Consider the following 72,089-nt stretch of genomic DNA (forward strand, 5'->3'; position numbering starts at 1 on the left):
CTTCGCATACCCCTACATTAATGGAGCACCCCAGTGATAAAAAATAAAATTATGTTATTTGGTCTATAAAAAATCAAGTTCACCTGGCACCTGGGAAAAATAAGTTACAAAAAGACAAAACGAAGTTATTTGGGTATAACGGTTCATCAGTAGATTAATTTAACCCTTCGTATAACTAATCAACAACAGTGTGCAACTTGAGTGACAAGTAGCATGAAGCACTTATAGAACAATATATCAAGGGTAATCTATAGGCCCTGGCCATAAACTAGAAGGCAGCGTATCTTTCATCTTGGAGAAACAGAATTTTATTTTTTACCTTGCATAGTGCTACAAGGTATGCATGACGTTTATAAATCAAAATACCTCATACAAAATTAATTGTAGCTTTTTTGTTCAACTTACAATCTCGAGCCCTAATGTATAAAGTGTCCCAATACATAGAAACCAATAAAAAAATTATTAAGACTTTCGACCTTGTGGCCTTTTATGAATAGCTAAAAATTAAATTAAATGGTAACCAGTGGTGGCTGCCACTGGTCATCGAGGCTACCAAGGGTGGTGAGGCACAACAAAAAATTAAAAGGCACAGTATTCTCCTCCACCGGTCGTCTCTCTTCAGCGGGACACAGCCAACTCCCCAAACAAATCCTGGCGCTGCTCTCACCAGCACCAGAGCAGCGCTAGTATTGATTGGAGCAGCCTCACTCAGCGCTCTCAGGAGCATTGGAGGCCTGCACTTTTTCTAACCCAGTTAGAGAAGTTTCAAATGTGCATGTCTGGCTGGCCATCACAAGAAGGCAGGTCAAAGATACATGCGCATTTTGAAGTGCAGAGATCCCTGCTGCCACTCAGCAGCACTGGCCCCGCCCCGCCCTGTCACAGTTCAGGCCGGATCAGTTGCTTAAAAATAAAATAGTAATAAATAAACTTTGTTACCATTTTATTTTTCAGCTCTGGGCTAGTGGAGCGACAACAGGGATCAGGAAATTAAGGAAAGTGAAAGCTGAAGATAATGAGGAGAAGTAAAAACTGGGAGTTTGAACAGAAAGTTCAAACATGATTTAGAATTTGACTGCAACTTTTATAATTCTCATGATGTTAATTAGATTCAGCAGCAGCTTCGTGGATACGTATCATTTACATAAAGGCCAGACTTGAGGAAGGGATGAAAGAAGGTAATAGTTTTCATAATGATTTCCAGATAAAACTTGTAACTAAATAAAGTGATAAAGCTAAAATTTTGATGCATTTACTTCAATTTGAAATTAAACCATATTTCTGTGCTCTGATTTCCAAAAATATCTCCAGTTCCATCACTTGCTTGCAAATGGAAGCCACTCCAGGGTTCTAATTTACTAGCTGGAATGTAGCACACTGTTATAATTAATAAAGGGAAGAAAGATCAATAACTCTCTGATAAGTTTATTTGGTCAGAGAAAAACCCACAATGTCCCTGCCAGACTCAGCTGCGCCAACTGTCCATGCACATGACATCAATAAAGAATACAGAGTACATCATAGATGTACTACATTCCAATGTATCTTAAAGGAGCTAACTACAAAATAACACATCTCCCCATCTTACCTTAAAAATATAACTAAATAAACATGTTAAAAGAAAATGTAAAAACAAGCTTTTAAATTGAAAACATACATATAAAGAAACGAGTAATCTCAAGCAACATAATCGCTCAAATATGCAGGAGCTCTTCTTTCCTCAGCATTTCTTAAAACACGAGATGAGCCTATCAACCCATCTCCCTCCCTTATAACACAAGTTGTTCATCAGATCTAGAAACTTCATCAAAAGACGAACGACAATCAGACTGTTCTTTTGAAAATTCAGCATCTCTCATCAACATCCACGGTGAACAAACACCCAGACTCAGATTCAGACTCATGCTCGTAATTTTCTACATGATTATCATTTCGCCTCTGATATAATGCCACACGTCTCAAATTCCATGATTGGCCATTAACCAACTTGACCCATTTTCCTCCCACAGCTTTGACTTTGAAAGGGCCTCTGAATTTGTTCAAAAAATTGCTGTGTTCACCTGTTTTGACCTTAACCCAGTCACCCACATCAATAAAACATCTTGCACTTCCACTCTTTTCAATCTCACACTTATTCGAACTTCCTAAAACTGTTTTTTCACGCATCCATGAGGGAACCAATTTGGTACCAGCTTGCCTTCCACGCATCATTACAAATGGACTCTTTTCCAGAGTACTATTTGTAGTAGTGCGATACACCCAAAGCATTTCACTGACAGAACTGTGTACAGACAAACCTGCACTATGTGCTAATTGCATTGTTCCTTTCACCATTCTATTTATTCGATCAACCAATCCATTTCCCTGTGGATTGTACAATGAGCAGCATGTGTGCTTAACTCCCACAGAATCTAAAAAAGTCTTCATCTCACACAAAGTTAATTGCGTACCATTATCTGTAAGCAATATGAGATCAATAACTCTCTGATATGTTTATTTGGTCAGAGAAAAACCCACAATGTCCCTGCCAGACACAGCTGTGCCAACTGTCCATGCAGATGACATCAATATAGAATGCAGAGCACATCATAGATGTACAACATTCCAATGTATCTTAAAGGAGCTAACTACAATATAACACACACATTCTTCCTTTTTGTTTTATGAAGGCTCCAGTCAGTTTTAGCTTTCTGTAAGGAGACCTATTGTTTCCAATATATAGCATGTACTTAGATTGAGCTTTGGGTCTGCCCCTTGCTTATCATATCATGACATTGCTGTTCATCTTATATTGCTTTGATTACTTTTTTTCAATTATCATGTTTGTACATCTCAGGAGCATTTTGATCTCACAGTTTTCTGATTGGTTGACTTGTATCTTTCCACTGCTCACCTTGCTTGCATTCAAGTTACTATATATTTTGTATCAATTTGTTATGTTGTCCATGGGAGTGCATGTGTTATTTGCTCTTTCTCTCATGTGCTGCTTCCTCCTTTAATTTCTCCCACCTTCTCTTGCTCCATCTTGCTTCCCCAACCCTTGTCCCATCATATTCAATTCTTTCCCCACCAACCTCATCCCGCTTAGTTTTTTAAACTGTTCCCATCCCGCCCCTTTGTTGCTTTCCCATCTCCCTGCCTGACGGCACTTTTTCCACTCCTCTCATTTCATTTTTGTAAGCTTTTCTATTTTTTTAGCTCCAACCACTCTATCCATGGTGGCTGTCATTGAATGTCTTTTAGTATTTTACTAAATTCTGGTGCCAAGATGGCCGCCAGAGATGTGTACACATGTGTGGCATTTTCTCTAACAAAAAAAATATAGCATTGGCTGTTTGGACCTATTGGCCTTGCCTATGCATATTTTTATATGCTAGTGTTACAATATACTGGTGCAGGTTGAAGCAGGGTTAGGGAGATGTGCTATTGTTGCACAACTAATTCAGAGCTATATGCAATTCATCATATTTTATTTTTGTGGTAAAACATACTGGAATTCAACAGTAAACTCTCAATTATTTCTGGCATTTCGGATGCAAGTAGGTAATATATATTTTTTTAGCACGCTAAGGGCAACCTAAAATGATTTGCAGTAGAGTTGTGTAAGGTTTAAACCTTATTTGAGGCAGGTTACAGATGTTCTAATTTAGCATGACAGAGCAGATAGTTCTGTAAATGAATGCGGTCTGCTATAAGATACGAACGAATGCCAGGTCCAAGATCTTGCAAATGAAAATGTGGATGTGAATAAGCCTAAATTATTTTGCCAAATGAGCAGGGTATTTCAAATTTCCAAACTCATTTCATCAATTGCTTTTTCGGCCTTCCTAAATGTCAGGGCCAGCGCACCAGGAATGTATTTAATTACTGCTCTCCTTTACAAGAATTATTCGTCAGTAGTATGAAGAACAGATTTGTCTGCTTGTCAAGATTGGGTAGTCCCTAAACCAATTATTACTAAAAGTCTATTTCCGGTTTAGCGTTTACAAGTTTTTAGCAAACGTAATACTTATACTTGCGATTGACTGTTTATTAGTAAGGTTTTTAGAATGGTCAAATCGAAAAATGTTAGTGTCACAAAACTACAGTGTTTCATCGTATTCATTGGGTACGTTTTTAATAAATTCTGCGATAAAAGACTTAATTACTCAGATAAGAACCCTCTGAAAGTTTGTAATACAGATTTGGTTGCTAAGTCTTAAAATTGCCGACACTGCAACATAGCATCCACATCGCCCTTGGGCTACAACACAATCTTAATTGAACACACACATAAGCACACACGTGCGTGCCCTCTCTCTCTCTCTCTCTCTCTCTCTGTTAAGGTAGCAATGGATAAAGAGTTAGCTACTATCACACGAAGTTTTAGAGCACTTTGAAAACAAATAAAGGTCACTGAGCAAATGAAGGTATTATGACGTATGTCATCGATGGTTGGTATGCCTGCCTTACACAGGCGGTGCCATCCAAGATGGCGCGACTATTCTCTGCTTTGTAAAATGCTTTATGCTGCGCCTCGGTACCCAGTGGAGAGTGGAGACAAAGGAGCCACTGTGTCCAGAGGCCTACTCCAGAACATGCAATTTAAAGAAAAGACCTGAGGACAGAATTAAGAGGGGGGAGAGTTGCATCCTATTTTATAACACGATTTTGAAAGGTGATAAAAAAAGTGACATTTTTATGCTTCTTTCATGTACAAGTGGTGAAATCTGCTAAATTGAGTTTTAACAATTTTTATGTATTTAGGTGCAAGGTTGCTTAACGACAAGTTATCATATGAAGTGAGCACAGACAATAAAGACAATCACAAACAAAACCATTTTAAAACATAGCATGCCTTTTGCACTTGCAGTTAAAAGCACATTTAACACACAGATTACCATAAAACATGCATACACCCGTTTCCATTGGCAAGCCACTTCCACATCTGCAGCCCAGCACCCTTGCTTGACTATTTAAAGGCTGTTGATTCCGGTTTGTGTTGGTTGTAGAACTGCTCTCCCAGATCCAAGCTTGCACAATGGACAAAAATAATGAACGAGATTTTTACAAGCCAAAAACATATTCCATGGTTTATAGCTTTCCCACTGTGCAATTTTAATTACTATTTGTAATCATTTATTTGTGTGTTATCCTGAAGCGCTTCCTTCATGTTGCCACTAGCGAAAGCAGATTTTGACAGCAGGCAGCCGCTGCAAGTTAATTGGTTGCCCCATTGCAAAACTTTCTTAACCTATAAAATGGTTCAATAACTCCACTTGTAAAATGTGTTTGTAATGTACTGGTCGGTGATTCAAAGCCCTGCATACTTGTGGGGTCAATTAATAATAATGTGTTTTTGTGCAGCACTTCATCTCGTATTCCTACCAATTTAGTGGTGCTCCATTCACCAACCCCAAAGGGATGGTGGCATAAGTTAGACTTGCTAGGATTCAAACTCATGATATGCACTTCACCAGAGGAGTGCTTCCATTCAGTGAGGGCTGATGACCTTGAAATCAAATTCCAGTGAGAGAACCTGACTTTTTCTCAGAGTGTTCGAGGGGGGGGTGGTATGTGGGGGTGGAAGGGAGGTTTGATCACACCTGCTTGCACTAAGTCTTACTCTCTCATTCCTCACTCCGTCTCATTCACTTACTACTTACTCTCATTCGCACCTGCACTCACTTTTACTTACTCTGACACACTCAATTGTGCTCAGTTTCACTAACTCACACAGTCTCACTCATTCTCACTCTGATCCCCTCTGTTCTATGCATTCTCATTTAATCTCACTCCGTCCAACTCATTTTGATTCAGTCACTCTCACTCTGACTCACACAGAGTCAATCATTCACATTCAGTCTCACTCATTCACACTTAATCTTCCTCTGACTCACTCGGTCTCCCTGATTCACTCAGTGCAACTCATTCCAATTAACTCAATCTCCCTCTGACTCACTCATGCTCAGTCAGTCTAACACATTCTCACACAGTCTCACATTGACTCACTTGGTCTCACTGATTCACTCAATATCAATCTGGCTCACTCATACTCACTCAGTCTCACTCATTTCCACTCATTATCAGTCAATCTTGCTCAGTCTGACCCATTTTCACTCGTCTCACTGAATCTCACTCACACAGACTCAGTCAATCTCACCAATTCTCACTCTGACGTACTCTGCCTGACTCATTCCCTGACTTACTATAACTGTGGCTCACTCAGTCCCATGATGACTCATTCAGTCTGACTCTTCTTCAGTCATTGTCACCCAAATGCATGCAAAATTTAAAAGCTATTTTACTTACCTTACTGCAGGGGCGGTACTTGGGCAAAATTGGGGCCATGGCTGGGTGTCTCACCAGCCCTGGATAATCTCTCCAATGGCTGAGGGACCAGCAACAGCCATCAGACAGTCACTAGCTGTCTCAGGCTCTTGATGGACAGCATTTTCTGTTATACCATGAGTGAATAATAGATTATTATTCAATCTTGGTAGAAAAAAAACGGCCAGAAAACTAGGAGGATTCATTACTGCTTCCATTACTGTGCATTGATGGTGACGCTTCCATTCGGTGTATTAGTGTTCTTCTGAGCCTCATTAGGAGCATGTTACGTTGCCATCTTGCAATGGGATGGCCCCATGCCTGAACAAAGAATTAAATCATTTGTTTCCAGCATTATCCCTTTTCCCTTTCGTGTGCTATGCTGTGATTTGTGTAGGTAGAAGTGATGTTCTGAGAAGCTTACTTACTTTGATAACTTTATTTCGGTCATAGACCATAAAAGTGCAATAAAATATATACAAGCACAATGTTAAAATGTAAATACATCGAGTTAAAAGGTTATTAAACAGTAGATATCAAAGTAATAGTTGTGAGTGGAAGCGGCCATCCCTTAGTCCTTGTGGATTATCATGGATCTTCTCCTCCACATACCGATAAGAAACCTGGAAACAGCAAAGACAATGGGGGGGGGGGGTAGTATCATAAGTTAAGACTCTAAGGGCGAGAGCACAGTGCCTAAAGCCCAAGTTCTTGCAAAGTGGGGTAATCCAACACTTCCGAATTTCGCCATATGCTGGGCAGAAGAAGAGGATGTGTATAATGTCTTCCCTGTCATGATTGCAGGCAGGGCAGTTAGGTTTCGTCGCTTTAGCCCATCTTGATGTGAATTCTCCAACTGGTAGGGAGCCATGTCTCAGTTGAATATAAAGCTTTCTTGCCAGTGGAGGTTGCACCAAGTCCAAAAACGCCTCCGTCCTGAATTCATCTTTAGTTGTTAGAAACTCGTTGGATAGTCTGCCCAGGGAATTAGAGGAATGTAGCATTTTGAGGTTATATACTTTAACAGCTGCCACCAGGACAGACCTTTGGGTCCTCAAACAGCTATCCTCCGGTGTGTCCCAGAGTTGGGGAAGGCCGATTTGATAGAAAAGGGACTTAACATGTGCTAGCCATGGTATGTTCTTGATCTTTAACTGCCCCCAAATGATTTTAAATTCTGCTCTGAACGGTTCCATCTCCGGGACAGACCAGAGCCTTCTCCAATAGAGCAGAGGTCGGGCTGCCGCCAGCTCAGTAATAGGTTCCAGACCCAAGTCCAGACGTAGTGGGAGCAAAGGTGTACTTTGCGGAAGATCAAATAGATGCCGCATGAAAGAATGTTCTGCTTTCATCAGGTTGCATGTGTTAGTGTGTCCCCAGAGTTCGGCTGCATATAGGGCTGCAGACCTGACCTGTATGTTATATAACTCTAGGGCAGGGGTAACCGGTTTATAAGTTGAGGCACTGCAAAATCTGCCTATGCCGCCCACTATCTGTGCTAATCTCAGGGAGGATTTAGAGACTTGCTGGTCCCATTTAAATTGTTCTGTCAGAGTCACTCCCAAGTATATGAAGGTCTTAACTCTCTCAAGAGGGGTTCCGTTTAATGTGGGGTTGGAGCGGGTGTGCCTCGGGGGGTTGAAGATCATAAACTTGGTTTTCTCCAAGTTGATCTCCAAGCCTCGTGTGGCGCAAAAAGAAACAAACCCATCCAAAACCCGCTGGATGCCCGATGATGTCCGCGACAACAACAAGGTGTCGTCCGCGAACATCAGAGCGGGCACCCTACCAGTGGCCAGGCATGGTGCATCATTGTCCTTGACACAATTAAGTCTGTCTATCAGGCCGTTGACATATAAGCTGAAGAGGGTAGGGGCTAGTACGCAGCCCTGTCGTACTCCTCGTGTGACAGGGAATCGATCAGAAGCAGTGCCGAAAGATGGCCGCATAGCTCCTGGATTGCAGCCGGAGGAGAAGGCAGCTAACCATCTCTTGGAGTCTTGACAGCAGCCCCTCCACTGTGAAGTTTGCAGAGGTTCCTGGCGGCGCGATGCTGGTGCGGAAAGCTGGGTTTTAAAACCGTGGGCCTCATTCATGGCATTTTGGGATACGGCACCGCAGCGAGGTACCTTGCTGAGCTGCCCAATGCGTAAGTGAGGGGGCAAGAATGCACCATATTTAAGCAATACAGTGCATTCCAGTCGTTTCTGACTGTGCTGGTGTCGTTTTGTCAGCCTAGCACCAACGTAGGCACACGTTTAAGGGTGCCTCCATTGCAAGCAGGATTGTTTTTAGGCAGGAAACAATCCTATGAGGAATTTTTCTCTTTCTATGTGTGCTGCCAGGAGAAATAGCATATTTCTGCTTGTTATGCCTCACCTCAGGAGGCGTATGGTTTTGATGCTGCCCACACTTAATTACTTTGTAAATATGGGGTAGTGTCAAATTCCATGGGTGTTGCATGGGAAAACCCACCGAATCGACGATGGATCGCCTCTTGGGTGCAGAATAAGGTGTCGCCCTACTCATGATTTATGAGGCCACTCAAAGCCCCACAGGCACTGTGTCACTCGTGTACCACTTTACGTGGTGCAAAAGTGATGCAGGACTCATAAATAAGGGGAAACAACCTTTACAACGCAACTTTTACAACGCACTACCATTACAATGAAACTTTTACAACGCAACATCCTTTACAACTCATGCAATTACAACGCAACCATTACAACGCATGACACTACGACGCGCACCACTACACGCATGTCATTACAACTCAGTCATTACAACGCATACCATTACAACGCATAACATTACCATCCAACACTTACCCTACTGTTGCACCCCCTGGAGTTAGAATAGTAATTTTTACCCCTACACTATCCAACACTTACCCTACTGTTGCACCCCCTGGAGTTAGAATAGTAATGTTTACCCCTACACTATCCAATACTTACCAAACATGCAGTGTAATGTTATGCATTGTAATGGTATGCGTTGTAAAGGTATTATGCATTGTAATGGAATGCGTTGTAAATGTAGTTTTAAAAATTTCATTGTAATGGCATGCGTTGTAATGGAATGTGTTGTAATGGATGTTGCATTGTAAAAAATGCGTTGTAAAGGTATGCGTTGTAAAAGTGTGCATTGTAACGTCATACATCCATAAATAAGCAGAGGTGGATATATATTATAAATGTGTTTAAAATAAAGCTCCTTGCAGCATTTCTATTTATGTGTTTTGAAACCCAAGCACCAACCCTGATCCGACTTTCATACTCTAGTTGCTAATGAGTATCAGTGCGAATCACTGTGATTCCTGATTTATGAAGGTAAACTTACACTTTTGTGTACGTTTATGGTTCTTTGCTTTCACAAAGTGATTTACAAGTAGTATCTTTTGGAGTGTGGAGTCTTCGCACATAAAAGTCCTATCTTTTTATGTGCAAGACTCCGCACTTATAAAGATACTACTCGTAAATCCCTCTGTGAATAGCAAACAAAAATATAAGTTTACCTTTGTGAATCAGACCCTGTGTTTCCAGGACTGACAACACACTCCAGATCCTCTACTGAGACCTGGACACAGCCCTCTAGACATTTCCTCCAGAACTGTATACAATACACCAGCATAGTCCGTAAGGACCTGACCATATACTAAAGATGGCCCCGGATCATAACATATTACTTCATATAGAGCCTCCAGAGCTGGGCACAAAACTGCAGGGCGGTCTTCATGCTGGGACATAATCTCCCAGAAGTGGTGGTATCCAAAAGTAGTAGGTATATCTCCGGGATAGGATAGGATTTCATTGAAAGTTGGACACAGTACTACAGCAAGGACTTCAAGCACTAGACTCAGTACTTTAGATGAGTACTTCAGAACTGGACATCATACATCATATTTGGCCACTAAAGTGGCTGTATTACTGCAGGCATGGCACTTTGAACTCTACAACATTCCAGATGAGTGGTTCAGAACTGGACGCAGTAATCCTGCATGACCTATAATAGTGATGTGTGTGCTGTACAAACATAACACAACCTCTGTTTCTCTCGTTTCTGGAATCTGTCACACTGCAGTCCAGAACTGCTTTAGCTTAACCCATGGATCTGTCATGCTGCTTAGCCATGTGGAGGTAGTCCAATATGGAAGCTCACAGGCACTCAATAATGGCTCAGTGTGTGAGGCATGGCTCACTAAGGGCCGGACTGGGAACCACAACCGGCCCTGGCAAAGTGCTCGGCCGGCTCCCTCCCCACTCGGGGGTTTGGTGGTGCCGCCAAGCTCTTTGCCGGGCCCATTTTTGGCCAATTTTGGTACAGGGATGATTTTGAAGCTATGCGGCGCACCATGGGGCAAAAATGGCACAGATGCGTGACGCATCTGTGCCGTAAAGGCGGCGCATTGCTGAAGTTGCGTTGCAAGCATTACGCAGCTCCAGCAATGCTCTGGGGGGGCCCTATTCTTACAATGCTGCATCAATCCTTACGCCTGCTTCAAGTAGGCGCAGGGTTTTGACGCAGCATGGGCCCAAAAGTGACTGAGTGAAATCTTGTGGATTTCACTCAGCCACTTTTAGGAGGCGTACCTGTGCCGGAAAGCCCCCCGCCCTGAACAGGAACGCCTCCTTCTGGCGCAGGGCTTTACAACGTGACACATCTCCCAGATGCGTCACGTTGTAAATACCCCGCAGCATGGCGCATCTTTTGCGCCGCCGCTGCGTCACAAAAGTGACACAACGGCGGCATAAAAGAGGCGCAAGGGGCTTGTAAATCTGCCCCATAGTGCTCTGTGGTAATGAATCGTCTCAAAGGCACTGGTGAATTACATGCGTTTATCTTCAGAGCTGCCAACGAAGACTACGGCGTTTTAGACACAACAAGTAGAAACGTGTAGCGGTGTCTACATAAAAAAATGCAAAAAACAAAAAGGGGGTAGAGTAAATACAGGAGGATTCTTACTCCATCCGTGTGGGGTAAGACGGAGGATAACTCATCCCGAGTTTGTGAGTACTAAAGGATAATAATAAGCATTTCTAAAACCAACTAAGTGAGTAAGAATGAATATTCATACCTGCATTACTTCTCACTACAGATTGCATATTAGCATACACCCCCCAAACGTCTCATATGCTCATGAAGCAAGCAAGCAAGTCTTATAAGTATGACCCAACAAGTTCTTCTTTTTTCCTGGCTATATATGTTTCTATGTTATGTGTTTGTCAGTGTTTTTCTCTTTACAGGGCTTATTTAAGCACATGGTTTGGTTCCAGGTGATTGCACCTGTTTGAACTACCCGCTACATGGGTAACCATCATTTTTAATTTTATTTTTCTTTCTCAGGTCATGCAAATCGCATCGGACTTGTAACAGACCGCTGTGGCACACTATAGTATAAGTACTACACATATTTTTAACACTTTTTTCACTTTTTTCCAACTTTAATACACTTTGGAAAGATTAATGAAACGTGAGTAAGGTGGGGAAGTAGTGCCCCCGTCCTGAAGAAGGAGCATAGGCTCCGAAACATGTCGACGCACACCAGAGGTCCTGTCCATTAACACGACAGACTTGACCTCGCACTGCACTTCTTTTAACAGTACCAGCCGGAGTTAGAAATACATTTTTTCCATTACACTCACGAGGCAGGTATTTTTTAACCTTTTCACCACGTCCCACCACTCACATAATAATACCCACACACATGCACCACACATAGCCAAACTATTAAGTGCTCCCACGTAGACGTAGGTCGCAGCACGCCGCATCCCGATAGAGGGGTGCGAAGACCCCGATGATGAAGCATGACACCAAGGGGCCTTTTGGTGTGTGAGGGGTATTTTACAAAACACTAAGGGGCAAAATACCAACGTTGCTTAGCAACGAATTTTTTAACGCTAAGCATCGTCAGAAATTATCGCAGATAAACCTTGCTATTATCAAGGTTTATCGCAAATGCGATAAAAAACGGCCGCAATGCATGAATATCGCTGAAAAGTCAGCGATATTCATGCATTACCGAGCTAATGCTCTTAGGGAGAGGTGTGGCGCCGCGGCCAGGGCGACTGACGCTGGAATCTGGGGATCAGGGTTCGATCCCCGGCTCCGGCGGCAGGTTAGCCCAGCACCATGTGACTCTGGGCAATAGCTCGCTTAATCTTCCCGACGGCCCCCAGCGCCTAGAGACCCTTACGGGTGATTGTGCGTTTTACAAATGTGGATTATTATTAGCCACGTTATCCACCTCCCATTGGATAACATGGCTAAGAACTGCTCAGGGCAGGTGTTAGTTTTTGGAGATATTCGTGCTTAGCGCGAATATCTCCAAAAGTTGGTAATAGGAGATAGCGATGTTAGCGACTGTTTCCAGTCGCTAACATCTTGGCACGCCCACTTTGCATGTCATTAGTGATAAATATCACTGACATGCAAAGTGGGGCCCAAGATGGTCGCTATCTCCTACTAGCTGTCGCTAACTGGTGTTAGCGACAGCTAGGTAATAGGGAGATAATTTTATCTCCGCTTTCTTGGCTTTTAAAGCCAAAAAAGCGGAGATAAACCCCCTTGATAATATGCCCCTAAGTGCTCCCACACCACTGTGGTGGACACTTCGCCCCGACCCCAGTAGGATTCTTTTTGTTTATGTACTTAAAAAAATGAACAACTTTACTGGCGAGCGACATACAAAGTTGCTACGCCTGCTCGAAATATGGGGCTAGTATTAAACACTTCCCAGGTTGCTTTAAGGTCCCTGTGTAGACGGAACTGTTTTAGGGAATTGACTGTGTGGTATAAACAGGGTTTCCATATTGTCGGGGTTTGCTCCAGGCCCCGCCTCGTGACTGCAAGTGTATTTGATTTGACCCGCTCAACGCGTTGCTTAACTCACGTGTTTTCCGACGAACACTTCTCTAAATGGCAGGCTCAGCAGCATTGAAGCCATATCAGGTTACTTCCTTACTACATTAACAAGGAACTTGCAAACATTTCCTGAAATCATTACACAGGCAAAGACTAGCTTTCGTGACAGGATTGGAGTGGGGCCCAAAATGCGTCCAAGCATCAGAAAGCCGCCCACGTTAGCAGACCTCAGCCTTTTGTGAAACATTGTTTGGTTAGTATCAAAAGGAGCTAATTTTTGGTGCTACATATCAGGGGCTACCTTTTGGAGAATATTCTTATAAAAAAGTGTTTCAAAGCTTGTAGGGCCAGCAACACCGGTCAATACTTCATTCTGAATTCTTGCAGGCTCAACATCTAAGTGGCAAACAAAACAAAAACCTGCCTAATGAAATGATGGGGGGGGGGGGGGGGGGAATATCTCGTTTCAGTATAGAGCGCTAAAGCTTCACAATCGAGCCACGTGATTCAACAAATACATAATTCAGTTTATTTTACATAAAATATTGTACGTCATTTTTATTCCAAATATTGCATATTCGATGTTAAGCTTTTTCTGGATGAAAGATATGTGTGGTATGACAGGTATGTATGCAACAAGAGAGTGAGTATGAGAGTTTGAATGGGAGGTAATGCATAATCATCCTCAGAGTGAGTCTTTTTCTATATGCATTGTGTTTCTTCTATGGTTATACCCTATGTGACATTATATATACTCAAATTGTGTCTGTACTTGAATAGCTGTATATCGAATATGCAAAATTCGGATTAAAAATTATGTACAATACTTTTTGTAAAACAAAATAAATTATGTGTTTTTGTGTATGTATTTGTTGAATCACTTGGCTCGATTGTGACGCTTTAGCACTCTATATTGAGGCGCGATATTCTGCCCGATCATTTCATTAGGCAGGTTGTTTTATTTTGCTACTGTGGTCCTCGTACCCCTGTCTTCCTTCCTTTAAATGGCTTTGACCGGGGGCCCACTTCTTTTTTGATGAGTCACAACATCTTGGGCTAGATGGACAGATACCCACTCGCCGTCATCTATGTCCTGGACTCTACCGCACAAATTAGAAGCATGCTACAGAGGGAAGGGGGAAGAGGATAGGTGTGAATCTCAGAAAAAAACCTATAAGGACAAACTTGAAATCCAGGCCTAGCTTTAGAAAATATGGATGGAAGAATGTTATTAATAAAGCAAGTTAGATGGCTGAGCTTGTCTAACATCCATTATCAGAAAGGCATCCTTTTGCTCATCATATACAGCTTTTCAGTGAATTCTTTTTTTGGCTTCTATATGAGGGGTTACTCCTTATTACAGGTACAAAAGCATTTACATGTGTGAGTCAGGTATCGAGCACGTAAATCCATAAGTAGTGGAATGGGACAGAATTCTTCATTGTGTGTTTTGCTAAGTGCTGATTATCATCTTTTGATAACTTCAGGGTGCCAGCACATGAAAAAATACATATACAGACTAATAGATAATGACTAAACCCCCCCCTTCATGTCTATCTAGATGGATTGATCATCCTTTAGGGATTCTACAAACAGCCTTTGGGGCTGGAAGATGTGGGGTGCTTTGGTATCTATCCTAAGAGTTTGTGGTGCGGTACTCCTCTTCCTCCCAGGCTGATGGTCCTGAGGATCGCTGTCCTGTGCCTTCTGAAACTCCTCACAGAGGGTTTCAAGCCCGAAATAAAATAGGGAAAATCAAGAAAAATGTGTATGTATATGACCGGGTTGGGTCAAGATGCTGGCAAAAAACCCAATAAAATCTGTTATGAAAAAAAGGAAAAATCAAGCCAGTTGTTTCACCTGGCACTAAGAGCCATAGCATAAGCTGAGCCATAACATATATGGCATGTAAAGCAAGGAACAAACATTAACCAAAATTATGATAAAGACTTTAACACCCACATGCATCATTGTTCCATTTTGCGATTCCTTAATTGCGAAAATTAAGAAATCGCAATTAAGGAATTGCAAAATGCAATTCATTAAGAAATTTGCAAAAAAAATAGCGATTTCTTAAAATTCCTTAATTGCGATTCTCTAATTGAGAATCGCAATTAAGGAATTTCTACACATTCATTCCTATGGGCCTAGAGGCCCATAGGAATGAATGGGAGGGCATTCTCAATTTGCAATTCATCATTGTGAATTCGCAAATTGAGAATGCAATTTCAAGGGTGCAGGGGTGTCCAAAAGACACCCTGTTGCACCCCTGAAATTTGCTTTTGGATACATCTTACACACACACATGCCCCAAGGGCACGTGTGTGTGTAACATGTAACAAAGAAAAATGCATTTAAAAGCATTTTTCTAGATTTTCGCAAATTACCATGAAGGTCTACTTCATGGTAATTTGCATTTCTAATTTCCAAATTTGTAATTTCTAAAAGTATGATGAATTGCATTTAAGGAATCTCAAATTGAGATTCCTTAAGTGCATTTGCAATTTAAGAAATCGCAATTGTGCAATTTCTTAAATTGCGAATTTCTGAAAAAGGTTGGTGCATCCCAAATCAGGAAATTGCATTCGCAAACGGCCGAAAAATGCGATTCGCACCGTTTGCGAATGCAATTTACTTTGATGCATGTGGGCATAAAACTCAAAAAAGATTATTTTTTTAACACTTGTGTTTCAGTTTGGCACATTAAATTACGGCACTGTACTCGTAAAATAAAAGCAAAACACGTGAATGTAGTGAACTATTGAACAAAGACATGGGTTGTTTTTTTTATGTGCAAGGTACATAATGCAAATAATGTTAGGATACATGGAACATCACTGTAGTCTGTTAAACCATATGAGAGTGATTTTATTATATAAGAAGAAATCCTGAACTGAATTACCTCAAAGTGCTCTCATATTTCAAGTTGAGGGAAATAAGGCTCTGTGAAGTATAATGGTTTAGCTAAGATCACACTATTTGGTCAAGTGGGGATGCAAGGATTTGAATCCCATGTTTCCTGGACACACATGGGAAGTACAGCTCCCTGCAGATTGCGAAGATAAATATATACAAACAACTGTGGATCATTAATTAAGGAAAGAAAAAAGTGGCACATTTACTCATTATGTTGAGAAAAAGAGACAAAAAAATCCAGGCAGCAGAGTTCCCTTTGGGTAGAAACTATCGCACAGTTGACAATTGAAAGCAGGGAACAAACAATAATTCAGAAACTTGGACGTATATGTTGTCCTTTACATCTCTCCTTGTTTTATTCACAGCAGATAGACCGTGGTATTGGTGATTGAAAAAATAAGAAGGAATAAGAAACAATAGGATTGGGACTAGTACGTCCAAGGCCAGTATTCTGGGTCCACTCTACGAACCTACCAATATACTTTTTTGGTGAGGGTGTTATATTATTATATTATATATATATATATTCTCTTTTTTTGCTCTATATTTAAAGAGTCCTGTTCTTTCCCCTGGGTCTTTTGTCTGTATGGGGATGCTTTTATGAACTACGGTTGGATGCCAATATGTTGTGTATTGTTTTGTTCTATATCAATAGGATTAACTATGTAAAGGTGTATTTTTATAAGTTGTAGTTTTATATATCCTTGTTCTTGTCATATTTAAATATATATATGTATATATATGTGGTTATTTATATGTTGTCTAGTGTTGCAGCCATCAGGAAGTTCCTTTCACAGGAACGAAACTCGTTGGCTGTTGTCGAGTGTTTTCATGAAGAAAAATAAGGAACTTTTTGAAAAAAGTGACCAGTTTGTGACTTCATCCCTGGTCCCTGCCTCCACTCTTGCATTGAATTTCGTTTCTGGATTCCCAGTGGGACCGAGCTGCAGCAGGTCCTTTGGTTGGCTGGCATAGGACTTTACTTAATAAGGCACTTTATGATTGATGTGCTCAGCGTAGAGTCAGCTGTAGGTTGATTTTGTTACATTGGTACCATTTTGTATGGTGATTACTGGTACGGCATTCCCACCTCACTTTCCTTCACAACATTTTATGAGGGTCTACATTTTCAAACAAAACCTGTAATCTCATCAGCTTTTTAGATCTTGAAACCCGGGAAGTTGTGGGTGGCGAATTCTGGGCTTTTTACGAGCTGTGGGCATCCTTAATGAACAATCCAACCTCCATGCGGAGAAAGAAGCACGCAGTCAGAAAATGGGCGTGAAAATCTTTTTCAACCTTCTCTTTTCAACAGCAGAAGTGCCTCGTTTGGGGAAATTAGCGGCACTGTTCACATATTCATTGCACATGCCTCCGAACTGCACAGTAACCTCTAATTAATTTGATTGCTGTGCTGCCTCCCTTGAAATTTTTACTCTTGGTGTGGTTGAGAATCACAAATGTTGCTTGTGCACAGAACATCCTGGTTTTTCTGTCCTCAGAGGACTTGCATCTTCCAATTTCGCAGAAACTTTTGCAAAAAGTCGGGACATTTTACAAAAGTGCAGATTTTGCGATTTTATTGCAAATCGTGTAATTGCGAAATCCAGGAGAGTCTGACCAAGGCTGACTCAATGAGCAGGCCAGATTCTCTAAATCACATGTGCGCCATATACAAGTTGCAACAATCTTTGGTAATGAATCAAGGAGCGATTCGAACTGGGAGGGTCAGCTGAAAATACATTGCCTAGGAAAATCAAGCTTTACAAAGTCAGTATGTAAGACTTGCGTTTTGAGTACTGACTAAAACATTATAACAACATCGCCGCAGTGAAAAACAATTAAAAAAACTGTTGTTTTGATAAACAATACACATACAGTATTTAGTCAGTCGTGATTAAGATTACGTTTGAGAAGTAAACTTATCCCATATGCGGTGCTCTACATCACTCCATAAGAGGTGGAATGATACACCAAACTGCTAATAGGTTGAGGCAGAGAGTAATTCTCCTCTGAGCAGAGCCAAACTCTAATCCATATGGATTGTAAATCATTGGTAACAAAAAGTCTTGCAGACAGCTTCGCTGTACAGCCAGACCTAAAATACGCCCCACAGCTGGGCCTGTGGCACAGGCCGTCTCTCTGTGCCTGAATTCCCACCCTCCTAATCCGACCCTGGCTCATGAATCTAACTTGTATTTGTTCAAGAAATTTTTGCATTGGATGTTTTAGTCGAGATTCTTGCTGTTATTCTCTTTCTAAAAAGATCTTTTCAAAGGCCGGCTTCTTCACTCTGTGACCTCCATGTACATTAAATTTACAACTGAGGGTAACTGGACGCATTGAACACTGGGGACATTTCTCCATTGGCTGATTTTGCTGAAAGTTCAGCTGAGCTGGAGCAGACCCAGTCATGTCACAGACATACACGCCTAGAAGTGATATTTGTGATATATAAATAATGCACACTTTAATGTGTAAGGCTCATCCCTGCACCTGTACTATGGACTCCGCAAAAAAATGTATATGCTTGTGGGCTATAAAAGAAGTATGTGCTTCAAAACTTTGAAAGACTTTAAAGCTTTTAAAATGTGCGCCCTTATTTGTTTCTCTTTGAAGTTGAAATCCCTTATTAGTCTAAAAACATTGGGGCAGATTTAAAAGACCCTTGCCTCATTTTTGCGCCGCTGTTGTGTCACTTTTTGTGATGCAGCGGCGTCATAAAAATGCGGCCCATTTACACAGTGACGCATCTAGGGAGAGGTGTCCCGTTGTAAAGCCCTGCGTCACATTATACCTGAGTCAGGTATAATGTATGCAGGGTGGGCGTTCCCATGCAAAAAGTCATGCAGAATTGACGCAGGAAAATTTACAACATTTCACTGCGTCACTCTACGCCTTCCCTGCGTCAAAACCCCTATGCCTGCTCAGACCAGGGGTAAGGAATGACGCAAGGCTTTTTAAATGGGACTCACCTCTCAGTTGAGACGCATTGCTGGAGTTGCATCATTTTCATGAGCAACTCCAGCAATGCGTCACTTTTGGGTCAACAGATGCGTCCGAATTTCTGACACATCTGTCAATCCTTGCGCTACGGTGCGCCATATTATAAATAAGGTGCATCCATGGTGGCACAAGGGTTTCTCAGGGTGGCACAGGGAAAGTGACGCATCTCTACAGATGCGTCACTTTCTTGTAAATCTGCCCCATTGAATTTGAGTCCACTCTATTAAGACGTGTAGCGACGTGATCTGCACAGTGAAGTTCTTGCAGTCAATAATTGTTGCGGAAATTTGTTGGATTTCACTCCCTAAACCAGGGGTCTCCAACCTTTTCTGTAGTAAGAGCTAATTTTGATCAAGAAAAGTCCTGCTGAGCTACTAGCATATTTTATCACTGTACAATGCCGATGTAGAAGGAGATGATATGTATTAACATTACACTATGACCACCCTAAGCGCAATTATCAGTAGTAACCACCCAAAAATTCCAGGTAAAGTTATCAGCAGAATGCTAGGAAAACGTTTATCAAACTTAAATGCTTGTAATCAAGTAAAATTCAAATCATCACATGCTGTGTGCCACACAGGGTATTACCACAGCAGTAAGTCTCCCCAACTCAAATTGAATTATCATTCAGCTAACAACTTTAAATGTGTTTTAGAATAGCAATATTTTGTCTTCATTCAGGTATTAGCTTTTGAAAATACACATACTTTTCTATTAAAATCCCTTTCCACTTTGAGCAATCAAACTCAATTTTCCAGAAGAAAAACATTTTCAGAAAAAGCATAATTTTTTCCTATTAAAATCAAATTCGTTTTCATTGTTAGAAAATACACAGTCCCTAAACATCAGCTTTTAGTTTTCATTGAGTATCGCCATGTAAAAATGCCTCTCATAGACAAATTATGCTTCAAATACCCAGGTATTGGAATCATAGGCCATGGTTCTTCACCATAACACTAAGAATGCCTCTGTTATGTTAATAATGCCCACCATTAAACCAGGGCTACTACTGTGCCACAGCTGGATGCCCAACATATATCAGTTATAGCCATTATTATGGGAGAAGTGGTTGCCACTCTGTTAGGAATAGCTAAAAGCAGGCCAGCCGTGCTCTTAATATGTCAGTGATGGCAGCAAGTATGTCATAACTATTCGTGTATGCCCACAATAGTCAAGGACGAAAATATTATGGCTATGGCACAATTATACCATGAATGGGCACAATTGCGTCAGAGATAATACTCTTATGATGGAGACCAGCATACATATTTGGCAGTCCTTGACCCTAGGAGTAGCTTTAAGGAATCAACACTGTTTATTTGGGAAGGATACAATGTCACACACTCACACAAAAATGAATGTGATGCTTTTAATTTTCACTGCTCTGGATGCATACTCTGTTCTCCTCAGCTTTTTGCTCCCAACTAACACATTTTCACTTTAGTTTTTGCAGTCACACCTTTTGGAGTGTCAGCCCTGGTTACTGCTGCTACTATTCTTTGATGTCACATACAGTGCAAGTGATGGAGCTGGGCGGATAACATGGCCAATCTCTTTCTTAGGTAGATTTAAAGTGGATAAAGATGGTTCATGTGGCAGGGCCATAGGCCAACGCTGCAGCTTCCACATGCTTCAACACCCTCCGCATACTCAGCAAGACCTTTAAATGAACACCCCCCCCCCCGAATCCAGGAAGACCGTCACCCATGCATTCATCACCAGCAGGCTGGACTACGGGAACTCCCTCCATGCCGGAATCAACAAATCTCTACTCCACAAACCTCAGACTGTCCAGAACGCCGCAGCCAGACTCATCCTCAGCATCCCATGACAAGACCACATTACCCAGCATATACGAGACCTCCACTGGCTCCCCGTCAAAAAAAGAGTGACCTTCAAGCTGCTCACACAACCCGATAAAGCCCTCCACAACACCGGACCTCAATACCTCAACAAAAGAATCTCCTTCTACACCCCAAAAAGAAGCCTCCGCTCCGCTGACTAGGCCTTGGCCGAGATCCCCTGCATCCACAGAACCAGTACAGGAGGCATACCCTTCTCCTACATCATGGCCAAGACCTGGAACAAATCCCCCTCAGCATCAGATGAAGCCCCACACTGAAAGCATTCAGTGAGAGCCTCAAGACCTGGCTTTTCGTATTACCTGAGCTGCCCAAATCCCCCCAAACACTCCCCCAGCGCCTTGAGAACCTCACAGGTGAGTAGTGCGCTCTATAAATCCCTGATTGATTGATTGATAGGCCACCTAAGCGTGTGTTTGAGTTTTATCAACAGGCCCTGCCATTGGTTTCGCTATCTGTAACTCTTACGGGTAGTGAAATGTGCAGTGCTGCCTTCTATAATATACACAGAATCTCCCAGATTGGTTTGGTTTGGCTTCACCTCTGAGAGATTCTTTGAGGGTGTTGGTGAGCTACCAGTAGCTCCCGAGCAACTGGTTGGAGACCCCTGCCCTAAACGTACCGTATGCCATTCAGCCTCTACCCCCACACTGTCTAATACACCTGCCAATTTAGAACCGTGACCCAGAAGTGGTTACAGTTAAGGTTAACTTAATTTAAAGGTTTACATGATGGGAGATTTACAGTTTAGGGCAATTGTTGTAAATAAACATCAAGTACATGAAGGCGACCTGAACATAAGTATCTACGTCATTAGTTTCAGACGAGTTTTTGGACTTGTTTATGTCACTAAGCTGGAAATTAGGCAAAGTGTTCATTGGCTGGCATGACTCATCGAATAGAGATAGTCCACTTACCAATACTACAATTGTGTGGAATTTTTTATGTTTCTGTTGTGTGTCCATTTAAACTATAGTGCATTAAGTTTCGATCTTGACCCTAGATTGTTGATGCTCTCATGCAATGTTACATGTCTATGCAGAATTTATACTTGAACCATTCTATAGCGCATTGATGCCCTGCAGGCATTGCCTCAGACACCTCAAAGCCTCAGGAATCAATGCATTGCCTTGGTTGCTTTTTCGATAGCCCCTTTCGGTACGCAAAACTTGATTTTTTTATCAACACCAAGGTTTTTTGTGTATTAAATGGATTATTCCAATACAATAACAAAAATGGAGGCCTAATGACTAACAATAAAGAAGCCCTATTGGTCTATGTGAGTGCCTTTCTTGATTTAAGACCATGCAACTGATGTGTTATTGTAATCTTTGAGGGCAGCAAACATGCCACATTTTCAAGATAACCACTAACTATATATGTCAGTCTCATATAGAATCTTACTAGCCACATTTGTTTGGGTCAGCTGTTCTGAAGTGACTAAATGAATTCGGCTCCTTGAAGGCCAGGGATGAGCAGCCATTCCTTCTTTCATAAACAATCACAATATTTATCCGCCTGTTAGCTGTTCCAGCTGCTGTAGCTATCCCTCCCTACCTTTTTTAAAAATCTTCTGGCTATGGTGGAACATTTCAAAGGCACTAAGTTTGTATACAATGAAAACAAGACCACAGCCATTTTCAGTACCACAAGAAATAAAAAAAAAGTTCAGTTGTCAGATGGCTCAGCAAGCAGACATAGGTCAAAACTCTATGAAATACTGTACACGATTATTGATGGTGGGGAAGCCGGGTGTCTTTTTCAACGAGATAGGTGATTTTGGTTTGAAACGTAACTTCTTCTAAAAGTTCATGCTATCTCAAATGGAATAGGACACGTTACAATACATGTGTTACAAAGCATGTCATTACAAAAACATTTTTACAACCATAAATCCATTACAATGCATGCCATTACAACGCATAATCCATTACAAGGCATAATCCATTACAACGCAAGTTACTATTCTAACTCCGCTGAGGCGTTACTTTGGGGAATGCTTTGTAATGAATGAATGAATGAATTAGTTTTATAGAGCATGCATTACCCGAAGGTGTCTTAGCGCTAGGCGAATCAAGGACTGAGGAAGGAGTATCAAACCGAGTTAGGTCTGAGTTACCTTGTTGTGCACAGGCGGAAATAGCCAGGTCTTTAGCTGCTGAATAGCTGCAAGCTGTGTTGGGACTGGTGGGAAAGAGGAAGGGAGTTCCATAACTCTCCCCCCTGGAAGGTCAGTGTTCTACCGCCCCAGATTACTCGTTTAATTCTGGGAATCAGGACCATATGCCCCAAACTAGATCTGAGTGCTCTACTGGTCACATACCAGGTAAATCGCTCCTGGAAATAGAGGGGGCCAGTACCGTTAAGTGTTAAATGAGATTCTCTACTCCACCGGTAGCCAATGAAGGCAATGTAACAGATGAGATACTTTTTTACCCTTAGGGATTTTCAGAAGGGTTCTGGCTACTGCATTCTGAAGGGACTGCAATTTTTTTACCAGGTATTTCGAGGTGCCAAGATAAAAGGCATTGCAGTAATCCAGTTTGCAGCCTATGAGGGAAAGCATTACGGCCTTCTGAAGGTCCGTTGGAATGAAAAGAAGGATTTGTTTTAGGACCCGTAACATAGTTTGGTGTCAAAAATGACTCCCAAATTGTTTGCCTTCTGTACCGGCTTGGGTAAGTCACCCAGCTCCTGGGGCCACCAGGATGCATTCCAGAAGGAAGTCTCATTCCCAAAAAGCAAAACCTCTGTTTTATCCGAATTCAATTTAAGACAGTTCTCCTTCATCTAGCTTGCCACTGCAGCCATGCAATTGCAGAAATTGTTGGCATCATTTTCAAACTGAAATGGGATGGACACCACTATCTGTGTGTCGTCTGTGTAAGATAGTACGGTCAGGCCGAAGCTCAGAATAAGCTTCAACCAGGAGGCTGACGTGCACGTTGAAAAGAGTGGGACTAATCGCTGAACTTTGTGCCACCCCACAAGGGAGGGAAAAGGGGGTGGATTTTACCTCTCCCATCTTGAAACTGTTGCCTATTTTCGAGAAATTAGCTCAGCAGAGATAGTGCAGTGCCCCTAAAGCCTAAGGAGTGCAGGCGTTTCCTAAGAAGCCCGTGGTGGACCGTATCAAGGGCGGCAGAGAGATCAAATAGAATGAATGCAGCTCTGCCGCCCTTGTCTACCCTCACTCTAATTTCCTCCGATACAGCCAGCAGGGTGGACGCGGTGCAGTGGTTCTCTCTAAACCCATATTGAGCAGGATCCAGCGGTTGATGGGTGTCCAGAAAAGTTAGAATTTCCACATTCATGGCTTTCTCTAACACCTTAGCTGGGAACAGGAGTCGCGAAAGTGGTCTATAATTGTCCACCAACTTGGGGTCCAGGGAGGGTTTCTTTACCAAAGGAAGAATAGAGGCCTTTTTCCAGATGTCAGGGTAGTGCCCCGAACTCAGTACTTGGTTCAGTAGATCTTTAAGAGGCCCCACCACCTGCCTATCCAGCTTGTTAATGATCCCTGGAGGGCAAGGGTCACAGGGGCCCCCAGACTTGATGGAACGCGTTGTAATGACATGCATTGTGATGGATTTCGCATTGTAAAAAATGTGTTGTAATGACACGCGTTGTAACGTGTGCATTGTAAACCATGTTTCCCTCTCAAATGCCACCTGGAATATGAATTGCTTGAATTGTGAATGTTTTCACTCCACACCTTTATGAAGTTTTTAAAATGCCTGCAGTAGTTGTGGACTTCATGAAGGTTGTGAATTTAAAATACATTGAGGAAGATTCTGCTAAAAGTAGGTTTTGTGAAAAAATATTGAAAAACAACTTTGTTCATCCAAACTGTTTTGCAAAAAAAGGTGTGTGGAGTAAAATTCTTCTGCACAAACTAAGGGCCATATTATCAGGAAAGGGCCCTTGTGAATTCCCATAGAAGTCCAGGTTAACACCAGAACCTGGGCTTCTATGGGAATTCACAAAGGCATATTAACAAGCCCATTATCACCGCTTTAGCGGCAGTTTCCTGCTGATAAAGGCGGCAATAATGTATCGCCCTTTCTTGATAATATGCCCCTGATTTTTGAAGAAAGACTCGACAAAGTGTTACAAAGTTGGCTGAGTTCAAAATCCCAAATCTTTGTCGGTAAAGTTTTAATATCACACACCAATACTAAAATGCTGTCAAAGGCATGGGTAGGCGTTCTGGTGATTGAAGGAGGTGTTTGTGTGTAATTGGGTTTTGGAAACCACGTTTCTTTTTTTTATTGTTTGTGCTTTATGTCTGGGGTTACAATGAAGATTTGGAAGCACATTTTTCTACAACTGGAATTATTACGACATAGATGTCCTACACAAAGCTATTACTGAGGGGGAAGTTTTTCAAATTAATTATTGGATAAATCTTTAAGCATTAGGCTTTGCATATCGAAAATAGACAGATGAGGACACAACAACCACAACAATAAAGCAAAACGTAATTTTATCTAACGATACAGGTTGCAAGTTTCAGGGATGGTGCCAGACTAATACACTGCAGAAGGTTAGTAGACGAAATTCTTGCATTGAACACTGCGGCATGGATCGCTGATCTGGACAGCATGTTGGTTGATGCACAGTTTGCAAGGAAATGTAATGAGGCTAGGGTGCGGTTTGCAAGTCTTAAAAGGTGGAATATTGTAAATGACACTTTTCAAGTCTCTTTACGTGGAATTTTTCATCATCAGTGAATCCTTGGTTTTCTTTTTATTTTGTTTTTTAAGTTCTTTGACGTGCTCTGGGTCATGGTATTCCAAATAGCATACTTTATCATTTGTCTCAGTACCTAATAGCTTGGTCAATATTTGAGCAATTAACGGAGTGAATATTTTGCCTCTTCTTTCTCTAATAGCCAGGGCAATATGAACATTTTAAATGTGTCTTTGCAGTCTCCTTTTATTTCTTTGATTTTAGTGGTTTCCAGATATCCTTGTCTTATGAATTATGTGCTGGGCTTCAGTGGATACAAAGCTGGGGCTGGAAAAAGGGTGGTTACCAGGGAGTGATTCATTTGTATAAGGGCCAGAAAGGCTGAATCGATTTTAAAGGGAAACATACCCTACCCCCATTCCTGCTCCAATTGAAATATTGATCACCCGGTGACGTGTGGCATCTGATAAATGACGTTCTGAGGACATTGCTTTACAAATGGCCCTTGTCATACCAAGGACAGAAAGAATCACGTCTTTCGCCATCCAATCCCCATTACTGACCAGGAAATTCTCTTCAGGAGTGAAAATTCCGCCCTTTTCCTTTTTAAGTCATTTGCATCTAGTCCAACAAATGGGGCATGGACCAGTAATAAGTGTCCGGCATTTGAATCAGGACAATAAGGCAACTACTGCGACCCTATCTCTACTGACCTGTGTCACGATGTAGCAGACCCCACTTATATCGGGTCCATGTACAGACCCTTGGTTGCAAGTAAATCTGCAGGAATATAGTTTTTGAGGTGACTCAGACCAGGTGGGCTGGTGAAGGGCTGCGAGAGGAGGAGGCAAGCGCAGACAAGAGACCCACGTGTGCCAGTAGGTACACACAGCAAAGAGTTTGGAAAGTTGCCTGTTTTGAAGACTTCGCAAAAGTCAATAAGAAGTTTCCAACTTCAGAAATGTTGTTGAGGTATTTTGCTTTACCACCACCGCTGTGAACATTGTAACTTTTACAACAATTTACACTACCCATATCCTTATTTGGTACTAACAGAACGTTTCTGCTTAAGATTAATTTCATAGAAAACTAGCCAACCATAAGTGGATCGATAATCTCATTTGGGCGCAAACTCCTGCTACTACCCAAAATGGCATTGCAAAGTTTTGCAAACTGAGAGTGTGTGCTTACATGGTTTGTGCCAATTGAAACCTGCCAATATGGTGGGAACAAAAGTTAATGGGCTATTCATTTGTTATTCCCCATTCCTGGTAGTCAAGATGACAATCGGGTGCAATTTTCATACCCACCAATTTACACTTGAATTAGTAGGCCTGTCACGATTGGATCCTTAGTGTTTTTTTCCTTAACAGTGATATATTGTGCATGGAAAGGCTCTCCAAAAGATAGATTTGCATCGAAAAACCCTACACATCTCCCAGCTTAGCAGGGTTCAATCAGAGTGAACATTCCTTTCTATGGCCTCAATTAGGAGCGCACCAGATGTTTAAGATCTCCATGCCAAGACATGTTTGCACACAGATCCCAATTGCTTACTGTTCGACATTTACTGCCCAGTAAATACCAGGGCCCATATTGCATATTGGGCGCACTGTCTTTGTTTACCCTTAGGCAGGGCCGGCGCTAGGCATGGGCAGCGTGGGCAGCTGTTCAGGGCCTTGCACTCAGCTCACCAGCATGGGGCCACGCAGCGGTGATGCGTCCTGTCGGTTCCCTGGCGACCCATTTCAAAGAAAGGTGTCACCTTTCTTTGAAATGGAGGGCCCCCCCTCCCCGGGCCTCTCAGGGATGGTATCTGGATACATAAGGGAGGGAGACGCTCCCTTCAATTGAAAGGAGACGCATTCACAGACACTGTGGGAGGCCCATTGTCCATCAATTTGGCGCCCCCATAGTTTTAACTTTTGGCCCACAAGCAATTCTCACACCTATCGGACTGAAGGTATGAGAAATGCTTGTGGGCTCAAATTTAAAACTGTGGGGGGCAACAACATGCTGGACAATAGACCTCCCACAGTGTCTGTGAATGGGTCTCCTTGCAAGGGGCCACATATCTACATTAGAGGGGCCTCGCACATTGATTTTTAGCCCAGGGCTTCGCAAATCCTAGAACCCGCCCTGCCCTAAGGTACATCTTAAAGCACGTGCGTCAGTCGCAAAGCGATGCAGTGCACCCTATTAAAATGGATGTGCTGCCCACAGCGCAGCCGTGAACAAGCACCTGCCCTGGATGAGCGCATTAGGCAAAACATGGAGCTGCGGACCTTTAAAGAATGGTCAGAGATCCCCCAGCAGGCTGGTGTAGTGAGTGACTGCATCCATCTGCAGGGCGATTTCTGAGTGGTCCATGAGAACCCCCTTAAATCCTTGAGGGAACGGGCCTTGGGGGAGCACCTACAGTGTGCCACCTTTTACTGGCGCATTTTCAGTTCATCTCCTAAGGGCATGTTTGGCTTAGTTACCATGTGGGTAATATGACAAGGGTTCAGCGACAAAGTAATTCCTTCATTTGCATGGGGCCAGAGCCCCATGGATGAGGGAACACACTCTCTGGATAGCGATGGGGCTACATGAGTGTCATCGCTATCAGGAATGTAGATGGGGCCGCATAAACGTCTGCGGCCACTTCTGTAATACTGCAGTGGCCTGGGGGTAAGGAAAACATGGGCCTACATGCCCAATGCACCCCGGGAGCATTATGGGTAATATGGCCACAGCTGCATTAAAAGGTGCACACTATAGGTAACCTTCATCAGGTCAAACCGACCGAAATTTACTAGAGGAAAATGCATGGTAAATACAAGGACATGTAGATTTCGGAATGGTAAGCAGCACAATTTGCTTGTTATGACCCATTTACTTTGTCAAAATTCAGAATAGATGTTATTTATCATCCCCAATAAGGCCCAATGTTTGCGGTGTCAGTTTTTAAAGAGTACGATGAATATTGTTTGGTACACAGGTCCACTGGTAATTGAGGCCCTTATTAGGAAAATGTTCTCTCATTGGAGAAACAGACTTCGCCTGGGTGAAAGAAAGGAAAAACCAGGAAACCTTGCAAACTGATCTAAAGGTGTCATCTTCTGACAAATTTAGGTTCACGAATTTAACAAGCATTGGAAATTACAATACATCTGGATTTGACAAGTATGCAACTAAAAAAATCTTTGAACCAGCATATGCTATAGAAATCATGGACCAGACTTGCTAACGCTTTTTGCGGTTGCAAACCCTCCTAAATGGTAAAATTCCGTATTCAAAATGAGTGTGGTTTGGGTTTCTCTTCTAAATGCCAAACCGATACCCTTTGATTCAGTGGTTTAAGGCCAGAGTTATGTAAAAAACCACTGATAAGTTACCAATTCCCAAGCTGAGGAGGAAACTCACTCACAAAAGGTCCCTCATTGCATCCGCCTTGGCTGCTTATAAGAAAACAAATTCAGTTTTGAGAGGCAGGGGCAGGTGAGGTGGTAAGCTTTCTCTTGTAGGCCACCTTCTCTGTCATGGCAGCCAATAGGAGGGAGTCGCAATATGCAACCTCCCTAATCAATAACTGATGGTTATTTTACAAACTGACCTTTTAGTACATAAATCAGTTCACAAAATAATTTAGTGGTTGCAAAAGGTTGTTGCGCACATTGCAACCGCTTTTAGTGACCACAGTTTTATTACATGTGCCTTAAAAAATTTAAATAAAGAAAACAGGAGATTTAAAAATCGAAATGAAAAGAGGGATTGCCCACCAGATCTGGCACTGAAGTGCACTACTTTTAGGTGGATGTGCACATGTGATCAGAATCCTTTATGTTACCCATGGTGTAATCACAGTACACAATGGCTGAAGAGAGCTGACCCATTGCCCTACACAGCAGTTTGTGTAAACAATTTCAAATCACAAAGGTAAATGAAAAATAGCACCACTTGAAAACAGAGATTGCCTACAAGCCCAGGCACTGACTGAAGTGGACATCTTTTTAGGTGTGCACTAGCTAAATGCTGCCCCTCACAGTGAAGATAGACAAATGCTGAAGTGGGCTGACACATTACTACACCCCGCACGCTGTGGTAGGCATAAGCAAAATGTGAATGACACAGGTAAAGGCAGTGGCTGAAGAGGGGTGCCCCGAAAGCTCATGTACATGTCAATGAGTGTATGCACTTTTATCATTAACACAAAAAAACATGTTAAAAGTTTCTGGAGGCTATACCTAGAATTTCCTACACCCCTGCACAAGATGCTGCACCCCTACTTTCTTCCCCTCAGTGTTATTTTAACCTCTACCGCGCTACCGCGTGTTCCCGCTGTGCGCTGGAATTTGAAAAATGCGCGGTTTGTGACAAAGCCAGCTCGTCATCCGCGTAGCGCAGGTAACGCCCATGACGAGCTGGCTTTGTTATCAGCGCTGAAGGGGTTAAGGATTTTCAGGGCCCAGGCGTGACATATTTTGGGGCCTGTATGGAACAAATGTGAATTCTATTGCCCATTTCCTGCTACTTCAAGCCTGCCTCATGCCAAGCAGCACTAAATTATATGTTAAACTAAAACAGTGGAAATATGTCTTACCGGGGACCCAAAAAATCCTTAAGATGACACTGGGAAGAGAAAGAGAGTGAGAGATAGATGTAGGCAGATAGGGAGTGAGAGGTCTAGATACAGAAATACAATAGACAGAGGCAGGTTTGGATTGGGATCAAAAATTAGCCCGGGCACCATAAAAAAAGTGACCCACATTTGCTGATTGCGTCTTTTCTCAAAGCACTGCTTCAGTGTTTTAAGTGTTACAAAAAGAAGGAGGGGGGGCAGGGGTTGTCCATAAAAGAGGCATGCTGTCTTAACTTCACTGAGATTTAAAAAAATTGAAATGTTGCCTGGACTAGGTGAGGTCGCTTCTGCTCAGGGCCACTTCTCAATCTGCATACATTAATGGGCCGTCCCGCGAGAGACTGGGAATGACACATCTTCCCCATTGGTAAAAGGGAGGTAATAGAGGCACATCTGCCTCGAGAAAGACTGCTTAGCCCCCCCCTGGCCCGCTGGTGGCATCTGAACCGCACAGACACAGCCTATATCAGCCACCACGCTGTCCAAAAAAGCGGCACACAGCTGCAATCCAGATACCGACCCTTTGCTCATTGCCGGAGTGCCCTGCCCGCCTTACCAGTTCAACCCTGGACAGAGAACTAATACAGAGAAAGTACACAAAGCTCCTTGGAAAGTGGGGCCCTTTCGAAATGGCCTACTTTTCCCACCACTTAAATGTCTCTGTGTCACCTGTACTGGAACATTCTGCTTCCAGGAATCAGTGTTTCAGAAACAACAGCAAGCACTATCCTTTAAAAGCATGCAGACAGACGTACGAGTCCTGCCTCACGGCGAGGAGGCCGATTACAAGAAGAAAAGTTGAACTTTCCAAATGTAAAAGGTCAGAAAACAATCCTGGGCTGCGCTGTCACTCCCACCCCTCTAATTAGAGCTCCAAATTAAAGGGAGCTGTAATAGTTTAAGCAGCGATAATCCTCCTATAACTGAAGAAACCTTTAGAGAGAGACGAGCTGCCGACCCTGAGGGATGAAAGAAGGACTGACTTCTGAAAATGCTTTCCAGGATTGCTGTATTCTGTACAGGGTAAAGAATGGACAAATATAGATCTGTTAAAAAACACAAATTATTAACATGCTTCGGGTGCTTTACTGGTGAGTGATTGGGTCCAAGCAGAAGAGAGTCTGAGCAACAAAAACAAAAGAGTGACCCCGCGTGGAGCACACAGAACGAACTGCCTTCTCAGCGCGGGGACCTGAGATAGGGACCAGGGGCCTCATTTATGAGGCCTTGCGTCAGTTTTGCGCTTCTGATGCGTCACTTTTTGTGACGCATCGGGGGCGTAAAACATGTTTCCTGTTGCGCACTATTTACAAAGTGACGCATCTAAGCAGATGCATCACTTTGTAAACCCCTGCGCTACATTATACCTGCGTCAGGTATAATGTATGCAGGGGGGGCGTTCCCCCACAAAAAGCCTCATAGAAGTGACGCAGTGAAATCTTTGAGATTTCACTGCATCACTTCTAGGACGCCGTTGCGTCAAAATCTTGCGCCTGCCTCACTGCAGGCGTAAGACTGACGCAGGCCCTTTCACATGGGGCTTGCCCCATGTGAAAGGACGCATTGCAGGAGTTGCGTCACTTTTGTGACACACTGCAGCAATGCGTCACTTTTCCGCTTACAGATACGTCAGAAATACTGACGTATCTGTAACTCCTTGCGACATGATGCGTCATACAGTAAATATGACGCATCAGGTATGTCGCAAGGAGTGCGCACTGAGAAGTGACGCATCGCTGCTTTCACGCAGCGATGCGTCATATCCCATAAATGAGAACCTAGGAGATGGAGGGCATGATTGCGTGTGATGCTCAGGGCCGGACTGGCCGTAGAGAGCACTGGGATTTTCCCAGTGTGCCGAAGGGGTGGGGTCAGTTTTGTGCCTGTGTGGCCGCTGTCGTCACTAGGGGCCGGTTTTGCAGCAGTGCTGCAATATCATCCCCCTGTAAGGAAAGCGGGAGTGTGCTTTTTGCTAGCACCGCCCCCCCCATCCCCCCACCCACTGCCCGGGCCGGTCGAGCAGCAACCTGCCATTGCTGGTTGCTGTTCTCAGTCCGGCCCTGGTTATGCTTGTGGCCATTCAACGTCGGGCCTTCGCTTCATAACACGTGCACAAGGGATCGTATACTCTGTTCAGCAGGAGAGTTGGAAACAGCGCATGGTTGTTGTTCCGAAGGCACGCAAGGGAGAGGCCGCTTTGGAGATGCTTCAGGCAGCAGTAAGTAAGGCTGCCCCAGGAACAAAATGGAACCCCTATGGCGCAAGAGAGAACACGCAGGCCACAGAGGGCGGCACTGGGGATTCTTGCAGCAGCAGAGGCATGTGCCTACCCTGAACAGAGTAGGAGAAGTGGGTTGCCCCCCGTACCCAAGTAGTGAGCAGGTTGGGCTCTACTTAAAAGAGCAACAGATGCCCTTAAAAATGAGGATAAAGTGAAGAAGGGAGCAGTTGTAATGAATGAGGGCACAGTGTCTGGACACTTGGATCTTGAGGCAATCAGGGCACAGCTGAACAGAGGCAGCCAGCCAAGTACCACACATCAGGCATTAGACTAATGCATTTTAGTTTGGTGGTCCGCATCAACACACTGAAATGCAAAATCACACGTTATAACGCTTCCTCAGCTGTCAAGCTGAGTGCTGCTATAATGCATGACTGAGCTGCAGTCTGGCAAAGCGCAGTGCGTGCTGATCCCGGCATGCTAAGGGGGTTGATTTCAGATGTGCTCACAGCTCGAGTACTTTGCTACTAATGTATCTATTGTTAAAAACAGACACACCCCTGGGCCAGACACACGCGCTTTATTGTTTGACCTCACAGGAGTCAGTGCCGTATGGCATGACTATTTAGGGGCAAGTCACGTGGTCCCATCCTGCTGGCCTGCCCGCGGTGTGAGCGGGTGGCATTTCTTAAAGTTGGGCAAGTTAGGTTTGTTCAGCTCCTTTGACCTCACTGCACCCTGCACTGCAGCAGAAATGAGGAATGGATCAATTCCTGCAATCCACACCACCGCGGCCCGGGCAGCACCAGCCGTGGCTAATTGCCTCTGTCAGATTACTTGCTCACCAGTCATCTGCCTGCCAGAGTGGCTGACTTGAGTCACTGAGGCAGCAGGCCAGTCCGATTCACCAAACAACCATAATGCAGCATTATAGCAGCTCAGCTGCTCACCACGCGCATGGCACTCACACTCACTCTGTTGGCAGTATCACACTCTGCAAGCGGGACCCGAATCCAGCCCTCCGGAGCTATGGCAGCAGCAACTTTGCCCAGCAACGGGCACAGACACGAGTCATCAATAGGGTGAACAACCGTCCGTAAATTTCACGGACCGTCCGTAATTGGGGCCTCACGTCCGTTGTCCGTGATGATCCCTTTTACGGACGCCTTTTGTCTGTAATTTTGCCCTTTGGGGAAAACCACTGTTCCCCTGTGAAAATCCTCGAGGCCCTGATGGGGCTGCCTTGCACACCTCTGAGTGCAAGAGCAGCCCCTCCCCGTCCATTGCCATTCTGTCTGCGACTGATTGCCACATACAGAATGACAATGGGCCAGTGGCTGGTAAAGCATGTGCTGGGCCTCTTCCAGCCTCGTGCATCCTGTCTAAAGAAATAAAAGTATGATAAAACCCATGCTGCTACAAGAGAATCCAGTTAATCAAAATAAGGCGGTGAAAGAAGTTAAACAAGCATTTACAATGCAATGGTCTCGGTATTGTTAATGTTAGAGCTATTGGCATTGCTCATGACATTATTTTTATAAAAAAAAAATTTCAAAACATAAATAAATGGCATTGTCATTTACAATGCCAATAGCTTAATCGCTCGCAAATGCGAGACTTATTGCATTTACACCCACACACAGAGCCACACACACAAAGCCACCCACACACACATACAGAGCAACCCACACAGAGCCACCCACACAGTCATTCATATAGAGTAACCCCCACACACACAGAGCCACCCATACAGTGGAGCAGGACAGGGGGGAGAACATGAAATCAAGTCAGGAGAAGAGGGATCTGAGGACATAGAAACATCGGGGCAGATGGGGAGGGATCTTAGGGGCAGTTTACCAGGGGAGAGGACAGTGAAGAGCAGACATGGGTCAGGAGTGGAGAATGGCCACAAGATGCAAGTGAACACTGATGCCACAGAGGTTACATAATAAAAGCATACAACTATTATAAAACAAAACCAAAAAACAATAGACTATAACAACAAGCCGTACAGCGAAGCTTTGCAAACAATACCGCAGCAGTACAAGTCACTATTCCAAACCAATGCAAACATCCTCCGTGACATCTGCACGACCCATCATACAGCAATCTTGGAACAGAACACGCAATACTGTCTGGATTAGGATAGCATCCAATTCCAACAAAGAAATATTTATGATGAACACTTACACCATATGGGTACTGGATAGGAGTGATGGTTCTCACATCAGTTATGCACCATTCACATAGACGGGGAATTAGATTAAGATCTTTATAATTCACCCTTTTTTTATCAAATGCAGCCCTGTAGGATAGGGTTTCCTTAACTCCCCCTAAGAACTAGACAGGATCCATCTGTAGATTAAACTCAGACACCGGTGTGATTGACACGCGCAGTTAACCACCACTCGCATTTCGGGAGCATTAGGGCAGCAATGGAGCTCTAGTAGCCTATTGGTGTTTTTAGCCTTCCCACCACTGTCCTATCACGAAGGAGATAGCGCGCACATATGCCTCAGTGTTTTCTTTCCTTTCGGGCGGGAGGCGGCGTGCCAGTGACGACATTGTGCGGACCAGAGTGTAAACAACCTTCTTTCTCCCCTGCCGTCCATAATGTATGTATTTAACCAATAAGGAGCTGCCTTCCTCACATTACCGGCATGAGCGTTTAGTCTCTTCACTCCGATAGGGGATTAGCTCGTTTAGCTTGGAGCTAACCAATGGGAAGTGACATCTAATGTAGTACTGAAAATCCGAACTCGTGTAACCATCCTGGACTCGAGAATAAAACTTCGTTGTAATATGACGAATTTAGTATCAAAAGACCGAGAATGGCGAGTACATTATGTACGAGCATTTTCGTCGCATTCGAATGATGATTTCACCTCGAGATCGTCATTTGTACCCTGAACCCTTGGCTTCCATTTTGTATATGGCAGCCATTTTGTATGTTGCCCTTTACATAGGCTTAATCCAATATCAAAAGGACACGCACTCCTTGATTGACTTTTCTGTGACCTGGGCAGGTTGGAACCATCGCCCCAGGCCAAACCCGTTTGGTCAGTTCCTCTCCCAGTGGCCGGTCAAGATAGCATCTAGGCGCACCCGGCCATAAAACCCTTTCATCACACACACACACCCTGCCGAATCCTGCCCACACCTGGCCCCACTCTTTTTCTCTTACTTGTTTTATGATGGGGACGTGCTCGTTTTATTGAGGGAACACCGATATCTGATTGAAATGCCGGACCTTGCCGAGTAATTTATTATGTATTGGACAACCGAAATGTGAGCTTGTCATCAAAACTCTGTTACTTATTTGTGTTCGAAATATGTGAATAGTATCCTGAAAATCTAGGAATGTTTGCCTGAAGCTTATTATTTTGCATAAAAAGAGAAGCCTGACTTCCTGAATTGAAGCAGTCTCCTGAGAACATACTTCCCATGTGTTGTACTTCTAGGACACTTGTTACCTTGGTTGCAGCCAATAAATTGATCTTTGACTTCACCTAGAAGACTCTGAGTTTCTGTGGTCTGAATCAGGAAGGACTCGAGGTCTCTGGGTGTACCCTGACACCGCAGGGTTGCCAGTTCTGTGCCGGTTCCTTGAAACCCAGTACCTCAGTTGGCGCCCAACGTTTGGGGCGATTCCAGCGGTACCAGCCCAGCCAGAGGTTCGTGAGGAGCTTCGTGTGGAAATTCTGGAGGACGGCCAACCACTTCAACGACCCCTGCATGTCGACGTGGTCCGAAGGTCTTTACTGCGAGGTTCCCCGCTTCCCGACGGCTACGAAGGACTGCTGCCCTGGCTATTGCCCTGATTTGGACCCTTGAAGTTTGGTAGAGCGAAACACTAAGACGAGTCTTCTAGTGACGTCATCGATATTTCAGTTAAGTATAAGTGGAGCGTCTCTCAGTCCTTAGTTGGTTCTTAGTTTTGGGTATCTTTGGGTTTTTGATTTGGTACTTGCAAGCACCAAAACCGAAGGACTTGTGTATTCACAAGAAATATCGTAATCGATAATCCTTTCAAGTTTGGAACTAGACTAGAGAGCGAAAATGCCTGGTCTTAGACTTAGAAACCTGTTTTGTCTTGGTTGTAATAATAGGGACTCCCGATTGGAGGACTCGTGTCCGGTTCCTCCGGTTGGAACTCCAACATATGAGTTGTATGTCAAACACGGAGTAGGTCCCATCACATACAATGAAGTGTGGATCAAATACACCAGAAACGATGGTGTTTTAAAATGGCCCCAATACGGTAGTTTTGATGCTGAAATTCTAGATAATCTTGAAGTTAAACTGTTCAAAAAGAATCGCGGCCGGCAATGTTTGACTCTTTCCGCCTATGGCGTAAAGAGGCCAAACAGAAGGAAATTAAATTAGAGAATAAGAATAAGAGAGAAAAGGGTATTTCAGTAATGCAAGCTGCTATGCAGTTTAAAGACAATGAAGAAGAACAGATAAGTGAGCAGTTGCACAGGCAACGTAAAATGGCAATAGATAAATGCTATCCAGTTTTGCCATCTCTTCAGCAAGAGACAGCAAAAGAGCGTGAAAAAGATCCATTAATGTCGCATTTACTAAGTTCACCACCCCCCTATGCGCAAAATGCCACGGCACCTCCGCAACTTTTAGTTGTGCAAACTGTGCCTCATGTTCCTCTACAGCAACCCCCAGCTACTCTTCAGCTGGCTCCTACTACTATGGTGCAACCTTCTCAAGGCCCACCGATCTCATCTGTTTCACCTGTGCTTTCTACGACTTTGCCTAGCGCACCTTCTACTTCTCCTAATGATCCCTCTGCTATTGCTTCTGCCCCTGCCTTATCTCACACTGTTTTTCCGCCAGTTCTTCCTTCACTTTCACCTTCCGTTCGGCATAAAATGGCCAACACTGTCAATAACATTTCTCCACCTCTTTTCGGGTCGCCTACTACGACCCCTAACATGGGACGAAGACAATTGCGAAGTCAACTGCCTGACTACCAGGAGAGAGATTCATTGAATCGTTTAGCGCGTAAATGGGCTATGGATACTGTAAAGTATGATGTAGAGTCCGTCATGGAAGTCTTCCGTCAATGGGAAGCACCGACGCAAAGATATGTTTTTGAACAAATGTGTGTTTTCCTTTGTGAGGATCTGGAAGACAATGATCAGGAATGCAACCCGCAAGACTTGTGTCGGGTACGGTTTAAGTTTGGGGAGGGCATGATTGTAGGTCCCGATGTCGAAAAAGCAGTTGAGATATTGTTATCATATCGGAGTAAGGGGAGTAGTTCTGGGTCATCATCTGAGCTTGGTACATCTAGTAGGAAAAAGGCGCGACAATACCCCATGAGAGAAGTTCCCCCGCAATGGAGAGAGGGTAACACATCTGTTGAACCCCCTATTCCGCCACACTTTCAGCGTGTATGGGTACATGTCCCATGGAAGCGAGCTGAAGTTTTAGCACTCAAACAGACATTACCTGATCCGCGTAAGAATCCTGCGGGTATTACAAAGAGTTGTCACAGACTGCTGGGTCATGTATAATGAATTTAGCGGATATCGATATGTTATTTGGGAATGTTGTTCCACAGCCTTTATGGAGTAAGATTCGTCATACAGATCATGATCAGGAATTAGGTGACTCATGGGCTAATATTGCTGCTGCAGATGCCCGACAAGTTGGTGGTGCTAAGCCTGAGCCTTTGGTAGCAGAACTCCCTGGTAAAATAGTTGATTACATGAAAACGATAATGCCTGCAATACGTGTGAATTGGGATAAGTTATCTGCATGTAAGCAGAAGAAAGACGAGACGGTCTCAGATTTCTTCACCAGGTTTGAAGAAACATTTGTCGACCACAGTGGTCAAGATATGAACACAGAAGGTGGTCAGCGATTGTTTGTCGATAAATTCGTGCACAATCTGCTTCCAGAATTGTGTAAAAAATTAAAGGATTCAGAAAGTTCTTGGACTGTTTCCTCTTCAGCACAGATATTGGTCACTGCCCAATATTACGAAAATAGAGACAAAGACGAGAAAGATAGAACAGACAAGAAAACTAAAGAGTTGAAAACAAAGGTTTTATTGCAGCAAGCCTATCCGCCACGTGGTGGTGGTAATGGCCAGAATAACGGTGGTCAGAACAACTATCAGAATAATTATCAGCAGCCTCAACAGTATCAAAGGAACTCACAAAGAGTCGAGTATAATCAGCCACGTGTCAATGTAGGTCCCAACCAGTGTTCATATTGCAAGGAAGAAGGTCATTTTAAGTATAGTTGCCCTATCCTGTTACAACGTGCGAATGGTGTTTCAAACGTGAGAGGTAGAGGCTTTCAGCAAGCGCCTAGAGGTAGAGGACGTGGAAACATCCCCCAGAACACGCAGTCTCCTCCACCACAAAGTTCTATGAATAGGTTCGATCAGCAGAATAACGCATCTGGTAGGACAGCTCAGTACTATACTGATTATTACTATACAGAAGGCGAGCAATGGAACAGTAATGATTGCTAGGACAGCCACGGACAAAGAGAGGGAGTTGTTTCAGTTCCAGTAGATCAGAGTGGACCATAAGTTGAGGTGATTACATCAGGTGTGTCAGAACCTTTTCTCTTGGATACTGGTGCTACAAAGAGTTCTATTATGCACTCCAAACCCCCTGGCGCACCTTTGTCTGGCGAAATGAATGTTTCTGTAGGTTTTTCTGGCGCCCCGGTTAGGAATCCGATTTCTGACCCTTTGTCTCTTTCTGTTGGTCCTTGCGAATTCGAAGCACCCCTTATTCTGACAACAGGTTGTGGCGAAAACTTGCTAGGATTAGACTTGTTAAAAAGATTGTATGCGACTTTGTACTGTTCTCCTTCAGGAGTACAACTTACTTTAGGTAAGAAAGTGGTCTCCTCAATGTACCTATCAAGAGATAAACTTCCAGCAGACTTGTCGCTTCTCCCAGATATCCTTTGGGCTGCTGGTCCCAATGATGTGGGACTCTTAGAAATACCACCATATGTTGTAACATTGAAAGCTAATGTTAAAATGCCACGAATTCCCCAATACCGAATTTCTAGTGAAGGTGAAAAAGCCTTGCTAGCGATCGTTTACGAGCTAATTGCAAAAGATGTGATTGAAGAGACAAGAGGAAACGTTTGCAATAGTCCTGTTCTGCCTGTTTTGAAACAAACTGACCCTTCTCAGCCACCCGTGTACAGATTCGTGATTGATCTTAGAGAGGTCAATAAAATAGTTGTGCCACAATTTCCAGTTGTCCCCGACATTACTACATTACTGACTATGATTCCAGCTTCTGCCACTTGGTTTTCGGTGATTGACCTGAAGAATGCTTTCTTCAGCATCCCGATTGCTGAGGAAAGCAGGGATATTTTTTCCTTCAGTTTAGGAGGTCGCAGCTTCCGCTTTAAACGCGCTCCTCAGGGCTACTGTGAAAGTCCATCAATATATAGTCAAGCTCTGAAAACACAGCTTGATACGATTGTTTTACCTGAAGGTGCTACTCTTGTACAGTACGTTGACGATTTGCTCATTGCTGCAGATACTGAGGAAATATGTAAGAAAGCCACATTGTCATTGTTGCGTTATTTGTGTGCTTTGCATCACAAGGTGTCACTTTCCAAACTACAATACTGCCGACAAGAAGTGACCTACTTAGGTCACCTCTTATCGAAGGAGGGAAGGAAACTGACCCCAGAAAGAATTCAGGCAATAGCGAAATTGAGTGTGCCAAAAACGCAGAGGGAAGTGCATGCTTTCTTGGGCATTACATCGTACTGTAGACAGTGGATCCCAAATTTTTCGTTATTAGCCAAACCTTTGGCGGCATTAACGTGTACAAATACACCTAACCCTATTCCTTGGTCGGAAGAGTGGCAGAACAGTTTTTCTGAATTGCGCACAGCATTATGTTCGGCTCCTGTGTTAGGTACCCCCAACTACAGTAAGCCCTTTACATTGTATGTCCATGAGAGGGAAGGTTGCCCATTGTCAGTTCTGACTCAGTTATTTGGGGACAAACAGCGTCCATGTGCATATTTTTCGTCGACTTTGGATCCAGTGGCTAGAGCATTGCCAAGTTGTTTAAGAGCCACAGCGGCAGCAGTTGTTTCTATTCGACAGTCTGCTGGCCTAGTAATGAATAATACACTAGTCGTGATGGTCCCACATGCAGTAGACACGTTGTTAAATAGAACCAAGACACAGCACTTAACTAGTGCTCGATTGTCAAGTTACGAATTAACGTTATTGGCAAGTCATGTGCACATCAAAAGGTGCAGTACTTTAAACATAGCCACATTGCTGCCAATCGTAGAGGAATCAGATGTTTCAGAACAACATGATTGTTTTCTTAGAACAGAAGAAGAGACAAAAGGAAGAGTGGATCTTTATGACACTCCTCTTGTTGAATGTGATGGTACATTATGGGTGGATGGTTCATGTTTCAAGCTTCCGAATGGTGATACGACTGCAGCATATGCTGTCACGACTTTGCATACAATTGTTGAAACCGCACGTATTCCACATAATTCGGCTCAAGCAGCAGAATTAATTGCACTCACGAGAGCATGTGTGTTGTCAAAAGGAATGAAAGTGACTGTCTACACCGACAGCCAGTATGCATTTGGAGTGGCTCACAGTTTTGGACGATTGTGGAAAGAACGTGGATTCCTGACTTCGCATGGAGCTAAGATTCAGCATGGTCAGTTGGTGAATGAGCTCCTTGAATCACTGACCCTGCCCCTACAAGTAGCGATTGTGAAATGTAGTGCTCACAAGAAGGTGACTGATGATGTTGGTCGTGGAAATGCATTCTCCGATGAAATCGCGAAAGAAACTGCAAAGAATGTGATGAGCCGAATGTATGTTGCAGGACCTGCAAGATGGGTTGGTGATGTGGGCATGTGTGAAGACACAATAGAGAGTGTGAAATCTATTCAAGCTGAGGCTACAGAGAAAGAGTTGAGCATGTGGAGAGAAAGTACGGGTAGGATGGATGCGAATGGTTGTTGGGTTGAATTGTCTGAACATCAGAGATGGTTGTTACCCGATGCGTACGTGCTTGCAGTAGTTACAATGGCTCATGGAATGGCTCATATCAGCGTGAAAGGGATTTGCAAGTTGTTGGCTCCAGTATGGCAAAATTCAGGGATTCCCAAGTGTGCAGAGAATGTTGTAAAGAATTGCATGGTGTGTCTGCAACACAATCCTGGTAGGGGAACCCCAACTCCAGCTGGTCATTTTGCGCCTCCTACGTATCCGTTTGAGGTTTTGCAGCTAGATTTCATCCACATGGAAAGGTGCAACAATTTAAAATATGTGCTCGTTGTTGTTTGTGCCTTCTCAAAATGGGTAGAGGCATATCCCCTAAAAGACAATACTGCCTCGTCCACAGCGTAAGCCCTTGTAAAAGAGTTCTTCCCTAGATTCGGAATGCCGAGAATGATCTGGAGTGATAACGGGAGTGAATTTATAGGCCGTGTGATGAAGAATGTATGTGAAGGATTAGGTATCAGGCAGAAGTTCCACGCTGCAAATCACCCCCAATCAGCTGGATTAGTAGAATGTTACAACGGCACTCTTAAGTTAAAACTAGCCAAAATCCAAGCGAGCACAGGTCTTAAATGGCCTGGCGCTCTACCCTTAGCACTCCTATCCACCAGAATGACTGTGCATTCGCGAGTGAAATTTAGCCCCTATGAAATAGTCTTTGGCCGCCCGGCCAACTTATGGGGAGTGCCTAGGCCCAAAAAGTTTAGCGAACTAGAGCACCCTGTTTTACTTGATTATCTGTATGAATTAACGGCTAAATTGCGTGTTTTGCATCAACATGTCAACGACACCCTGCCTCCGGTCTCTGAAACTCCAGGCCATGCCATTAGCCCTGGATCCTGGGTCCTTGTGAGAAATTTTCAGAGGACGAAAAACGACCAGCCCAGGTGGACCGGACCGCACCTCGTCCTTCTCTCTACAAGATCAGCGGTTCGTATGGAGGGGAGGAAGCACTGGATCCACGGAGTCCACTGTAAGAGGATCCCTCTTCCTCTACCATATGACCAGTGGGTCCAGGAAGGTGTCGCTGACTCAGAAACTTGCACCGAGCCGAAATTTGTACCTTTCAGTGATGCACGAGTAAAAGGAACTAACTCTGAACGTGAAAACGAGAACATTCTGCAAGAAGCTGTGCCATCGTCAAAACGATTGAACACTTTGGAGCCTGAACTGTTGTTTCAGGACCACACCGTACCAGGACGAAAACGGTATAATTTGAGACCAAGACCTACGGACTAATAAATAAAAGATTCCTTTTCCTCCAAGTACCTATGGACTAATAAATAAAAGATTTCTTTTTCCCTCCAAGTACTATTTTTAAAAGAGCAGCTCTCCCATTAGAAGAAAACTTGCTCATTTTTGTTTTTCGAACCGCCATCCGGGTTCCGCTGCTAGGGCCGCGGTTGCCTAAAAAGTCTTTTGGGTGCACCTAACGACGTTAGGTCGGTAGTTCTGGTTGGTCTAAGGGAGTTGCCCTGGACTGACAGAAGCATCCTTTAGCAGAATCAACCTCCCACCGCGGGCAGCACTCTAGAGAGGATGGAGTTTTCTGAAATGGAGAGACCTGCCGCACAAACGAACTCTGAACACAAATTATGTAAAGTGATGACAAAGAAAAGTTTTTTAATGTTGTGCATTTTTATGATATTCAGTGTGATGATATTTTTGATAGGATATGTTTTATTCTCCTTTCGTGTAACATTCGCACCACCTACATCCCCTACACCTCCTCCTACTACTGCTTCCTTCATTCTTTCCACTCCCTTCCTGACCATGAATCCAATAGAAGATTAGAGTTCATTAATAACTCCTTCGTTCAGCTCCTGCACCAGCACCAGCTAGTAATGAACACAACTAACTGTTGGGTTTGTGGCCTTATGCCTCACACTACGGATAAAGGTATCCCTTATCTAGTTCTGCCTTTCAGTCACAATGGCTCTGTGTGGGCATACAGAACAATGTTCATATATGCACGAGAAGTCCAACCCCTACGTTCTGTAAAAGACAACCTCAAGACTAGCGCCTTAGTCAAAGGTATAGTTGACATGATTAAGGAAGTAACTTCTTATGAAAATACTCCTGATGATGAGATACTTGCATATGTAGGTTGGAACGTGACCGGATATGGAGCTACTTTAAGTGAGAAACAGCAAGCGAAGAGGTCTTCCCCGATCTGGATTGTACCCCATCAAGGTAACCTGTGTCTGCAAGGTATTGGCAGGAATCCCAGAGCTCAGTTAGGGAAAAGTGTCTGTACAGAAACGTATGTTTTTGGGTCTCAGACTTCCCCTGCGTTTTTAACAGCTAAGGGTACTTATTTCATCTGTCATGATAGAGCCTATACATGGTTGCCCCCTGACTTCTCGGGCTCATGTTTTGTTTCGTTCCTGTTACCTCCCACCTACACAGCAGCGGCGGATTACCACAGGACAAGGGTAGTTAGAGGTGTCTTGAGTAAAGAAGACACTGCAGGTCAAGAATTTGGGGACTTTGCAAAAGGTTTTCTGCCGTTCTGGGGACCCATGGTAAACAGTAGGAACATAAGGCAATTGACGAGGGTAGTTGAGTCCACCGTGATCGAAACTGCTGGTGCCCTTAGTAACTTGACTGCTGAGCTCCAGTCTGATCGTCTTATGACCCTTCAGAACAGGGTTGCTTTAGATGTCATACTTGCAGACCGAGGTGGGGGTATGCAGATTGATCCAATCTAGCTGCTGCGTTTTCATCCCAGATAACGCTCCTACAGTGTACCAGGCCATCTCCAAACTGCATAAGATTTCCGAATCTATTCATGTGGATAAAGGAGATTGGTCATTAACGGGGTGGTTCTGGGAACTGATATCCGGCTGGGGATGGAAAATTCTGATGGTCATTGGGATGGTCTTAGCCATCCTTTTCCTGTTCTGTCTGTGTGTGCAGTGTGCTCCTGCAATATGTGGCCTTTGTGTCACATCATGTGTAAGGAAACCTGTATCAAGAGACGAGCTAAGTACTAGGATGATGTTACAGCAACATCTCAATGACTTTAGGAATATCGACCTGGACTCTGATTAGCATGAGATTAGGTTAAATTGCCTATGTAAGAGCAAAAGGAGGGTTTGTAGTACTGAAAATCCGAACTCGTGTAACCATCCTGGACTTGAGAATAAAACTTTGTTGTAATATGACGAATTTAGTATCAAAAGACCGAGAATGGCGAGTACATTATGTACGAGCATTTTCGTCGCCTTCGAATGATGATTTCACCTCAAGATCGTCATTTGTACCCTGAACCCTTGGCTTCCATTTTGTATATGGCAGCCATTTTGTATGTTGCCCTTTACATAGGCTTAATCCAATATCAAAAGGACACGCACTCCTTGATTGACTTTTCTGTGACCTGGGCAGGTTGGAACCATCGCCCCAGGCCAAACCCGTTTGGTCAGTTCCTCTCCCAGTGGCCGGTCAAGATAGCATCTAGGCGCACCCGGCCATAAAAACCCTTTCATCACACACACACACCCTGCCGAATCCTGCCCACACCTGGCCCCACTCTTTTTCTCTTACTTGTTTTATGAGGGAACACCGATATCTGATTGAAATGCCGGACCTTGCAGAGTAATTTATTATGTATTGGACAACCGAAATGTGAGCTTGTCATCATAACTCTGTTACTTATTTGTGTTCGAAATATGTGAATAGTATCCTGAAAATCTAGGAATGTTTGCCTGAAGCTTATTATTTTGCATAAAAAGAGAAGCCTGACTTCGTGAATTGAAGCAGTCTCCTGAGAACATACTTCCCGTGTGTTGTACTTCTAGGACACTAGTTACCTTGGTTGCAGCCAATAAATCGATCTTTGACTTCACCTAGAAGACTCTGAGTTTCTGTGGTCTGAATCAGGAAGGACTCGAGGTCTCTGGGTGTACCCTGACACCGCTGCGTTGCCGGTTCTGTGCCGGTTCCTTGAAACCCAGTACCTCACTAACATTGCCGTGCAGCGAGGGGGGAGTGAAGGCGCCCTTGGAATGGCTGTGTGCAGCCCAGCCCGCTCAGCAAAGCTTTTATCGGCGCCGCGCGCTGGTATGCAGACTCCCCCTGCATTCCAGAGAGGCGCGCGCCGCGATCCGGTCAGCCCTGCAATGCTGTGGAGACAAGACCTGGCCGCGCGCACAACGTTATCTTATGAGGAAACGCTACGCGCGGCCAGGTCTTGTCTCACTTCGATGTTATCAGACTGCTGAGACGCCGACAATAGTTCTCTGGCGAGAATGCGCTTTCAGCACATTACTAGCCGAGACCTAAAAAGGGTTATAGTTCTTTCACAGTCCCATCATTTTAAAATAGAAGCATGTTATATTCAAGGAAGCCTTGGTTGCTGCTTTTTTATTTTATGCCAATAACAACCATTGAGAAAACCTATAGTTCTGGCTTGTTGTAGGTGCAGTAGCAGTTGGTGGTGGGAGTAGCTGCCGGGCGGTGACGTGGGGAGGGGAAGGGTCAGGGAGGGGGTTGGTAATAAAAAAAATTGGTTGCACGCACTGCATCCCCAAATGCGATGCAGTGCACGCAACAAAATTAATTTTATTTATTTATATGTTTACTTACCTGTAATCCTCCATAATCCATAGATCACTACCCCCCACCCTGCCACTCCCCAATGACAGAAGAAACAAAATACCAGTCCTGCGGCACACTATGCTAAGCACTGATTTTTAGTTTATGTGTTTTAAGCTACGCCCTTAATTACATCGAACACCCCCTTTGGAGAGACCCCACAGTTTTTTCATCCCACTTAAAGCCCTGGAAACAACACCATGCCACAGTCACCACATGTCCTGGCACTGTGCATCATGCATGACTCATAATTTCCAAGGTTTCAGATTGACTATGTGCAGGGGCACCTTGGGGCTTTAGGAACTACAGCGAGGGGTGAGTTCCTGATGGCTCTCTTCTGTCTGCAACTCTGCAGACAAACGCTCAGCTCCCAATTAATGTGAAAAGGTGGGTGACAGAGTAAGTGAAGGGATGGATGAATGGCTGGATGGATTAGTGAAAGGGTGAATGGATGTAAGAAAGGGTGAATGGAGGATGTTGAGAGAAAGAATGAGTGGATGGATGAGTGAAATGATGGATGGATGGATTGATAAATTGATAAGTGAAAGGGTGAATGGATGAACAAATGTGTGAAATGGTGGATGTAAGGGTAGATGAGTGAGTGAAAGAGAGGAGACATGGACATAAGGTTGGATAGATTAGTGAAGGAGTGAAAGAGTGAATGGATGAGGGAAAAGATGGATGGATGATTGAGAGTGATAGGGTCAATGGATGGATTCATGAGGGGATGAGTAAACGGATGGTTTGGTGGATGGAAAGAAGAATGGATGGCTAAGTGAAAGGGTCGATGGAGAGAGAAAGGGAGGATGGATGTGTGGATGACTGAAAGGGTGAATGTGTGGAAGGATGAGTGACTGGGTGGATTGATGAGTAACTGAAAGGGTGGCTGGAAGGGTGAAAGGGTAAATGGCTGGATGGATGAGTGAATGGATGGATGGGTGGAAGAGTGGATGGATGAGGCTGCGAGTAGATAGGGTGAAAGGGTGGATGGATGGATAATGGATGGATGAGTAAAAGGGTGGATGGAGGGATGGATGAGTGAAATGATGGATGGAAGGATACATGATGGATAGGTTTGAAAATGGTTGAATATGTTTGGATCTGGATTATCTGCATCTTATGCATGCCACTTTACATCTCACCAGTAGCAGCTCCTGGAGGGAGTGGTGCAGGGTGGTGTGGTGGGGCGGGGAGGGGAGGGGCATGGTGGGATTGGTAGTAAACTATGGCATAGGAAGCACACAGATAAGTAACTAAATAAATAAATAAAACAAATTACATTTCGCTTGTTGAAACGCCATCGGCGTTTCAGCGCGCGCAATGTAATTTGTTTTATTTATTTATTTAGTTACTTATCTCTGTGCGGCCTATGCCGAAGTTTACCAGTGCCCACCCTCCCCCCCGCCCTGCCCCACCACCTGCACCACTCCCTCCAGGAGCTGCTATTGCATCTCACAATGTCTATCCGAGCAGATCTTCCCGACCATTTCTCTCACCAAACATGCCTGGTCAGGACCCTGAATTGTAAACAAAATATCAGACTGGACAACCCAGTGCTGAGTGTTTGTATTGTCAACGCTCCGTCCATCATCACGTTTGGTTTTTCTTTGTTCGCCCTAAGTTGGCAGGGTATGCTCAGACGTGCGTCCCTTGCTCACTTTGCCACTGGAGTCAAGCAAGCCCGGCTGAAGACGGCTGTAATGCCAGAAACTGGTCCTGGGAAGCTTGATTCCGGTCCAGGGAAGACATGGCTTGGCAGTTCGGGCTGGACTGTTCCCATGAGGCACAGGGTCAGACTGATTTGCATATGGCCATTTCTGAACTGGGGTGGCGGAGTGAGCTAAAGAACGGTGATGGATTAAAACCAGATCAGTTGACTGGGGGTGAGTTTTTGTAATGTCAACGCTCCGTCCATCATCACCTTCGTTTTTTCTTTGTTCACCCTAAGTTGGCAGGGTATGCTCAGACAGGAGTCCCTTGCTCACTTTGCCACTGGAGTCAAGCAAGCCCGGCTGAAGATGGCTGTAATGTCAGAAACCGGTCCTGGGAAGCTTGATTCCGGTCCAGGGAAGACATGGCTTGGCAGTTCGGGCTGGACTGTTCCCATGAGACACAGGGTCAGACTGATTTGCATATGGCCATGTCTGAACTGGGGTGGCGGAGTGAGCTAAAGAACTGTGATGGATTAAACCCAGATCAGTTGACTGGGGGTGAGTGTTTGTATTGTCAACGCTCCGTCCATCGTCACCTTTGTTTTACTCTGTAACCATACATATAGATTATTATCATATGAAATACCACGAAAAGAACTGCACAGTTGATCAAAGCTGCGTGCATACTGAAAAAATGTGAAGTACACAATTGTTTCAACCTAATCTAAACCTATTTTGACTAGTGCCTAAATGGTTCTCTATTTACTTATTTACATACCTCCTCTGATGGGTCTGTAAAACTTACCTTTTGTCCAGAAGTTTTGTCCTGAATTTTGACACTTTGTCCTGAATTTTTACACTCGCCATCCTGAATTTGCACCCATGCCAGTTGGTCACCCTAGTCATCAATGATCATGAAAGAAAGTGAGTGCCAGAGAGAGAGTGAGAGGCAGTTAAAAACATAATCAAAGTAAGCACTTCTGTGCCATATGTGTTAATTTAAATTAAATTGCTTGTAAGTCTAGAACCATGACTCATACAACTCAAAGGTTATAGCAGGGAGGCGCACCGGACCCCGGGGGGTCGCCGCAGTGGTATTAATTATGTTTATACTGCTCAGTGTCAGAGAGTGTCTTTCAAATAATACAGCTATTAACAGTAAGATCAGGTTACAAGGGCACTAGTTTAGTGCCTTCTCATTTCTGGTAATTTGCAGCAGTTAATATCTTAGAGTTTCTTGTAGCTCAAAGGATGTAATTATTTATGTTTAGATGTTTCTCTTGTCTTCATTGCTTGATTTTACTCCTAATAAAGTGTCATTCATAGTCGTTGAAATGTCACTCACAATTACACTGAGATTATGAAAATGTCACACATAGCACTTTTAAACCTTTGCAGCTATGCAGAGGTCTCAGAGCAGCAGCATCAGATCTGACCTTTAGCATGAGCTATTACTCAGACTACTTCGCACATGAAAAGCCCACTGGGCGTCTACTAGGCAGAACCAAACATTGTCAATAAAGCTGATGGCTGAAGTGGGTTGATACACTATGCATACTGTTCTGAAGGGCTGAACTGATATGTGAATGACAATATGGGTCTGATTTTTATCTTGACAGATGGGATACTCCGTCACAAATATCCTGTTTGCCGTATTATGATTCCTTTATAGACACTGGACCTTCCAATAAGGCAGACTGGATATCCGTCATGTTTGTGATGGAGTATTCCATCCGCTACATTTATAATCAAGCCCTCTGGCTGATGAATAACTGAAGTGGGCTTACCTAAAACCCCTTTTCTCTAAGCAAGATCATGTACTATTTATGAGAAAACATGAACCTGATAAGAAAGCTAAAACAATCTTTTGGTCAGACCTAAAACAAACAGAAATATATAAGGGCACAGGTTGCAGGAGTGCAGAGGGTCCTTGGCTCCCACACACAAGACATACAGCACTGATCAAGAGCATCACAATCTTCCCTGAAAGACATGGAACAAATGTGATACCACAGGATCAGTGCAAGTTTCCTTTAGTGAAACAGAAGACGTGTGGTATTGCAGTGCCAGTCAGTGCAAGCTTCCTTCAAAGAAATGGAACAAGTGTAGCTCAGCAGGGCCAGCTCAATCTTTATTCAAAGACATGGAACAAGTGTGGTCCTCAGGTCCAGTGCAACGTTACTTTAAAGACATGGAACACATATGGTATTTCAGGGCCACTGCAAGCTTCCTTCAAAGATACCGAACAAATGTGGCACTTGGCAGCACCATTTAATGGCTCACTTAGATACAACAAACAAGCACAATTTCAGATTTTGTACAAGTGCAAGGAACAGCATTGGGGTGTATGAGTGCATTGGGCTGAATGAGTGCAAGCTTGACTCGCACACATAGCAAGATCTTCACACACAAAACAGGTACAGCAGCAGGCTGGAGTCCATACTTCCCTCATAACCATAGAACACATGCCGATCTGGTCAGAAAAAATGCTAGCTTTCCTCACATTCACAGAACATGGACAGCTTCTGTACCAGCAGTTCACGCCTGTGTGTAAAATAAATGCACACAATGTGCAGCAATTGGCAGCAGCGAAAGTTCCCCTCACATGCAGCACATGTATAAGATGGTCATCAGCAGTGCAAGCTAAGATATCCTCAAATACAAAAGAGGTATCACACTGGCTTTCTTATGGCTTCTGCCTGCCTCCCATGCTCTAACCTCATACATCAAGAATGCAAGACAAAGTTTTAAACTTTGTAGTCTTTTTTGGCAAAATCAGTTCACACAAGAGTATAAAGATGTAACGTGTTCTGTGAATCAGAATAAAAAAATCTAATTAATTACAGTATAAAATGATACTCCATTGCTTTCATATGTTCCCAGAGGTGGCAACCAGTAACATCCCACCTAACAATCGGTGAAAAGCTACATTAGCATCACATTTTCTACAAATAAATAAAAACCTGCAACCTAACCCAAAAGTTACTTTGTTACCATAACAGTCAGGATAGTATCCAGAAAACAGATTACAGAGTCTTGTATGAGATCCCAGATACAAATAATCTTTTTTCTCAATGCATGTCGCAAAATCAAACTACCATAGTACAGATAACCTAAACTTTATTGTGGATCTGCCTGCTACTCACACTCCGATCTCATGCACCAAGAATGAAAGACAAAGCATTGCACTTTGATGTCAAACAGGAGTGAGAAAATGATGCCAATATAGTGGCTGAATTGCATGATGTGAGGCCAGGAAGCCTTGTATCAATCCAATCCTGGTTTTGCCACTTGACCAAACTGTGTGATCCCAGGAAAGAAATCTATTTTATTGGGCCTCCTGTTTCTTAATTATTGCATGAGAGTAAACCCTAAATTATGTGAGGATGTGTGCTGCACAAAAATATCTCTTGTGTTTGAGTTAATGGACTATAATGTTGCACGGTGTCAAATAAGTATATATCCCACATATAGAGTGCACATGATGACTGAAATACCTCTTAGTTCACTAATGATATTACCATCAGTGTGCGGGTTCGGGCATGAATGTTTCTAAGTTCATGTTTGTAGGAGAGTAGGGTCTGCTATCCTATGGTCACCCCAAATTTTTGCTTTTTGCTTCACTGGTTTTAGACTAACTGAGGCTGTGGGCCTGCTAATCAGATCCCCAGTCTGCTGTTCTCTCTCTAAATTAATAATACATGTGCTATAGGTACATACCACAATTGGAAATGGACTCCTTGTCAGCCCCTGTACCATGCACTATAGGTGCTCAGGGCATAGGTGCAACCAAGCCCTACCAGGGGCTGCAGCATATCTTTTGCCACCCCTGGCTGGTTCTTAAATTGACACAACTGGCTGATCACTCAGCTGGGGCAAGGTGGTGTAATCACCCCTTGCTTAGGTATAGTATACCTATATCTAAACCTATATCTGGACACATATAAACCTGTGAGCCACTCCTATGGAAGGCCTCATCAATCCTGGAGGCAGAGTGCGTGGTTTAATGTGAGATGGAGCTCTAACATGAGCTGAGCCTGTCTGCGGCAGTCGGGAACAAATCCCTAAGCTGTTTCAGGATAATGCCATACCATATACTCTTAAGTGCATTCTAATCCTCGCGGTTATATAGCAACTTTGGTTTGGCTTTATCAAAACATGTCGTGTAAGGTGTCATACGATTTGGAATACTATCCCCTCGCCAGTCCTGGCGACGGGGATAGCATTCCACCCCTCTAGAGGGTGAAGACATGTTACTTTACTTAAATGCGGTTAATTTCTAATAGTGCCTCAGATCCACAAAATGGATGCTTCTGCCACAGACACAAGTCTGACCCCCTGAAGCTGACCGAAACTCAGCCCAAGGGAGCCTGGATAAAGGGTTTCCTGTCGCAGGGAGGTGTCATACCCACCCAGACAGGAGATAGTGGATTGTAGCAGGGAGGTTTGAAAGAAACCAGACACTGCTTGGGGCGCACAAGGCTGCCCCTCGCATAATCCGGCCAAACCGGTTCTGGGGCACACCAGCCCCCGTCCCAGCGCGGCCTGGATCAAAGGAAAGGGGTGTATCCACCCCCTTCCTGGGTCCCACCCATAGGAGGGGACCTAGCAGGTAATCCAGCCCCCTAGATTGGTATAAGAATGGGAGCAGTGCCAAAGCACTTCAGATTATCCTGATGAAAAAAAACGAAACTCTGGACCCTTCGACATCCTACTCAACGTAGAAGACTGAAGAATCTCCCTTGTGGTCAAGGAGTGACCACCCTGTGCAAACAGGCACCATCCAGCCATCGATGTCTGCTTTGTTGCAGTTCCTGCCGGAACTCAAGCGACAGAGATCGACGAGATCAAGCTTGCCTGCCTTCTAACAGCCCGATCCACAGTCCCTGCGGAGCTGAGACCCGTGGAGGTGACCGGAAGCGTGGGGCACGCCATCTTGGAAAGACCACGAGACGCTGACCGTGCAGCCCACGAGTGACCCTCGAAGCTGTACACCGGGGTTTGAGAAGCCCCAACCCTGAGCCACTCTTGCACCGAAGTTCAGCCCCCCACACTCGACGAGTGCTGCGTGGGGCCCTTCTGCTTCTTTTGGCTCAACGTGTTGGCCTGGTCACTTGCCAGCCAGCTTGTGGCCCCTGTGATTCTGGTTGCTCCAGACTTGCACCAGCTCCCCTGAAAAGGAGCCCCCACTCTGACCTTCCTGGTCCGAGTGAGAAGCAATCTTCCGGTTCCGCGTGGATTGCTTTTGCCAAGTGTTGTTTGCTCCAATCTTGAAGCCGACAGCGCCGACGGCGAGAGCCTGCGTGGGACAGATCGTGACCTGCTCCTGGACTTCGTAGATGCCCCAGAGCCTACGTGACAGTGGAGAGAAGCTCCTCGACAACCACCTGATTGCGCCCGACATTGCCTGGTTCCATCCTGGTTCCACCCTGGTCACTGCTGAGTGACCCAGACTCTGTCCCCTCTGCTTTCAGGTACTTTTCGACTTGGATCCACCCTGGGATCCCACCGGACACTTTTCCTTCCCAGCGCCTGCAGCCTCTTCAGCTTCAAGCACCAAGAACCAGCGTGACGAAACCAGACACTACTTCGACCCTGTGCACCCGCTTCCTGTGGGTGAGGTAACATTGCAACGCCGGTGTTCCCACACTGGTACACACCTCTAGGGTCTGTGTCTTAAGTTTTATCTTTCTAGGTTCAGCGGAAGTGTCCTTAAACCCTATTTGTGTAACTTTTACGCACCATTGACTAACATTGGTGCATGCGTGCGCTTTCAGCGCTGCACCCGAATCCCGCGGGCTTTTCCCGACTTCAGCATTGCTTGTCCCGACTGCTCCCAGCGATTCCCTAGGCCCTAGGCTGAACCACTGTTCGATTGGTATCTCTTATACCACTTGTTTAGTATATGGTTTGAGTGGCCCCCCGCCCTCATCCATAATTGTGCAACTTTGCATGTTATACTGTGCTTTTGATTTAACGCTTGTGCCCCTTTAGTCATAAAGAGTACTGGGGATTATTTTAAGTAATAAATACATATATTTTTATAATATATACTTGTGTGGTGTCCTTTCATTTGGTATTACAGGATTGTGATTGGTAAAACAGCTCGCTTAACACGACCTCTTGAGTTAAGCCTTTAAGGCTGCTTAGTCTAAGCTACCCTTAAGATAGCTTGTCTATAAGGTTGACTTGCAACCAGACACCATAAGGGTGATATTTGGACTGATACAAGGTGGTTCCAGAATTGGGAACATCATATATCAGGCCAACTTCTCACATTGGTGAGCAGCGGTGCAGATTTGAGCTTGCTGTTTGTTTTACCATTGCAATCTTTTTATCAAATTGAAAGATCACATCAAGTACCTTAGGTACATATAAATCAAAAGCTTAGCATATTAAGTTCTACTGAACTTAGTAGTTGTAGATTAAAGGGATTAGCACACCCTGACTACAACTTACTAGCAAGGAACAGTAGGAAAACACTTAGTGTAGGTAAGTGCACCACTTACACCTCACTAGCAGTCATGTCTGGCACAGGTGACGCCTCAGGCTCTTTGCCTGTGACAGTTGACCTTACCAAGGCAACTTCCAGCTATGACAAACTTAGCCACAAAGACTTGTGTGCCTTGTGCATATCAAGAGGGCTAAAAAGGGGCAGAGGCCCCACCATTTCAGCTCTGATAGCCATTCTAGAACAGGATGACTTAGCTAAGGCGAGTATAGCTCCCCTAGACTTAGAAGATGGAGTGAACCCCCCTGTAACTGATACCACTCCAGAGGAGGAAGAGATAGAAGAGGAGGAGGAGGAGGACTCAGATGTAGAGGAGCCAGAGAATCAGGATCAGAGGGGTAACCAGGTTGTAGTTGCCAGGCTTAGCCAGGCCAACTTAAACCTACTGGGGAATGGAGAGGGCCAGCGCCTCCCCAGACCCCATAACCACATTCTCCCAGGCAACAGAAGGGTGAGATCTCCATCAGGGGACTCTCATATTTCTAGTGCCTCAAGGGAATCTGAGAGAGGAATGACTTCCTCTCAGAAGATAGAGCATAGGGCCAGAATGAGGGCTGTCAAACTCCAGATAGAGAGGGAGGAGGTAGCCTTGGCTCAAGCTAGACTTGCCTTGGCAAGAGAACGAAAGTTGTGTGGCTTAGATGCCACTGGTGGCAGCAATATTCCTAGAGAAAAAGACAGGAGCTATGATAATAAAAACCTGACAAAAATTGGGCCCCCCTACAAGGAAGGGGATGACATCCACAAATGGATGACTGCACTTGAGAGAGCCTGCATGGTACAGCAGGTTCCTCAGGATCAGTGGGCTGCAATTTTATGGTACTCCTTTTCTGAGAAAGGGAGAGATAGGCTCCTAACTACTCTGTCCTGAAGAGTGCTCTTATTGAAGGGTTTGGCCTAACCACTGAGCAATACAGGTTGTTGTTCAGAGACACCCAAAAAGCACAGACTCAGGACTGGACTGATTTTGTTGATTGTGCCACTAAGGCTCTGGAGGGTTGGTTGCAGGGAAGTAAAGTTTCAGACTATACAGGATTGTACAATCTTATCATGAGAGAGCAGATCCTTAAAAACTGTACAAACCAGCTGTTGAATCAATACCTTATTGACTCTGATCTGACCTCTCCCCAAGAATTGGGAAAGAAGGCAGACAAATGGGTCAGAACAAGGATTAAGCAGAAGCACCAGAACCAAGGTGGTGACCAGAAGAAAACAGACCAGAAGGGTGGGAATCAGAAAGAAAAAGAAAAGGACCAGAAGTCTTCAGGCCCCCAAACTAATAATAAGATAAGGAGGGTGGTTCCCAAAATGGAAACAAGAAAAAGAAGAACGATGGCCCAAAGAAACCTTGGTGTAATACCTGCAAATCAGTTTCACACTGGGGCAGTGACTGCACCAAGAAAAATCCAGTCCCCACCACTGTAGCTCCTAAAGCAACTGCACCCCCTAGTACAGTTAGCAGTGGTGGAACACAGCCAAAGGGTGTAGTAGGGTTAACCCTGGGTACTGAAGTAGGATCTGGCCTAGTCAGAATCCCTACTCAGGCAGTTCTCCTATATGATGTGGACCTAGCTTTGTCCACTACAGTGAGTCCCAGTAACCTGGGCAAATATAGGCAGACGCCTTTGATAAATGAGAAACTGGCTCAGGCCTACAGGGACACATGTGCCAGTGTCACAATGGTGACACCTGACTTTGTGGACCCTGGACAGATTGTACTAGGTGAAAGTTACCTAGTGACCAATGCAAGCAACTCCACTACTACACATAGTGTGGCAGTTGTGAACTTCTCCTGGGGAGGGGTAGATGGCCTAAAGAAAGTTGTTGTGAGTGCAGACCTCCCAGTAGACTGTCTGTTAGGCAATGATCTTGAAAGCTCAGTTTGGTCAGAAGTGGAGTACAGGACTCATGCAGAAATGCTAGGGATTTCAGCACATGTCCTTGCAGTGACAAGGACTCAGGCTAAGAGTGCCTTCCTGAACCAGTGGTGGATCTTGGAACAATAGACCAACCACAACCCAAGAGAAGGAGCAAAAGGGTAAAGGCTATGTCTTCCCCCTTGCCCCAGGTTGAGGATCAGATTTCAGAGGAAACTGATTCTGCAGTCCAAGAGGAGACTGTCTCTGAGGAACTAGAACCTGATCAGGTTGAGTTTCTGGGGACAGGGGGACCCTCAAGGGCAGACCTGAGGCAGGCTCAATTAGATTGCCCTTCACTTGAACCCCTCAGACAGCAAGCTGCTGCTGAGGCTGCAGGGAATGCCCAAGGTACCCATAGTGTGTATTGGGATGATGGACTCCTTTACTCAGAGGCTAGAGACCCCAAGCCTGGTACAGCCAGGAGGTTGGTCATACCTTTGAAGTTTAGGGGTTTCCTTCTTACCTTGGCCCATGATATTCCCCTTGCAGGACACTTAGGCCAGAACAAAACGTGGGACAGGCTTGTTTCACACTTTCACTGGCCTCATATGTCAGAAAATGTCAAGGAGTTTTGTCGCTCCTGTGTCACTTGCCAAGCCAGTGGTAAGTCAGGTGGCACAACAAAGGCCCCCCTCATACCACTACCTGTGGTGGGGGTACCCTTTGAAAGAGTTGGAATAGATATTGTGGGTCCCATGGATCCTCAAACAGCATCTGGGAACAGATTTATACTGGTGGTAGTGGATCATGCCACCAGGTATCCAGAAGCTATTCCCCTGAGGACCACCACAGCACCTGTGGTGGCAAAAGCCCTCATTGCAGTTTTCTCAAGAGTGGGCTTCCCAAAGGAGGTATTGTCAGACAGAGGTACAAACTTCATGTCTAGCTATTTAAAAGCAATGTGGAAGGAATGTGGAGTAAACTACAAGTTTACCACACCCTATCACCCACAGTGCAATGGGCTTGTGGAGAGATTCAACAAGACCCTCAAAGGATTGATAAAAGGGTTACCAGAGAAGCTTAGGCGGAAATGGGACATCCTTTTACCCTGCTTGCTCTTGGCTTACAGAGAGGTCCCACAGAAGGGGGTTGGCTACAGCCCTTTTGAACTTTTGTTTGGCCACCCTGTGAGGGGTCCACTATGTTTGGTGAAGGAAGGATGGGAGTTACCTCTCAAAAATCCTAAACTAGATGTGGTGGACTATGTACTTGGTCTCCGCTCCCGGATGGCTGAATACATGGAGAGAGCATCCAAAAACCTGGAGGCCAGTCAAGAATTACAGAAAGCTTGGCATGATCAAAAGGCTGTTCTGGTTGAGTTCCAGCCAGGGCAGAAGGTGTGGGTGTTGGAGCCAGTGGCCCCAGCAGCACTCCAGGACAAATGGACTGGACCCTACCCTATCATTGAGAAAAGGGGAGAAGTCACCTACTTGGTTGACTTGGGAACCCCTAGGAGCCCCCACAGGGTGCTCCATGTAAATCGTTTGAAAGCATTTGTGGACAGGGAGGACATGAGCTTGCTCATGGCCACAGATGGGGAACAGGAGGAAGAGAGTGACCCTCTCCCAGACCTACTTTCCCAGAACCCTGATGATGGTTCAGTTGATGGAGTAGCCTTGGCAGGCAGCCTCACTGACCAACAGCAGATGGACTGCAGACAGGTTTTGCAAGCCCACAGACATTTGTTTTCACTCACACCCAGTCAAACCAACTGGTGCACCCATGAGGTGGACACTGGTGACAGTCTGCCTGTCAAGAATAAAGTCTACAGGCAACCTGGCCATGTCACGGATTGCATAAAGGCTGAGGTGCAAAAGATGTTGGAGCTTGGAGTGATTGAGCCATCAGAGAGCCCATGGGCAAGCCCAGTGGTCCTTGTGCCAAAACCTCATACCCAAGATGGAAAGAGAGAAATTAGGTTTTGTGTGGACTACAGAGGTCTCAATGCTGTCACTAGGACAGATGCACATCCCATTCCAAGAGCAGATGAGCTCACTGATAAGTTGGCTTCTGCCAAGTTTCTGAGCACATTTGATTTGACAGCTGGCTACTGGCAGATCAGACTAGCTGAAGAGTCAAAAGCCAAGACAGCATTCTCTACCCCTAGTGGACATTATCAGTTTGTGGTAATGCCCTTTGGTTTGAAGAATGCACCTGGCACTTTCCAAAGGTTGTTGAACCAAGTCCTTGCTGGGTTGGATGACTTTTGCGCAGCATATCTAGATTATATTGCTGTCTTTAGCTCCACCTGGGAGGATCACCTGATCCACCTGAAGAAAGTTCTTGAGGCCCTGCAAAAGGCAGGCCTGACTATCAAGGCTACCAAGTGCCAGATAGGGCAGAGTAAGGTTGTATACCTGGGCCACCTAGTAGGTGGAGGTCAGGTTCAGCCACTGGAGAGCAAAATCCAGACTATACAGGACTGGGCTCCTCCAGTTACCCAGACACAAGTCAGAGCCTTCTTGGGCCTGACTGGGTATTACAGAAAGTTTGTGAAGAACTATGGGTCCATTGTGACACCATTAAATGACTTGACATCCAAGAAGATGCCAAAAAAGGTTCAGTGGACAGTTAGCTGTCAAAAGGCATTTGATGACCTGAAGAAGGCCATGTGCTCTGCACCTATCCTGCCGAGTCCTGACTACTCCCAACAGTTCATTGTACAGACAGATGCTTCTGAGTTGGGGGTGGGAGCTGTGCTCTCACAACTTAATCAAGATGGTCAAGACCAGCCCATTGCTTTCATTAGCAGAAGGCTGACCCCCAGGGAGAAACGTTGGTCAGCCATTGAGAGGGAGGCCTTTGCTGTGGTTTGGGCCCTGAAGAAGTTGAGGTCCTACTTGTTTGGAACTCACTCCCTAGTTCAGACAGACCATAAGCCCCTCTTGTGGCTAAATCAGATGAAGGGTGAAAATCCCAAACTGCTCAGGTGGTCCATTTCCCTACAGGGGATGGACTTTACAGTGGAGCACCGCCCAGGGACTGACCATGGTAATGCAGATGGTCTCTCCAGGTACTTCCACTTAGAACATGAAGACTTATCTGGTCAAGGTTAGTTTAATGTCCCTGCGTTTGGGGGGGGGGTTGTGTAGGAGAGTAGGGTCTGCTATCCTATGGTCACCCCAAATTTTTGCTTTTTGCTTCACTGGTTTTAGACTAACTGAGGCTCTGGGCCTGCTAATCAGACCCCCAGCCTGCTGTTCTCTCTCTAAATTAATAATACATGTGCTATAGGTACATACCACAATTGGAAATGGACTCCTTGTCAGCCCCTGTACCATGCACTATAGGTGCTCAGGGCAAAGGTGCCACCAAGGCCTACCAGGGGCTGCAGCATATCTTTTGCCACCCCTGGCTGGTTCTTAAATTGACACAACTGGCTGATCACTCAGCTGGGGCAAGGTGGTGTAATCACCCCTTGCTTAGGTATAGTATACCTATATCTAAACCTATATCTGGACACATATAAACCTGTGAGACACTCCTATGGAAGGCCTCATCAATCCTGGAGGCAGAGTGCGTGGTTTAATGTGAGATGGAGCTCTAGCATGAGCTGAGCCTATCTGCAGCCGTCGGGAACAAATCCCTAAGCTGTTTCAGGATAATGCCATACCATATACTCTTAAGTGCATTATAATCCTCGCGGTTATATAGCAACTTTGGTTTGGCTTTATCAAAACATGTCGTGTAAGGTGTCATACGATTTGGAATACTATCCCCTCGCCAGTCCTGGCGACGGGGATAGCATTCCACCCCTCTAGAGGATGAAGACATGTTACTTTACTTAAATGCGGTTAATTTCTAATAGTGCCTCAGATCCACAAAATGGATGCTTCTGCCACAGACACAAGTCTGACCCCCTGAAGCTGACCGAAACTCAGCCCAAGGGAGCCTGGACAAAGGGTTTCCTGTCGCAGGGAGGTGTCACACCCCCCAGACAGGAGATAGTGGATTGTAGCAGGGAGGTTTGAAAGAAACCAGACACTGCTTGGGGCGCACAAGGCTGCCCCTTGCATAATCCGGCCAAACCGGTTCTGGGGCACACCAGCCCCCGTCCCAGCGCGGCCTGGATCAAAGGAAAGGGGTGTATCCACCCCCTTCCTGGGTCCCACCCATAGGAGGGGACCTAGCAGGTAATCCAGCCCCCTAGATTGGTATAAGAATGGGAGCAGTGCCAAAGCACTTCAGATTATCCTGATGAAACATAAGAAACGAAACTCTGGACCCTTCGACATCCTACTCAACGTAGAAGACTGAAGAATCTCCCTTGTGGTCAATGAGTGACCACCCTGTGCAAACAGGCACCATCCAGCCATTGACGTCTGATTTGTTGCAGTTCCCGCCAGAACTCGAGCGACAAAGATCGACGAGATCAAGCTTGCCTGCCTTCTAACAGCCCGATCCACAATCCCTGCAGAGCTGAGACCCTTGGAGGCGACCAGAAGCGTGGGGCACGCCATCTTGGAAAGACCACGAGACGCTGACCGTGCAGCCCATGAGTAACCCTCGAAGCTGTACACCAGGGTTTGAGAAGCCCCAACCCTGAGCCACTCTTGCACCGAAGTTCAGCCCTCCACACTTGACGAGTGCTGCGTGGGGCCCTTCTGCTTCTTTTGGCTCAACACGTTGGCCCGGTCACTTGCCAGCCGGCTTGTGGCCCCTGTGCCGATGAAACTTGAAAAACGACTTGCGATTCTGGTTGCTCCAGACTTGCACCAGCTCCCCTGAAAGGGAGCCCCCACTCTGACCTTCCTGGTCCGAGTGAGAAGCAATCTTCCGGTTCCACGTGGATTGCTTTTGCCAAGTGTTGTTTGCTCCAATCCTGAAGCCGACAGCGCCGACGGCGAGAACCTGCGTGGGACAGATCGTGACCTGCTCCTGGACTTCGTAGATGCCCCAGAGCCCATGTGACAGCGGAGAGAAGCTCCTCGACAACCACCTGATTGCGCCCGACATTGCCTGGTTCCATCCTGGTTCCACCCTGGTCACTGCTGAGTGACCCAGACTCTGTCCCCTCTGCTTTCAGGTACTTTTCGACTTGGATCCACCCTGGGATCCCATCGGACACTTTTCCTTCCCAGCGCCTGCAGCCTCTTCAGCTTCAAGCACCAAGAACCAGCGTGACGAAACCCAACACTACTTCGACCCTGTGCACCCACTTCCTGTGGGTGAGGTAACATTGCAACGCCGGTGTTCACACACTGGTACACACCTCTAGGGTCTGTGTCTTAAGTTTTATCTTTCTAGGTTCAGCGGAAGTGTCCTTAAACTCTATTTGTGTAACTTTTACGCACCATTGACTAACATTGGTGCATGCGTGCGCTTTCAGAGCTGCACCCGAATCCCGCGGGCTTTTCCCGACTTCAGCATTGCTTGTCCCGACTGCTCCCAGCGATTCCCTAGGCCTAACCACTGTTCGATTGGTATCTCTTATACCACTTGTTTAGTATATGGTTTGAGTGGCCCCCCGCCCTCATCCATAATTGTGCAACTTTGTATGTTATACTGTGCTTTTGATTTAACGCTTGTGCCCCTTTAGTCATAAAGAGTACTGGGGATTAGTTTAAGTAATAAATACATATATTTTTATAATATATACTTGTGTGGTGTCCTTTCATTTGGTATTACAGGATTGTGATTGGTAAAACAGCTCGCTTAACACGACCTCTTGAGTTAAGCCTTTAAGGCTGCTTAGTCTATGCTACCCTTAAGATAGCTTGTCTATAAGGTTGACTTACAACCAGACACCATAAGGGGATATTTGGACTGATACAAGGTGGTTCCAGAATTGGGAACATCATATATCAGGCCAACTTCTCACAATGTTCAAAAACGATCACTTTTAATAAATGCCTCTCAATGCAGTGATATAATCTGATGTACTAAGGTGAAATACTTGTCAAAGAAATAATTTTTTTCGAATTTTGAAGAGACTTTATCATATTTTTACATAACATTTATTGCACAATCTCCATGGCAAGTGTTCCAATGATTCAGCTTGTGACTAAGCTCTTAGAGCCAATACAGACCCATAGCTCGGCTTTCCCTATTAATTGGTAGGCTTGCCCACCTCTAATAGAGTACTGTGTATACCAGTTACTCAAGTTTCCCCTCTCTCTCTCTCTCTATCTTGCGCTGGGGAGCAACATTCTGTCATTTTGAGATCCTGGCCAGTTTTAACCAGGTCTCTGAAGGATAACTATTCCTACTTTTGGTTTTAGCAAGGAAGAATTGTGCATTATTGACCACAAGAAGTTATTTAAAGTTACCTGTTCCTTTCTTTAGCATGAAAAGAAACAAACAGCTCTCAAACCATTAATTCTCCCAGTTCTAGATCTCTGTCCTAAGTAATTTATGTTCTTTTATTAACTGCTATACTCTACCTTACCCGAGCCAAGCTGAACGCACTGATTGCTGTAAATGCCATGTCTTCAGAAGCCACCCAGCAGCATGGGCATTAATACTGCTTCAGATGACCCCTGCTGGTGTCAGGCAGCCAGGTCCAAATGGAGTGCTCTGCTTTTACAAAAGTGAGCATGCTCACTACTCAGATATTCAGTGAGTGAACAATGAGGCTTTGCAGTGTCCACTGCAGGTGCCTAAGCAGATTCTTCTACTCAGAGTCTGACTCCTGCATCTACGGGATTCGGACAAAGCTAACAGGAAGCTCAGAGACTGAGAGCTCCTGTGGCCCTAGTAGGCATTGGTGCTGTATCGATTTGTAGACCAGTGGTGCTGCTATCAATGTTACTTCACTGAACTCCTAGGCATTTTAGACAAATTCAAGTATCGCACAAAAAACAAGTGTTGCAAATAAGCTACGCCCATTCACCAGGAGTGTGGTAATGGTGTAGTGTGTAGCTGGTACTGCATTTAGGAGAACACTGTCACAAATATATTGGTAAAGCATTGTGTGGTAGCCACTCTCATTTATAGACAGCACATTTTTCATTGCAATGATCACTACATTTACACAGACATACAATTTTACAGATACAACTCTAGTTCACAAACAGTAATGTGTGGTAATTGAGCTTCAGTGAATATCTGATATTTCCCCATCACCAAGTAAAGTGTCTTGATTTAATTTGACCTCATTAAAATCTTTGTTTCCATCGTACTTTAGAATTTAGAAAAAAACGATTCATTTATGCCTTCCTGTTTATTTATTTTGAAAAAATGTATGTAGTTCATTTATTGGTATACAAACAGCACTCTACAGTCTTTCCTCACTTACCAGCAAGATTTTCACATAATTCAATGACAAAATCCTCACACTTTGCAGTTAGGGAACGAAAAGTAAATATCCGACTATATGTTAAAAATATAAGCAGCAGTTTGACCGAAGACTAGACAGACACTTGGCCTTTGTCTTTGAATCAACTGCAAATGTAACAAGATAAAAACAAAAATTAAAATCATCTTTGATGCTGATTCACTTTAAGAACTCCAACATGGTTATTTATGCGCCCTCTTAGGGCTCAAGGGTTATTGTACTAGGCCTCTGGGCCCGGTGCATTGCACTGGCACTGCACTGCGGGCATACTGGGTGCTGAACACCCGTTGGGGGGGGGCTGACCTCAGAGGGGGAACTGTGTTTAGCAATAACATAAGATTTAAAAGCACCTGCTGCAGAGTTAATTTTGTGTCCAGCTTTCACGCAACAATACAAATGTCAAAATGTTCCCCCTAGAAGTGAGAGAGATGGAAGTTTTGTCTAGTGGCAGTTTTGACTCGCCATAAAGTAGTGCAGAGTTTTAATATGCCTGCTACAAAGAACAGATCAGCCTTTTATATGAATATCTCAGTGGATTAATGAAGCCAGCCTATATCAGCACGTTAAAACAAATGAAATGTATTTGAGAGATGGACAGTGGAGAGATGAGGGACACTTTTCCTGGGTGGTAGTGAGGGAATCAGAGGAGGAGGTCAAATGGGGGGAGGGGCAAAAAAGATTGTCACACCGGGCACCACCAGTGCTAAAGCTGGCCTTGCTGGCAGCAACACCCCTGCAGCCAAGCCACAGGTTATTTGTTGTGTGCTCTTGCTTCCAAATAAGGTGGCCTTTAGCATGATTAGCATAAGAGATTGGAGTTGTTCCTGCAGGCCCTGTAGAACTGCCCTCTCTGTGCGGAGAGATTGTAGAAGTAGAGGGGACGGTGCCGATGTGTAGGACTCTGATGGTCATTCGGATACTGTGCCTTCATGTCGCGCATGCACACAGGAAACCATTATCCCTCTGTGCAATAATAAAACCCCCTTTCACCCTGGTTCAGGGCATAATGTCATGTTTTGGACGCAGGATGTAGGCTCCTTTTTGTAAGAGACCTGTGTTGTTGCTGGACGTACGTGGAAAGAGAGAGCTTTGGTACATAAAACGTTGGAAAAGTAGGGAAGATTAAGGATAGTGAGGTATGGGGAAAGAATTTAGCAAGAAATGTAATTGGAGGTAGCGTGGGCCAAGTTGGGCTGGTTGCATCAGAAGCCAAGAGAAATTGATGAATTGAAAAAATAAATAGAAATGTTAAATATTTCGACGTGTTGGAAGTGCTGATGTTCAAAGGAGCAGTAGGGAACTTTAAAACCATGAAAAGGAGGGGGGGGTCACATTTAAGTGTGTGAAGAGGGGCATTAGATATTATTATTTGATTCTTGAATACTCTAAAATAACTATAAGCTGATGTGCTGACTACACCAACTTATACCTAAAAACCTTGATAGTCAGTGACATTGCCTCAATATAAGCTGTCTATCCTTACTTCAAACATGGATGCAAGATAACTTTCTCCTTCTCAGCCCATAGAAATTAAATTTCATCTCACATACTGAGTGGCTGAACATAAATTCAACCCAAACTGGTAGACTTTTGCAGCACACATACAGAGAGGATGTAACGAGGGTAAATAAAGATATTTCTCCTCATTACATCTCCACCGGGACATTGCATCTTTTGGGGGATTCCAAAGTTTACCAGATCTGGTAAATCTGGGAATGCTTAAAAAACCATGAGAGTCACGTGGGAACACTCACGCAATGCCCATGGAATGCCTCCTTACTGCAGAGTAAGGCAAGGCAGCGATTTGCACATTGTTGCTTTACTCAAGACTTATGAAGGCAGTCAGGGCGGATCACTAACATAATATCGAGGGACATAATATCGACTAGCAAAAATATCGGTAACAAAATATCGACAGACAGAATATCGACTTTGTATCTACAAACAGGTAAGTACAAAAATATCGAGTAAAAAATATTGTTTACAAAAATATAGTTTATAAAAATATCGACTTTATTAAAAACAATGTTAAATTAATTTAATATTAAAAATTAATTACTAAAATATACTTAAAAATGCTTAAATTACCTTATAATAAATAAATAATTAATTAAAGCAAAAAAAAAAGTACACTCACATTTGTTAAAACTTATATATAGTAACATAATATAATTAAAAAATATCCAATATTATTACCGTAGGATAGCGGAAGTGTAAAAATTACTATTCCCACTCCAGAGAGTGCAACAGTAGGGAAAGCGTTGGATAGCGTAGGGGTAAAAATTACTATTCCTACTCCAGAGAGTGCAACAGTAGAGAAAGGGTTGGATAGCGTAGGGGTAAAAATTACTATTCCCACTCCAGAGAGTGCAACAGTAGGGAAAGCGTTGGATAGCGTAGGGGTAAAAATTACTATTCCCACTCCAGCGAGTGCAACTGTAGGGAAAGCGTTGGATAGCGTAGGAGTAAAAATTACTATTCCCACTCCAAAGAGTGCAAGAGTAGGGAAAGCGTTGGATAGCGTAGGGGTAAAAATTACTATTCCTACTCCAAAGAGTGCAACAGTAGGGAAAGGGTTGGATAGCGTAGGGGTAAAAATTACTATTCCCACTCTAGAGAGTGCAACAGTAGGGAAAGGGTTGGATAGCGTAGGGGTAAAAATTACTATTCCCACTCCAGAGAGTGCAACAGTAGGGAAAGTGTTGGATAGCGTAGGGGTAAAAATTACTATTCCCACTCCAGAGAGTGCAACAGTAGGGAAAGCGTTGGCTAGCGTAGGGGTAAAAATTACTATTCCCACTCCAGAGAGTGCAACAGTAGGGAAAGCCTTGGATAGCATAGGGATAAAAATTACTATTCCCACTCCAGAGAGTGCAACAGTAGGGAAAGGGTTGGATAGCGTAGGGGTAAAAATTACTATTCCCACTCCAGAGAGTGCAACAGTAGGGAAAGCGTTGGATAGCGTAGGGGTAAAAATTACAATTCCCACTCCAGAGAGTGCAACAGTAGGGAAAGCGTTGGATAGCGTAGAGGTAAAAATTACTATTACCACTCCAGAGAGTGCAACAGTAGGGAAAGCGTTGGATAGCATAGGGGTAAAAATTACTATTCCCACTACAGTGAGTGCAGCAGTAGGGAAAGTAGAAACTCCATATATTATTTAAAAATATATATATATTAATATCTATTAAAAAAATAATTAAAAGTAATAACCAATGTAATATAATATAACAATTAATTAATTACAAATACTAATTTAAATTAATCATTACAATTAGTTATCTATTAATACTAATTAATTACAAATGAACAATTAATTAATTAGTAATTAAAAAGTTACTTAACAATTAAAATCTAATAAATACCCCAAAAAAATTAACATATGTAATTAGTTATAATTAATTTACTTTCCACCCTATTCCCCTATAAACCCACAACCCGCTACAGAAAATAAATTAGTAAAATTAACATAATTATCAATTAATAAATTTAATAACATTAATTGTCAATTAAAATTTAATTAATTACCAAATAACAATTATTTAACAATTAATTATAAATAAATAACAATACATAAATTAACATATTTAATTAATTATAAATAAATTACTTCCCACCCTATTCCCCTATAAACCCACAACCCGCTACAGAAAATAAATTAGTAAAATTAACATAATTATCAATTAATCAATTAAATAAAATTAATTTTTCAATTAACATTTAATTAATTACAAAATACAAATTAATTAACAATTAATTATAAACAAATACCAATAAATAAATGTACATATTTAATTAATTATAATTAAATTACTTCCCACCCTATTCCCCTATAAACCCACAACCCGCTACAGAATTAAATTACGCAAAATTTAAATAACATTACATTCATTAATTAAATTACATTATTACATAAATAAACACTTTTAACACATAAAATACACTATAAAAAAATCGATTATATTAAATTATCGATATTTTTATTGACCTATATTATGTACATCGATATTTTGACTATCTATATTTTAAAATTCGATATTACATTACTTACCTTCAAAACGATATTTTTTCTATATTCTGTCCATTTGATATTTTGTCCAGCCTATATTTTGGGCTCGATATTATGTCCATTCGATTTTTTTTAGTCGATATTTTGTCTGTTTACCAGTCAGGGCCACACAAAATGGCCTCGATGGCTTTGTAAATCTAATTTTTAAGTTGTGTCGTGCATGTACCACGTTGCGTGGTACAAGCATGATGCAACTGGGGTCATAAATAGTGCTTATGTGAGCCAGTGGTTGGAGGTGGGGCTCACCAGCACTCATTGATGGGGGCTAATTTTCCCTCTTGAGACTTTGACCCAGAGCAACAGAGAGAAAAACACAAAAGGGAAAGAAAGACGGAACAGAAAGATGGAAAAACAGTTACAATGGGATAAATCAAAGATGAAAAAGACCTACAAAAGTGAGATAAATAGGCAGGGAAAGCATGGGGTGGATTAACCCCTTCCGTGCTCCCGTCGGCCAATGGCCATCGCAAGCACTACCTGGCCAGTGCCGTGCACGTCCGTTGGCCGACGCGGCCCGCCCACTCGTTAAAACCGCTTCACCACAGCAAAATTCGCGGCGCGGTTAAGGAGGCATAAAATAGAATCATGACAACACAGCCTGGATACTTAGTACTCTGACATGTGAGCTTCTGAGCAAGACTTTGAACTCTGCACTTATTGTTTTAAAAAATTAAGAAATGTTCTCACCCTCCATACAAAACAAGATGGAAAAACAGAAAACATCCATCTACACTTACTAAAGAATATTTAACAACTCATCTGCCCAGATCATTAGAAAGTGGCTGTTCACTCACTGGGCATTTAGAGACATGATTTCCACATCTGTGCAGCGCTTAAATCTGTACGACACTTAGCACTAGATTGGTTTATTCATGAAAGAAATTCGACCAGATCACTACCACCTCTCCCAGAATCCAATTCGAGATCTGCTTCCATGTACATGAGCCCATTCATGTCAGGTCTCCTCCCTATCTATTGGAGGCAGTAGAAATAACAGCTGGTTCAAGAAATCTCTGAGATTAACCCCTTCCATGCTGATGACGAGCTGGGCTCGTCATGGCGTAGCCTCCTCGCACGCTGATGACGAGCCCAGCTCGTCACGTAAAGTGCGGTTTCGCATATCTCCGCGTACGAGCGGAATTCCGCCCGCACGCATGCGGTTAAAAGGCACTCCTATTGAAATTCATGGATCTAAAACCTCAACTGAAACTATCCTACATAGGAGTGGCCACCACAGCTTGGAGCTCACAACTACACACCAAACTTAGAACCACAGCCACATTATCGAAATTTTGCAGTCAACTCAAGACTCATCTCTTCAAATAATTTCTATACTATTTGATGACTCTTCTACCACAACTATAACTTTACAGTAGATTACAATTCAGCAAAACACTATGGGGTCCATTAGGATGGCGGGCGGTTTTTGCCCGCCCGCCACCCTAGCGGAGAACGGGACCACCCGCCATAAGGGCGGGGGTCCCGTTGGGGGTATTAGGATGTGCCCGCCACAGTGGCGGGCACATCCTATATGTTTTACATTGTGGCGGGCGGTGCTCTCTGCACCGCCCGCCACAATGCAAAACATGAGTTGACGCATTTACATATGCAAAGCGGCAGGCACCGCGTGGTGCCTGCCGCTTTGCATATGTAAATGTGGGGGGGTACCATAGGTACCCCCCATGTGCCCCCCCGACAGTGGTGGCAACCTGGGGGCCCTGCAGGGGGCCCACGCAACAATCTCCGCCTGCCTTTCCGTGGCAGCATTGCCGCCGCGGAAAGGCCCCTACATTGTGCTATGGTAATATGGCTGGCGGTGTCCATTGGACACCGCAACCATATTAATCTATTACCGCCGCAGTCGCGGTAAAGTGGCGGACGGTTTTTCCGTCCGCCGCTGTCCCCTCCGCCATCCTAATTTGGCGGAGGGGAAAACAAGAGTGGTTGTCGGGCAGATTTCCTCCGCCAGGGTGGCGGTGGCCACCGCCACCCTGACGGAGGCAATCCGCCCGACATCCTAATGGACCCCTATGTGTGCCTCGGTTTTAATTCCCTCTCTGTTATACCTGCTGCTCAGCCAGTGTGACTGTGGTGTGTGGAATGTTGGTGAGTGTGTGGTCAGTTGGTGGATGGGCTGAGCAGCAGGAAGGCTGGTCCTGGTGGGGCTCTGTTTTCCATCTTAACATCTGATCCTGAATAAGTCTACTTAATAATTACATGGACTGCAAAGCATCCTTCTTCATTATGTCTTGAACCGTCTTTAAGTAAAGCACCCGAGAGGACCAGGTGCACTATATAAGTAGTAAAAATAAAATACAACAAATGTTAACGACGTGTAGCGGTTGCAGCTACACTGATTGAAGGTTGTTTATAGTGATATCTCATTGACTTCAAATTAAGAAACCTTTTGGACAGGCAATGACAGCATTGGGAGTAGTAGTACTCCCCCAGTAATGCTATAAAGTAGACTGCCCTATAAATCATGATGGGTCATTTTATTGTTACAATCAATATCAATAACAATATATTTAAAGGTATAATGCAGCTATTTCTGGATATTACTGTTATACTCTAATGAGACCTTACTTTAGGACCTCCAGTAACTTCATAAGGAAGACCTAGCACTCTTTCAGGGCTACTATTACACAAGACTCAAAACAATTAGTAGAGAGCCATCTAGCACCTGCACCACCGGAACCACAGGAGAAAGGGGAGGTATATCTATAGATTGTGGTAAATACCTTATATAAGAAGTTATGTCGCCAACATCACGTTAGGATGTGGTGTTTACCAAATTCTGCATATTTTACATCTTTTCTGAGCATTTCCCTGATAAATTTCAGGAGGTTGGCATGCTAAAATTTGCCAAGGAATAATGCTGGAGGTGCGGTAATTAACAGATGCAGTAAAGTAGTCACCTGGGGTAAACATCTCGTGTACTAATTACAGCATTACTCATAAGTGTTATCCCAATGCAATCTTTTAACATGTCTCAGAGTCACTATTAGTGAGGCGTAACATAGGTTCCTGCACCCCTAATGAGGTTTTGGTGCCTCTCATCCCATTATGCGGTGGGGCCCCACTGTATTGCCTTATGCCACCAGGCTATTATATTCAACACGTTATTATTTTGTGATGTGTCAGTTTTCCAGTCTTCTAAATGATATAATATGGTTCTCAAGATTTAAAAAAATACTATTTTATCTTTTATGTAGCACTCGGCACAATGTAAATTACCTATGCCATAAAAGCAGGTGACATTCTCCAAATAACTGTGAAACAGCGTATTGACCACAGAGGGGTGAAAGGCTGAGCCAACACTTTAGGAATGCAACTCGTGCCCTGTGGTTAGACACAGAAATGTGAAGCGGCCACTAAACACACAGAACTTGGTGTAGTTTCACTGCCATACGTCCGTAGCCTTTTCTCTTCCCTCTAGTGTGACCACCTCCCTTCAGTTCAATTCAAACAATTTTTGGAGTCTTGAAAGTTTCTTCTACAAATCAATTATTTGATGTGTGCTGGTCTAACTACTTTGATGGAAGAAAACAAGACAACAACACCCAGAATGCATTAGGTAAGCATAAAAGTCCAGGGCTAAAGATTGGGTCTGCAGTGACCTGGAGAGGTGTGGCCACCCTACTTATCCCTGTAAGCAGAGCAAACACTGATTTTAAATGTGACTTCTGTGTTCCCTGACCTATGTCCCTCTGACGGTGCTAGCTAGATAACATAGGAACTTTGATTTTTGTTGCAGTAAAACTACCCTGAGTATCAAAAAGAAACAAGCACTTATAAATGAAATGTTTTGCAATGCCGAAACCTCTTTCCAAAACTCATGCGTTAGCAAAGACATATATGAATTGGGTTTGGAGAGAAAGTTAACTATGTCTGTAAACTAACACACATGTTATGTATGTAAACCTCCACTGGTTATGCTCTTCTCCGACCCTGCTTGAACTTGAACTTTATAAACAGTGTTTGACACCATCATGACATGTTAAAAATTGGGTTACTGGGATGTGAGCCCTGGTCAAGCAACAATCACAATCCTAGGCAGTCTAAAGCACAAGCAAACAACAAATTAAACTGTGTTCAACTCGCTGTTAGCTTGGCACAGAGCAGTGAGGCATAACTTAGAGGTAACATGTAACGGGAGTCGACGTTTCGGCCTGTCGTGTCGTTTGTCCGTCAGACCATCTTCAGGACGTTCAATCAATTTGCATATAACAGAGACCCCTATGTAAACATAATGCATAAAATTACATTTATGAAGGCAAAATTTACCATAAGCAGATTAATGAGACAAAGAAAGATAGCCAGAGTAGAAAACGAAAAGGTGACTGAAAGATCATGCAAGCAGCATGTTTGTTGAAACCTGAACCCAAAAGTGTTCTTAGGTAAAGAATAGATCATATATTTGTGAAAGAGATAGTTAGAAAGTTGGTGGAATGTGATTGCAGTGACTGTTGTCCGGGTGAGAGTTACTGCAATCACATTGGACCACCTTTATAACTATGTAT

This window comes from Lissotriton helveticus, chromosome 7 (genome assembly GCF_964261635.1).
Source record: "Lissotriton helveticus chromosome 7, aLisHel1.1, whole genome shotgun sequence".
Taxonomy (NCBI): Eukaryota; Metazoa; Chordata; class Amphibia; order Caudata; family Salamandridae; genus Lissotriton; species Lissotriton helveticus.